The 72,089-nt window shown below is 31.4% G+C and overlaps 2 protein-coding genes across 2 annotated transcripts; both read left to right on the top strand.

The window, feature by feature from the left end:
- Positions 1–26,654: 26,654 nt before the first annotated feature.
- Positions 26,655–36,086, top strand: LOC123229570 (12-oxophytodienoate reductase 2-like). The gene is made up of 5 exons (XM_044655479.1): positions 26,655–26,734; positions 34,599–34,739; positions 34,855–34,985; positions 35,157–35,333; positions 35,428–36,086. Exons 1-5 carry the CDS (start codon positions 26,664–26,666, stop codon positions 36,018–36,020), a joined length of 1,113 nt encoding a protein of 370 aa, XP_044511414.1. The 5' UTR covers positions 26,655–26,663; the 3' UTR covers positions 36,021–36,086.
- A 15,681-nt stretch (positions 36,087–51,767) lies between these two features.
- On the top strand, positions 51,768–54,887 carry LOC123229569 (putative 12-oxophytodienoate reductase 11). The gene is made up of 5 exons (XM_044655477.1): positions 51,768–52,041; positions 52,684–52,824; positions 52,916–53,046; positions 53,890–54,066; positions 54,199–54,887. Exons 1-5 carry the CDS (start codon positions 51,863–51,865, stop codon positions 54,789–54,791), a joined length of 1,221 nt encoding a protein of 406 aa, XP_044511412.1. The 5' UTR covers positions 51,768–51,862; the 3' UTR covers positions 54,792–54,887.
- Positions 54,888–72,089: the final 17,202 nt, after the last annotated feature.

The following is a 72,089-nucleotide window of genomic DNA, read 5'->3' as shown; positions in this document are numbered from 1 at the left end:
TGACCATGGAGTTTGATGGTGAATCTATCCAATTTAATATTTCTGATGTTATGAAATATCCTGATATGGATTTTCTTGTGTATTCAGTTGATTTGATTGATTCTCTAGCGCAAGATATTTTTAATGATAAAGATGACTTGGAAGTGGCTAACCATGAAAATATTTTGAAAGAAAGAAATGAATTTAAATTAATTTTAGATGTGCAAAATACAGTGGCAGAGATGAATGAGTTTGTGGAACTGAACAACACAGGTAATATATCTTATATTGAGTTGCCAATGCCTAATGAAAAACTAATACCTTCTATTTTGCAGGCACTAGAGCTAGAGTTGAAACCTCTTCGAAATCACCTCAAATATGTGTACCTTGGAGATGGGGAGACCTTACTAGTGATCATTTCCAACAAGTTAAATAAGCAGCAAGAAGAGAAACTGGTGCAAATTATAAAGAAGCATAAAATAGCCATAGGATAGACCATTGCTGATATTGAAGGAATTAGTCCCTCTACCTACATGCATTGAATTATTCTTGAAGAGGGAGCTAAACCAATTTGACAGCCACAAAGGAGGCTGAATCCATCGATGATGAGGAAAGTTTGAAGTTGCTTCAAGTCGAAATGATTTAACAAATTTCAGATAATGAATAGGTCAGCCCTATTCAAGTTATACCGAAAAAGATCGGCATCACAGTGGTAAAAAATCAGAATAATGAATTGGTGTCTACTCGAGTTCAGAATGGATGGCGGGTTTGTATAGATTATAGGAAATTAAATTTGGTAACCTATAAAGATCATTTTCCGTTGCCATTTATTGATCAAATGTTGGAAAGGGTAGCTAGCCGAGCTTATTATTGTTTTCTAGATGGTTTTTCAGGATATTTTCAGATTGTAATTGCTCCAGAAGATCAAGAGAAGATGACTTTCACATGCCCATTTGGAACCTTTGTATATCGACGAATGCCATTCGAAGCTTGTAATGCACCGACTATTTTTCAAAGGTGTATGGTCAGTATATTTTCAGATTATGTTGAGCATATTATAGAAATTTTTATGGATGATTTTACTGTTCATGGAGACTCATTTGATAATTATTTGCACAATCTCACACTTGTTTTACAAAGATGCATTGAAACTGACATTGTTTTAAATTTTGAAAAATGTCATTTTATGGTTAAGCAAGGTATAGTTTTGGGGCATGTAGTGTCAGCTAGGGGTATAGAGGTAGATAAGGCTAAAATTATTATTATTCAATCTTTACCTTACCCCGCTAATGTGCGGGAAGTTCGTTCTTTCCTTAGCCATGTAGGTTTTTACCGATGCTTCATTAAAGATTTTTCGCGTATTGCATTGCCATTGTGCAAGTTGTTGCAAAAGGAGGTGGCTTTCGAGTTTGATGAAAGTTGTAAAAATACATTCGACAAGTTGAAGCAGTTGCTGACTTTTGTGCCAATAATCCAACCACCTGATTGGAGTCTCCCATTTGAAATAATGTGTGATGCAAGTGATAATGCTGTAGGAGCTGTTTTAGGGCAGCGAGTTGGAAGGGTGCTACATTCTATATATTATGCCTCAATGACCTTAAATGATGCATAGAAGAATTATTCGACCACTGAAAAAGAACTCTTAGTTGTTGTTTTTGCAATAAAAAAATTTCATTCTTATTTGTTGGGTACTAAAGTGGTTATTTATTCTTATCATGCAGCCCTTAGGTATTTGATAACAAAGAAGGAGGCAAAACCAAGGCTTATAAGATGGATTATGCTGTTGAGTAAATTTGACCTAGAGATCAAGGATAAAGCTGGACAAGAAAATCGTGTTGCTGACCATTTAAGCCGTCTAATTCATGTAAAAACATAGCAGAATCTACAGGAGCAATTTCCTGATGAGTAATTATTTTCAACAAGCTATAGATTGCCCTGGTACGCAAACATGGTGAATTATTTGGTTACTAACATACTACCAACTGATTTATCTAAGGCTCAAAGAGACAAACTGAAAAATGATGCAAAATATTACGTATGGGATGATCCGTATCTGTGGAAACATTGCGCTGATCAAATTATAAAAAAGTGCATACCTGAAACTGAAATTTCTTATATTATTACCTTCTGCCATTCGTATGTTTGTGGAGGCCATTTTGGAGCAAAAAGGACAGCAAGAAAAATTCTGGATTGTGGATTTTTCTGGCCAATTTTATTTCAAGACACATACTCTTTTTGCAAATCTTGTGAACGCTATTAGAAAACAGGTAATATTTCGCAGAAAAATGAAATGCCTCAAACTCCTATTTTAGTTTGTGAAATTTTTGATGTTACGGGTATTGATTTCATGGGGCATTTTCCATCTTCGTTTGGTTACATTGGTATTTTATTAGCGGTTGATTATGTCTCGAAATGGGTAGAAGCGAAAGCTACCCGAACTGATGACTCTAAAGTTGTTTCAGGTTTCTTAAATCTAACATATTCAGTAGGTTCGACATTTCGAAGGCTCTAATTATGATCAAGGGAAACATTTTTGTAACTGAATAGTGGAGGTGCTACTAAAAAAATATGATGGAACACACAAGATTGCTATGTCATACCATCCATAAACCAGTGGACAAGCTGAGGTTTGGAACTGAGAAATGAAATTTATCATTGAGAAAACCGTTGGTCCAACAAGAAAGGATTGGAGTTTGCGCTTAGAGGATGCATTGTGGGCATATAAAACAGCGTACAAAAGGCCAATTGGTATATCGCCGTATAGGTTGGTATTCGGTAAGGCCTGCCATCTTCCAGTTCAATTAGAGCATAAAGCATATTGGGCTGTCAAGCAATGCAATATGAAGTTGGATGAGAGTGGTGAACATAGGAAATTACAACTGTAAGAATTAGAAGAAATTCGCAATGACACATACGAGAGTTCTAGAATTTATAAGGAGAAAACAAAAGCATTTCATGATAAAATGATTTCCAAAAAAGAATTTTCACTTGGCCAAAATGTTCATCTTTATCATTTAAGACTTCGATTATTTCCAGGTAAATTACGTTCTCGTTGGATTGGGCCTTTTGTTGTTACTAACATTTTTTCTCATGGTGCAGTAGAGATTCAAAGCTTAGCGACATCGAAAGTATTTAAAGTTAATGGCCACAGACTCAAATCATTTTACGAAGAAGTGCAAGTTGAAAACGTCGAAGAAGTGGAGCTGAGAAATCCCGTCTACATGGATAAATAGACGAAGGCATTACGTCAAACCGATGACTGTAAACAAAGGCGCTACTTAGGAGGCAACCCAAGCTTTCAATCTTATTTTGATTAATGCTTCAATTTTAATTTTCTAGACATTTGTTTTTAATTTCGGTTTATGTGTTTCAATTTTAGTTTTAAATTTCAGTTTTAGGATTTTTGGATGTTTAATTAGTAATTATTTTATGATTTTCGATTAGGTTTATTTTAATTTATTTTTATGTTACTGTTTAATCATCTTCTTCATCTTGCAGGTCCCAGTTAGCCTTCCGCAAATGTTCACGGGGGGAGAAATCTGCATTTTGGCGTTCTGGAACTGGGTCATGTGTTTCTGTCAAACTCCAACCCTGGATTTGTTATTCTGTTAAGCATAAGGGGCCTATATGCTTAAATGCAAGTATAATGCTGGGTTATATGAAATCTCATTTGCCAATACCGTCAAACTACACTTTCTCTCCTACTTAAGCCCTAGCAACCCTTGTACTTATTCTGCAACGCCATGGTTAAAACTTGCTCACAGCATTAAAGACCAACATAATACACCCATTAAAGGCCTCTTACACCAGAGTTGTCATGGAAATTCGAAGAATCATCCATCAATTGCAACTCTCCATAATTTGAAATACTGTTCCTTTTCCCCATATCCAGAGAAGTTTCTTTTTCCTTTTCTTTTAAATTTCAGTTCGCATTATATTATGTTTTGTTTAAACATTGAGGACAATGTTTGGTTTAAGTGTGGGGAGGGTGTACTTGTGTTTTATTTTATTTTTTTCTGTTTCTTTTTATCTATCTTTTATTTTTTTTTTTATTCTACTCTGTTCTTATGTTTTGTCTTTTTGTTCTACTTTTATTTTGTTCTGTCAGTTTATTTTTTTATGTCTTCGTTGTGTTATGCTTATTTTGGTATGCCTTGTTTTGCTTTGTCTATGTTGCTGTTCCTTGCTGGATAAAGTTTGGTTTTTATTAATATGGCAACTGATGTATCCTTCCCTATTTTTAGTCAGCCAAACAATTCCATTAATCTCACTTTGAATGAATTAATTTGTATGCATGCCTTGGGATTTAGCTGATTAAGTAGGAGAGCAATGTACACTGATTTGTTAGATTAACTAGGGGTACGCACTTAAAACAAATTTTGATAATTGAGTGCTAGAGTTTTGTTTGAAGTTGAGGTGAATTTATTCATCTCATGAGTTTTGAGCCGAAAAAGATTGAAACATACATATCAATCTATGTTTTCTTTGATGAGTGATATTCTCCCGTGTGAATATATCTCTAGAACTTACTTTGAACCATTTCGAGACCACATTGATATGTGCATGCATGAAAATGATAAAGGCATCCTTGTTTATAACCTTTAGCTTAAAAAACCAACCTATTTTAATTTCCCTAGTTAGCTCCTTAAGCCTTACAAAGCCCTTGATTCTTTGTGCTAAAACCATGTTACAAACCTAAGCCTTCAAGCAAATATCCTCACCCAACCATGAAAATTAGTAGGGCATTTAAACTAAATTTTGTTGCTTGGTGAAGCTGCTATCTTGAAAAATTTTAAATGTGGGGGAAAAAGAGGATTTAAATGCATTAGGATGAGATGATGAAAAGAAGTTGGCATGAAGAGTGTTATTGATATTGTCTTATGTTGTTATCTTTACTATCAAATTCTCTTAGTTATTAAAAAAAAATGATGAAAAAAAAAAAAAAAAAAGGCAATAGCAAGTAGCAAAGCAATGTGGTGATTTTAGCTTTACATTTTTGTTCCCCTTATGTGTTTAAATGCTTTGTTAATATTCATGGTTTTAACCTTTTGTATCCATTAATCCTCACCTTTACCCAAAGCCCTATTACAACCTAAAATAAAGTCCTTTTGATTTATGCATGTATATAATCTAAGTGGTGGAGATTTGGTGCATAAGCAAGCTTATGGTAGAATGTTTGCATTGGAAGAATTTGAGCGAAACACCAAACCATTAAACACGAGTGATATGAGTGATAACCGTGAGGATATTTACCAAAACTTTATACATGCTTTAGAATGTGATTGCCTTGATTTGTCTTTGTGCATATTTCCTTGTGAAGTTTGATAATGATGTGTGTTGATGCTTGAATCTTGGTTTGTGAATCCTAAGGTATGCACACTTTTTGGTATCATGAGAAAAGAGATTGATGGAACCTTTTTGTGTTTGCTTTGATTTTGTTTTTGTTTTACTCGAGGACGAGCAAAAGATAAATGTGGGGGAATTTGATAACGCCATTAATTGTTATTATTTTGATTTATAATTCCCTTATGTTATGTGGAAATTTAATTCAATCTAATGGAATTACTTATCTTTTTGCATTTATGAAGCTTTGAGCATTTTTGGAGTAAGTTGGGCCAAAAAGATGAAAAACTAGAGCAAACCTGTTAATCTGCAAATTTTGTGATACTGACTAGGCGTGGGCACATGAAATGACGAAAGCAAAATCCGAAAATTAAATCTAGACGTCTAGATCAGCTGCAAAGGTCCACAAAATATCAAGATTTGCTTCCTAGAAAAAGAATAATTACTAGCTGGAAAAGAGGATTAATTGAGATAGATAAGAAAGGATATACATTAAAATATATATTTTTTCCTTTCTTTTTGGGAAGATATGTATAACTTCTGCTTGGTTGGATTAGGAGATTAGGATTGACTTTTATTTTCCAGATTTTTAGTAGGGAGATAATATATATACTTTTATTTTTATTTGCTGAGGGGAATCAACCATTGTAATTAGAGGATTAAAGAGCAAAATATGGTTTACAGTGGCCGAATAATTTCTCTTGGTTGAAGGGATTTGTAACCATGGAACTACAATGATTGTGAGATTTATTTTTGTTCTTTAATGCATCTTTTTAATTATTCGAGTATTGATTATCTTTTTGAATTATTTTTCATGATTGTGTTGATTGATTTCTAAGATGCGTAATTAATTTATCAATTAATATAATCTACTGCTAGTTTAGGTGTTGAATCCGTAATTGTTCAATCCACCTAATCGAAGTGGCAACTGGGTTTATCGTTTGCTGCGTCAGAAACTGTAAATCCTAGGAAAATAATCAACTGGATTAAATGCAACGTCGTACGCTTGTATTGTCTTGCTTCATTGGTCTTTCTAATTCATAATGCTATTGTTTAATTAAATTCGAGATTGTATCCGAATTATTAATCAATAAGGGTTAATTGGAATACATATTCTTGGTTAACTATTCATAAGGAAGGACAGTTAAGTTTAATATCACAATGAATATTTGAATAATTAATTTGATATTTTTGGTTTCGATGATCAATTGTCGTTCCAATGGTGGATATGACCGTAGACCAAGGTTTGTTTAATTGATTATTTACTTTCAAATAATTTTGTTGAATTTTTATTTATAGTTTTTAAATATAATTTGCATTCAATTCAAAACCCCCCTTATTTCCTTGTTTCGATTTGTTTGTGACGATATACTAATCAAAGCTCTTCAAGGGAACAATCCCTACTTTCCTTTACTACATTTTTTTTGCAAGAATTTAGAATTTTAATTTAGGTGTCGACGATAACATGTACCATATGTTATTTGAGTTTAGATATTTATACTGATATATGAGGATTTATAATATATTATAGACATCCTTTGATGTTTCTGCAATTATATTTAATGGAGGGTACTTTTGGAAAATTTCTTTTTGTCTTGAATAGGTGAAAGTTTCAAGTTATATCATGTTTAAGTAATCAAGAATCATATCATTTCACTCCAGAGGGTAATACTTTTGAAGAGGGGTGTTACATTGTATTTATGAAATATCAATCTTTTAACATGTTTGCAATATCAAGAATTTTTTTTTGGCTTATAATTATAGTTAACTATGATAAAAAAATTTTAAAATTTGTCCAAGTGCTTGTGAACCAACTTGTCTATGATGAAGCATTATTTGATCTCAAGAAAAAGTGTAGTCATTATCTAAGTGGCATGGTTGGAAATAGTAACAACCCTCAATCCTTATTACTTGTTCCCACCATCAACATTGCTCATACAAATATTCGATTTCCCATTTAGACTTGGTTGACTCCACAATTTTGTGTTAAAACCCAATTCTAATGCATTTCTTCAAAACGTATCTGTCAAGTATATTATCATGTACTTTAAAACCCTCATACCTCATGTAGAACCATCACCAATACCCGCATAAGGAAGATCTAGATAAGGTGAAACCCAATGTATTGAGACAAGAACAATGACATGCATGTTTATTGGAGTTGCACTATGACAAACTGGACTTTCAAGTCATCCATTAAACTTAACTTCCCTAGTGAATATATTTTAGGTTAATAGTCATTCCCTTAAAATTCATAATATTACATTTATACCTCAAAAAAAATATTGTTTTGATGACTATTATTTTTAATAATTTATTTTGACGTGTCATCAATCCTATCATCTATCTTTATTTTAAAACTTAAAACTTACCTGGAGGGCAATATAGGGCTATTTTTATTATTTCATAAACAAGGATATTTTATTATCTAATCACATACCTCTCCAAAAAATGTTATTACCCTTGTTTAAAGGAAATATCTCTTGATTTTAACGAAAGACAAGTCATGGTTCCATGAAAAGTCATTGATTATAGGAATTAATTAACCATTGCATTTTCCAAAGTCAGAGTCAAGGTCAATGGTTGTTGATAGAAACAAAAGTCTCCACTTGCATTGTCTACTCATTAAAATTGACTTGGAAGATTAATATTAAGTTACTTAGGACTAACTATCACATTAAGTGATAGCATGATGTTTTATTTCTAATATTTTGAGACACCAAATGTTATGATTATTTTGAATCTCATAAAATAATTTGTCGATTAAATTTTCAAAATTCTTTATAATGTGGATATACTCTCTCCTTAAATTGATTTTCAAATGAGATTTAAAATTTTTAATTAATTTTTTGTATGTAGTTTTTTATTCAATTATCAATATTTTCTGATTCTCACCAATCTATCTCGTCATGTAGTCAAATGCAATTATCTATTACCTTCCTTATCCAACCTTAAATACTACTTTAAGCATTTTCATAAAAGAAAAATTTATGTGATCAACAAAACAAATTAATAATAGCCATTGTTATAATACATGCATATAGAGCGATATTCGACAAATAATAATGCATTCTACAAGGTTTTGCATGTTAAATATGTATTAGAACATAATTTATATAATATAAAAATGCTTATGTCTTCATAGCTTAAAAGTCACCCTAAAGGTTTTAAAAACTTGTAACTTAGCCCAATAGGCGTAACTGCACCTACCACACCTACTCTACCAAGATTACTTCTACGCTCTAATTTTTCAAACTGCTACCAAGATATAATTAAAATTAAAGTTCTTCAAATTATAAGCAAATCATGTCTACCCAAAATATATTCAATTCTTAGAAATACCTGAAACAACGTAATCAAATGCTTACTTGGATTATGATGAATTTGTTATATAATTAGATTCTCAATTTGGTTTAAAAAATTGGATATATTTTTTATACATAAATATTATGTAATTATGTGATTAGTGTTATTTCATTTTTAATTCAAAATCATCTAATCACATTTTAATAAATTATATATATATTCGAATTATATATAAAAAAATATATAGATATAATTTTATTGATATTTTATCGTTTAACTTATTTGTCATAAATAAATCAATTGTTAGAGTCTTAAGATTGGCGAAATCAATAAATTTTTATAACCGGAGATTTGATATAATAAAATAGCATTTTTAGGGTTTCTAAGATGACAAAAATCTTTTGACTTTTAATGAACAATTTACCATTAAAACTTATAACACGAGCTGTTTGAATATATTTCTAAATATTTGTAAATGACCTTTTTAACATTTATTTTAGGTCGGAAGACCTATTCCCACCCAAAGTTTGGTCTAACTCCAAATTTGGTGTAGTTTGAAAGTTTTTTTAAATTAAACTGCAAAAAATGATTTAAAATTTTTTTAAACCAAACTAAATCAAATTGATAAAATACGGTTTCGTCTGGTTTAGATCACAATTTGAACTATAATTATTAATATCAATTTCACTATATATATATATATATATATATATATATATATGAAAGAACTAAACTCTGCAACTAATTACGCTACATGCAAATTTTGTTGAAACCAAATCATAGAATTTAAAACTGTTATCATCCGAGTAAGCAAAATCACTAAAATCATCACTCTAAAACAAATAACAACAATCATAACATAAAAGTCCAAAGTTTTTGTTTAAAAAAAAAATTATCACTCATTTTATTTAAAAAAAATACACAGATTAATATAATAAAAAAGGTTAAAGCAATCAAGAATGAATTTTTATACACACACATAACAACAAAAGCTATTAAAATACTCATATCAATAATCTAAAAGCAACTAAACTCACCATTAAAATTTAGGCATATGCACATTTACTTGAAAGTTGAAACCAAAATATAAACTTTTAAAATCGTAGTAAGCAAATATACGTCAGTTAAGAAAAAATATTACTCATAAAAAGTTCGTATACATGAATCAAAAGGTTATACCAAATAAAAAATAATCAATTAAAAAATCCGAAAGCAACTAAACTCGGCAACTGAAATCAACACACATGCAATTTTTCTTGAAACAGAAGCATATAATTTCAATATGTGAAAAAATACAATTTATAGTTTAGTTCAATTTTAAAATCTCTCAAATCACATCCCAAACTTAAAAAGGCAGTTTGGAAAATTTCTAACCCAAACCAACAATTTTATGAACTAAATCAAATCAAACTATAATTTTTAATTGTTCGATTCGATTTTATGATTTCAACCGAATTATGCACACCTCTGTCAAATTTTCACCGGCAAAATTTTATAATCCTAAATATCTATCTATTGGTTAAATTTTGCTATTTATGTCAAGGGTTAAAATGTCATTTAATAATTTCATTTAAAGAAAGTAAAATATATCTTTTTTCCTTACTTTTGTTTTAAAAATTGATAATTTCCCTCTAATATAGTTTTAAAAAATTACCTTTTTAACCCATTATTTAGGGTTTCATATTTTAAATTAATAGTCATTCCCTCAAAATTTTTTGTGAAAATACTTTATACTTATATTGATTGTCTCTCAACCAGTGAAGTACATTAAAGTTGCTTGAGTTGACATCATCAGGTATCTCAACACCATGTTCTTCAAGATACATTTCTAACTCAGACTTCATGGTTTCTTCTGAGTATGTTTTTTTTTTATGATCCTTCAAACACAGTCAACTACATCCAGGACCATAATTTCTACTCTCAGAATATCGAGAGCTTGATGATTTACCTCCAAATTAAATATTAGAACTTATGATATGTTAAAAAGTTTCAATTAATGACAATGATCTAATGTACCTGATGTACTTGATGGTGTTTGTTAAGTCTTTGGCTGATGTTATGGATGTGCAAATGTAGTAGATGGATTTCTTGATGGTAACATGTCAATGTATTCATTTTATAATTTTTTTAACGTTCTTTTGATGTTTTCTATCTTTACAGGGGCATTTTCTTCACTATATAAAATAGGAAATGCCAAAGTAATCATAAGAAACTTTATCCTGAAATCATCATAAGTCAAACTAATCAGTTAGAAACATTTTTTTTATATACATATATATTATAATAAACACAATCAATTATAACTTCATTACCGTGGATCCATGATGCTAGCAATCGCCATAAGAAATGCCACCTTATCCCAATATTTGTTAATTTTTTCTGACATTGCTTGCACCATCATTGATATAACATAATCTTCATTAAATTCTTGCTTTTTAAGGATCTCTTTTATCTTAAACATTTCCTGAAAATACCTATTTGCAGTTGTATACTGCGACCCAAAAATTAATTTTGTTATGCCATCAAATATTTCTAAAAAATCACAGACAACCTCTAATCTCTTCCACTCTTCCCTTGTCGAGCAATACATATAGTTTGACTCAACCAACGTAAAATGAAGAAAGACCTTTTTGAACTACAATGTTGTCATTAGCATTTTGTATGTACTATTCTATCATGTAGCACAATCCAAAACTAGTATCCTCTCTTTTATTCCACACTGTATAGCAATTTTTGCAAAATTTTTTGTCTTGCCTCACTAGCTTTTATAAACTTCACACTCTCCTATAATGGGTTTAATTACAACCAGCCCATCCTAAACTAACAAATTTACAATATGGGCAGTGCACCTAACATGAAAAAGTTTTACATCACACAACAAAAGTCTCTACATTTGAAAATCTTCCTTCAATCTTTTAATGCAACTATCATTTGTAGTAGCATTGTCTACTATGACAGTTTCCAAATGAATATTGATGAAATTAGATGTAATAGAATTATATGTGTATTCCTAAAAACAATTTGCAAAGTTTATTTTACCTTATTTTTAATGCCCCAACCTTTTAAACAGTAAAACATTGTTGTTGCAATGTCTATTCCTCTCTTAGGCACGGTTAGGTATACAAAATTTATAATTCGTTTATTTAAGGACCATGACTGGTCCACCCAATATGCCATGATTATCATATACTCAATATTTTGATGATCTGACTTTCGAAGATCAATAGTAATACTGATTCTTCTGGTCTTCTCAAAAGTCTTCTTCAACTTCATATGCTCTGCTTGATAAACCCTGATACAATCAGTTTTTACTTGTTTCCTTCCAACTTTTTCATAAAGAGGTTGTACAATGTGGAAAAAATTAATGAAGTCAGGATGCTTAACTATATTAAATAGCAATTCAGATATCATAACCAGGTGAGTCAAGGCCTCTCGAGCCTAAAACACCAACACCATAATCATTGCATTAATTAATACAATTAATTTCATAACAGTTTCATAGTAACAATAAACGTTCTTAATTGAACTCAAACTAACCTTGGGATGCTCATAATTCATCTTTGTTTTCACCACAATTAAAGTAGGCAACCCTAAGTTTGAACACTCAAAACCCAAGATAGTTTGTCCCTCTACCCCCCCCCAGACTAAATCCTTCCCTATTGTTTTCTTCTTATCAGCACATTGACTCATATGTCGTGTCAAATGGGAAGTAGCCTTGGTTTTTTGCAATTTCAACTTTTTCTTGCAATACTTGCATACCGCATATGCAGTATCTCTAATATAACAAGCATATCTTATGGAAAACACTCCTAAATAGCTGATGTTTTTCTCTTCTTATTAGAAGGAATAACAAAAGGTGGTGCTTTTATTTGTCTTTCAGTACTTTCAATTGCTTCATCTTCTTCAGCTAAAGATAAGACATCAAAATCTTCTATTGCAGCCAAATCAATATCCACATCATCAATTCCAACCCTTTCAGTAGGTATAGGTGCTTCAATTTGCACTGATTTTCTCTTAATAGACATACGTGTAGAAGGAACCATCGTGCTAGCTGTAGATGCTTACAATGAAGCTTAACTTGCTCTGAATGGTTTTACTCTTCTTGATGTGAGATTCTACATCACAATCAAAATTAGACGGTTAGTTGTAAATGTAATTAAAATAAATAAAATATATATAAAATATAAAAATTACAATAATGAAGGATAAATAGTAAAAGCATAACTTGGACAGTTAAATGAGTTGTACTATCATTCTTATAAAAACTTGATTTGAAAATTGGTAGTGTTGCATTACTCTTGTTTAATTTTTCTTCTAATTGTTATCTTTATTCAATTCAAAGGTATTGTCACAAGGAGGCATTAGTGTTGCAACTTGATAAGACAGAGTGGGGAGCTAAGTTTCTTCATGCACCAAATAAGAGGTTTACTGATTTTGGTATGTTATTTTTCTAGAATATGGTGAAGGCATCATACATGTGTTGTTATGATTAAAGTGCACAAGTATGAATTGGTTGAGATTTTTTATTTAGTGTTCTGTCTTTTTACCATTTTTATGCAATGCAAATTATCGATTGCTTCGGTTTCATGATACAAGAAGTTATATTCAAAGTAGCTCAGTATATTTATGATCATTTGAATTTTGCAATTTTTTTTCTTTGTTATGTTCTTTTGTATTAATATACATGGAATAATCATATATATTCTCTTCACTACAAAGAACCATTTATTTTCATTAAAAGCAATGTGCATTTCATTTTTTTTTATGTAGCTGCTCTGCATAAGGAAGATACAAGAGAAAATAGATCAAATAACTAGAAAGACTAAGCGCATCTCCAACAAAAAAAATTGAAACAAACCAATTTTAAAATGCAAAGGCATAAAATGAAATCCACAATAGCAAGCCAACAACACAAAAAAGCAAGAATGATAAAACCCCTAATTCAGAAACCCTAATTCCAAAGTTAGGGTTCAATAAATTTAAGCCAAAAATTAACAAATTAAAAGTAAACAAATGGAAAAACACAAACCTAAAATGTCCTTGTGTTGTCATCATCATCATTGTCGTCAAATTCTTGCTCACTGGACAAATAAAAGACACAAGTGTTCCAATACCGAAATCTTCTATTAGCACGTGACTACACTTGAACTAACGAACTATTCCACTATAAGAAAATTTTGGTTGACAGAGAAAAGAGGCCAGAACTGAAGATTGAGGGCATAACTATAGTCTGGAACTAAAACTAGATACTTGGAGAGAGACGCTTCTGAAATAAGTGAAGAAAGCCACAAAATTTCATTTTCTTTTCATTTAATAAAAAAGACATTGTTTGAGTGTGAGAAAAACACAACTTGAGAGCTACTCAGCTTAAAGCTCAGGCTCGGGCTTGAGCTCTATTTTTTGGCATATGAGGCTCGAGATTGTTAATTCCTGGCTTGTGCTTGAATAGGCTCGACTCAAATCCATCCCTACATGCATTTATTCACTTATTATTGTAATCGTTATAAAGGAAATTTTTAAAGTGACACAGTCCTTTAGGTATATATTTCAGGTAGGGGTATGTATTTGAAAAGGGGTTTTATAATGATGAATTTATATTTGATATACATGTTGGGGTTGGTGCCCTAGAGCCAATCTCTATAACTATACAACTTCATTAATAAATGCCATATTTGTAATTTCTAATGACAATTTAGAGTTTGTAAAGCATATTAATATATACTTGGGCAAATACCTTAAGAATAGTTGAACCATGATGAAAGGATTAGTGTTGGACACTTGATTGTGAGAATCTTATGTGCATATTAGGTGGTTGTTCTTAAAACATTTGTAACTCTGATATTACCATGACTAAGGGTACGTGTAATAGTGATAGAGTTATTATAGTGTTAAATAACCTCATTAAAAGATTATGGCAGTTCTCACGTATCAAAATTGTTTGTTAATGACTTGGTGCAACACATTGGTGCACGTTATAGATGTGTCCACCAAACTGACTAGCCTAGAGGATTCTATATAAATTGTTACTCTAGTATCTATGGAAAATATCCTTTTAGTAAACGAAGGTACATGTGATCTTTAGACTTGAGGTCATCAGACCATTTTATACAAGGATTAGTATGGTTTGATACCAACCTAACATAGTCTGATCAGAGGATTACTAGAAATGTAATGATTGACTATATCGAGATTTGTATAAAGACTATAGTGGATTAATAAAGAATTTGTCATTCTTGAGTATGAGAGTGGATATCTCAATTAAGGTCTTTTGGTTCATCTTAATAACCAATTAAATCTATGGCTATAATGGAATTAAGTTGATGCTCGATTTAATATTATCTGGTTATTAATAGAAGTTAATCTATGTTATTCAAAGAAGCTTGAAGGAGACACTTAATCTATACCTCAACCTCAAAGAGATATCGTATGACAAAAGGATTGAATTATATGAGTAACCATATCACTATCTGGTTAAAAGAAGTCATATGTTAACCTCTACTAATCGGGTAGCCATGATACCTTGTTAGAGGCTAATCTTGATTTATGTTCAAATCGATATCAGCTCAAGAGCCTAACACGAATCCGATCACTACTGACTTAATGAAGAGCCTATAGGTCACACATAAAAAAAGTTGATGATCTTTAGATGCGTGAGGACTATCCAAGTTGGATTCAATTCATATTCTAGATTGAGAATCTAAAGACTTACTTGGAAAAGTCTATGGACTTGAAATATATTTTAGGACCTTAGTGTAATAATCCTAAGTTGCTTGGGTGTATGTGTGATTTGACAAGATTAAGTTGGATTGACTCAAATCCACATCACCTAATTTGAATTTTAAATTAGGATTATGATACTATGTTTATCCTATCTTCATTAATATCATAATCTTCTAAATTTGGGTTGAATGCCAAAAATGGTGAAGAAATAATTGGATAATATTGAGCAGATATACGCATTTATCATATTGACCAAGAATACAACTTTCATAAGATGTATATGCAAAAGTAGGGTTGGAATCTTCCCACGTAAGTCTTATCTGCTTGACCCATTCATTTGTGCTAGGTGTGCATGGTTATGTTGCCTATGAGATATTTAAGTTCCAGGTGGCAAACATGTGTAGTGTGTGTATATATATATACATATGCGCACAAAAAAAAAAAATCCCAATGGCTTTAGAAAGAGATATTTATCCTTCCTTCTCATACATAAAGTTGTGTTATGCACTTAACAAGCCATGAGCATAGTCGCCTTCATAGTTACTACTTCTTGTGGATACCAAGGAGCGAGCCTATCCTTGATACTGATAGTGACTTCTCTATGATCTGTTTCCATATGTATCTAATAAGCCATGAGTTGCTCACATAGGTATTTTTAACAAACACCTTATATGTATTTTGTATGCTTGTGAATTAATCATACTACGAGGATGATCTAGAAAGGGGTTTTGTAAATTGTTTGTTTGATTAAATTAAATTTTAATTTGCTATTCCATTGTCAAAGACCATAAAATTGTTGCAATGATATCGAAGCCACCCGAAGGATTAATTCACAAAAGATTGTACTTGTGAATTTATTTTATTAGATTGCATAAAATTTTGCTAATATCGAAAATCTATAATTTGTAAATTGTTGTTATAAAAATTGTTGAAGCAATTTTGTGATTGATGCAATGAGAACACAAATTTGTGTTGATTTTATTTAGTTTTTCTCCCTCAATTTTGTTGAATATTGTCGAATTTAATATGCAGGCTATTAAAATTTTGGTTGAAGGTTGAATCGATTTCACGTTGTTGCATGAAATCATCTTCGATGTGTTTTATTACACGTTTCAAAGGTTGGTACTAGCGTATGGTTTTATGTGTCCCAATGATGGCGAGGTCAAACACTCATTTATGCCAACTATGCCTATATTGTCCCAAGAATGGCATAGTTGTGCATGGTTAGTGTGGGTGGCAGCAAGCTGTGCACGCTTCAAGCAACCTAAGGTGGGAGAAATTTTAATTTAGTCTTGTTTTGATGAACTAGGATTGAATTATAATTTTTCCTAACCTTTGGGGTTGAATTACAATAATGTAAAATTTGTAGGACTAAAAATATTGACACTTGGGTTAAAAATAATTAAAATTAATAGTTTTTAATTTTGATTACATATATGCATGTTTGCTTATATGGATGGTGTTTAGTATATAGTTGGACAACCTATGTTATGAAAGTTTTTATTGGGTTTGTAATTTTAAAATAAGACTTGTGTGTCCTCCCTTCTCTCAATTTTTGATATACTTTTCTTTTTACTTAATTCTTCTCGAATGTAAAATTAGAATAAAATTTATTTTTCTTTATTAAAAAATTATAACTTGGAATAAAGCAATGTACCCTTGAAAAATTAAAGATGAAAGACTATTAAAGATTCAAAGAGCAAGACGTAGGTTAACCAGTCAATTCTTCATGGCTCGAGGAATTGACATTAGTTAAAATTGTATACTGGCATATTTAAATTTACGTTGTAGCATGCATGTTAAGTTTTATTTTCAAAGTAACCACCTTACATGCTAAACAATTAAAATTGGTGAGATCATAATGAATCCCTTAAATATATTTAGTTGAAAATAACCAATGTCTTTCAATACGATGCTTTGAGACAAATCTTTATTCGTTGGAACATTATTCGCTAAAACAAACGGTATACTTCTATCAAACAGAAGACCGAATGATTGTTCATATTAGGTTCGACTTAACTAGTTCACTTAGCTTGTTCACTAAAGCAAAGGTGAAAGTGTAATAGAGGCAGAGGTAGGGAACTACAATTATCATTACATAAGACAATATCTAGTATCCACCATACTGTAAACTGAGAGTCACAATTGATATCTCACAATTGATAGCTCACAATTGATTCATGCTAACTACTGAATTAGATATCGTGAATTTTTGTGATTGGTTTGATTGACCTACCTATTGAATAATTCAAACTTGTTCACCAAAGCGAAAGGGAAAGTTAATACAATAGTAGGAGTATTTATTTGACAAAAGACCACATTAAATAAATATAAAATGAAAATATGACTTTATTTTTGTCTTTTGTAGAATGGACTTAACAATTGACCCAACCTTTAAAAAGATATTTGAAAACAAGTTTGGGTTGAACGCTAAGTATGTTTATTGGTATCGACGTTTATTGACTATACTAGAAGAAAAAAAATCTTATATGTTGTATTATAAGACTTACCTAATGTGCCCAAACATGGCGCTAAAATAAGGGAATATGATGCTTTCAAAAAACATGAAAAAATATGTAAGACTTGTATTGAACATCATATTATCTTTGTTGACCCTTGATATGTAAACTAATGATTTATGTAATAAAGATATAATTGGTTGTTTGCATAAGGTCATGTTTGTTTTGAGCAATATCAAGTGATGAAGCAAATCTTTATAAGAAAATGGATAATGAAGTAGAGAATGGAATTCACGTGTTTAATATAGTTAAATTGATCGAGAAGGCTAAAACTCTAGGTGCACATATGACAAATAACATGGCCTTCAACCTTGTAATCTCGTCTCTACCTAAACCCTACACTAAGTTCATCATAGACTTTCTAAAGGATAACAAAGGAGAATCCATGAAAGGATTGTTAAGGATGGTAATGTATGTTGACATACATATAAGAATGGCCGAATAGGTTGAAACTAGTTTGAAAAGGGAAAAAAAAAAAAGTAAGGCTAAGATCAAACTAAATTCTAAATCTCAGCTAGTACCTAAGGACAAAATAAACCCTTATAATAGTGTAGTCAGCAAGCGTAAGGTAATTTGCTTTTGATGTGGTGAGCTTGGCTATTGGAACAAGCACTACAAAACCTTATTAAATAACAAAAGAAAGAAGACTGAGTCTTTAATGTTAGGTATGATTAAGAATCGAATATTTTCTCAAAATCTCATGTTATTTAACATGGGATTTAGGATTCTTACATTTGATTGATGTGTAGGAACCAAGGAATAGTGGAATCTTGCTAGGAGAAGAGGTGGACCTAGAAGTTGGAAATGCAGCACGTGCAGTCCACAATAGTTATAAATCAATGTATTCACTCTTTTCTACATGCAAAATGAAAAGAAATAAAAACTAGTTAAATAGTTTTCAAAAATAAAACTTCTACAAGAGTTATAATTGTGATTATTTCAACAATTCTTAATCATATAAATAAATTAGGCCATTAATTTTACATATAAAGGACTTAGTCATGACTAGTTTTTAAAGTTCTTTGATTTTTGTCAAATAATGAATACTAGTTTTGTCTGTCAAGACAAAGATGACTTTGTCAATCTCTTACTAGCTTTAGTAAGAATATCATTCAACTGTTGAATATCATCTTAATGACGATTATTAAACAATATTATGTCAAATGACACAAAAAACTTAGTCATGGCTAGAATTTTGATTCATTCAATTTTGGTTGAATGATGGATATTGGTTATGTCTTTTAGACAAGCATGACTATGTCAACCTCTCACTGTTTTCAGTGGGAGCATTATTCAACTATTGAATTTCATCCAAACAACAAGAATTAACAATTAATGTCGAACACAAAAAATTATAAATTTCAATTAATTTATTGAAAATATTAATGAATATGATTTGTACATCTATGGAGATACAAATCTGAATAACTTGAAGAAATTCAAGGAATTCAAGAATAAAATAAAGAATTTTTAATGCATGAATTTGATTACTTTGGTTAAACTAAGAAGGTGAATCCATAAAACAAAAGGTCTAATTTACTACCTAAGGTGTAGTAGGAGTTTTAATACCTGTTAAATGTTCAAAGAAAATACTTTAAATTGTAACCCACATTTATATCTATAGCATATTTTATATGTGTTGTACACATTGGATTGAAGTCCAATGATTTATTTAACAATGGTAGTGAAACTGATGTTAAACAATTAATTTGAGTTAGTAGAACTATATGTTAAATAAATTTTCTTGTGTAATATTCAAAAGCAACACTAATGCTAAGCAATTAATTTGAGTTAAATGCTCATGTTTAGAGGTGAAATGTTGTTTTATTGACATCCTTTGCACGCTTCCACATTATTAATTCAATAAAGGTGTTGTGCAATTTTATCATATGTGTTAAGTGATGGATTTTAATATTAAGTGAATGCATGCTAGCACAGTCAAAGTTGGTGACATCTTCCTTTAAATGGTCGTACTTCTAAATGAGGCATTATACTAGCCTTTGATCCTTATGCTTCAACCTTGACATATGCATAACTATTCGCACTTAAAAGTGACAGGTATGTATATGAACCTTTGACTAAAGGTAGCCAAACATTTGACTATTGTCGTTAAGTCCCTATACTTGAAATCGTAGTAGTCTATCTCTCTATCACATTATTCATTCTAAACACCATGAACAAGTATGTCCTATATCATACGTCTGTTAAAGCATATACGCTAGGACAAATACACATTAGACTGGCAATGAGTCTTCTTCTTCTTAAGGGTTGAACAAGTATCCATGCATACATGAACGATTATTCATGGGTGTTTAGAAATTTTGATCTTGTTGGTTTTTATATATTTTTTTGGCCAAACCTTAACAATACAGTATATTCTAATCATGTAAAACTATATCAGTTTATTTAGGGTTGGATTCAAGCCAAACTTTTTTAAGCTCGAGCTTAAGCCCAAAACAAGCTTAGCTGAAGTGATCTCGAGCTTGAAAGTTCAATATTTTTGAACTTCAACTTTAGGGTGTTCAACTTATCAAGCTCACAAGCTTAAAAAATTTGATACAAAATGATGTCGTTTTGACTAATATGTATTAAAACAACATCGTTTTATAAAAGCTAGATTCAAGCTCAAGCTCAGCTCTTTTGAAACAATCTAAGCTCAAGCTCTTTTGAAGCGAGCTTGACGAGCCCATGCTAATGTTTAGTTCAGCTCGAATCTAGCCCTAAGTTCATCCCTAAACATGTTTTTACATAGAATAAATCATCAAGCAAGCCTCCAAATTCCATATCTATAACATCCATTGATACGTCTCAAGAGAAAAATAGTCTTTGTGCATGAGTTTGATTGATGTGTGAATGATTTAATATGGATTTAAAGTTAAAGTATAAATTTTGGGGGACACATGGTTGTGTATGTGAAGGTTATGCCTATATATCATTATTATGTAAGTCAGATAAGAAGATTTCATGAAAAAATTAAATTGCACGATACACTCCTATGTATGATGTTATGTAAAGTCAACTTAAATAAAGCATGATGGCTATGTTTTAGGGATCTTAATCCATATCCAAATGCATGACTTTTGTCAGAGAAAAAGGAAGTGTTTAGCTCTAATATTCAGGCCTTACTTTAGCAACTTTTGGCGATAATTTCTAGCAAAGGAATGGTAGAGATTGTAGTGAGAAGAAGAGAATAACAGTATCTCCATCCTTAGCAGCGAAAACTCCAATTAAGTGGGGCTCTCATTCCTTTGTTATCGATTATTGACGTATGTGGAACAAGGTTTTTTGTTTGTCAAATTCATGGTTATTAATTGAGAAAACGATTTTAAGAGAAGTTATCATGAATATGGTAAAGTTTGTAGTGATCTATGTAAAGGAAAATTTGGTTGACTTCTATAAAAAGATGGTTAGTAGCTATGTATATATATGTAATGTTATTGAGATGATGTTATAAAAAATACATGAACTAGAGATTGATTATTGCCATGATGATTCTTGTTGATTGATTTGTGTATGTGCTTAACTAAATTTCTATTTAATGATTGTTTAGTCATGATACTTGTGATCATTGCTAAAATATGGTGTTAGTATAAGCATGGTTTGTGTGCTAAATCTCATAGAACAATAATAGGATGCATAGAAACTGGACTAGAGTGTGAAACAAGGTTTGAATTTTGGGTTTGCCACATAGTAATGTGGTATTGGACACATACTCATGTGTATGCCACCCCAAAGTTAGATTAAGTTTTCTAGTGTTTTGACAATTGTTAGATGTTGTTGATAAATGAATGGTCAATTAGGACACCTGGGCATACTTGTGTGTGAGGTGAAATGACCATAATACCCTTGTGAAGTGGTGCAATTGAGATAAGTTTTAAAAAGAAAAATGCATTAGAGATCTTAAAGGCACACACCTATGCAACCAAAGCATACCCTTGTAGGTATAAGAAAAATCCCACACAGGGAAAGACCACAAGGAGGATAGTCATATGCAAGCAAATCAAGGGATACACCTCTATATATAAAATGCCACACGCCCATGTATATAAGGCAGAAGAAAGATAAGAGAAAAGGGAAATAGGCTAAAGATCTATAAGTCGTCTCGAGATACAATATAGAAATCCTAAGTACATAGTAATACCTTGCGTGCCTATGAGATAAAACTTTGCAAAAACATAAGTTATACTTTAAGTGGAAGTGAGAACTAGCCTAGTTGAGTTAAGTCTCGAGATCATGCATACTAAACTTTATAGGATGATTATGAAGAGGTACCGTGAGTACACATTCGTGACACTATCCACAATAGGACACCTTATCCACAATAGGGTACTTGCTCGCAGTAAAGTCCAGTTAAGACATAGTTTTGGTGTAGTAGAATAGAGAGATAGTTCACACAACCAAGGTGCCAAATCCTTGTATTCGATTTGATCTAATCAACTTAGTATATAGTCTAAATTATAGCTTTCAGATGATAGTGCTTCCATCAAGCAGAGTTATAATCATATTAGGTAGGAATCTAAGGAATGCTTCCTTAATGATTGAGCGAAGCATAGTTCGATTCGAAAGTTAAGATTTGTAGCCTAGATATTCCCTAGAGTTTAGTATAAGCATAGAGATGATAGATATGATCCACCATCATCCTAGTGGAAGTTTAATGTTAAATCTAGATGACAAAATTGTATGGGTTAAGATCAAGTGTATTTTGGAGATTATGTAAAAGCTAGTAGTAAAGTCTTCTACTAATTGAGTGTTTTGTCACTCACTCCCTTACTTTCATATGTCTAGGATGCAAATGAACGTAACGACTACTTTCATAAGTTTAATGCAAATGAACAAATAAACATTTTTGTCATTTTTTTTTATTAAGTTTTTATAATATCATTGATTTCTATTTATTTGGCTACACATATCTTGACTTTTCAGTTTATGTCCATAGTTTGAGACATCTTTTATACACTTTCGATACTTTTTTTAATAGAGGTATTTTAATAATTTGTTTAATGATTAATAAATGAGGTTTCTTTTACAGATTTTATGAGTTTGATTATATGTTTTTTAAAATAAATGCAAGCTCAAATAGTCAATTTAGTGATATCTTCTTCCAAAAAACAATACTTCTAGGCAGGGATGTTACAATATCATAAATTTAACATCAAGTTCTCATAACATAGCATATCAATTTATATACAAACACATCATAATCCATTTCCCATTCTGCCAATTATGAAACACATAACATGTTATCCTCATTAACATCCTCATAAAACACACTATTACAAAACGATGGTATTCTCCACAAATAATCGAACTATAGAAAAAAAAAAAGTATGTCAACTACTTACATGACCGTCAAAATCTGGCTAAGTTTTCATGTGGCAAGGTATCTAGTGATTCAACTTCTTCTCTAATGTCCTTCGATCATGCCCTAAGCTCATAATTTCCCTTTGTGTGACTTTATGAAAGTTGTTCATAACTAAACATGTCAGGTTGTGTGCCTCTTTTTAGTTTACCAAGATGATGTCATGAACGATCATGCTTCCTTTATCCATAATCTTTCCTTTAGTTACATGACCGGAAACATGTTTTAAGTTTGTCAATAACCGAATCCTTATTCGAATTCAAATTTGATGAATGGATACATGGATGTGCATTCCCAACAAACACAGTCATTAGTCCTGCTTTCCTTGGCCATTTTGCATGCCCAATGTGAAGTGACTATTTTGCCTTCCTTAAGGCATGCACAGGCATATGCCCTTATGGTGCACAATCATTCACGCATCCAAAACACACATAATCAAATTCAAATGCAAGGAAAAAGGCATATATGCCCTTATACATACCTTTGAGTGTTACATTTATGTTTTGATCTTATCCCACATTTCTTGTTCAAGAAAAGTTATAAAAGGTCGTTTGTCCCATAGTGTTTGTTTAGAAGATTTATAAGAAGTTTTTTCTTTATAGATATGTTGTTTTGTCTTTAGATGAGGTGATCCCAAATAGTAAGAGACATTGATGGAATTATGAGGGGCTATTAAATTATGTAATAGGGCTCTTTGGGATTCAATAATTGAAAAGAGTTTCCATGATTTTTTTCATTCTAAAAATTGCACTATTGTAAAGAGTTTTATGTTTTTTCATTAAAGGTTGATTTATTAATTAATGGGGTTTTCAAATATACCACTTTAGGTTGGCCTAAACTAAACATGTCAAAGGTGTCAGGCTAAACCGAACCTTCTTTTTTTGGCACGGTCGGTGGGGACCCCACACACACTATAGCATCCCTTGGGTCGACCCGACCCAACAAAACACGGTGCATATTTTTTTTAATTTTATTAATTATTTATTATTACATAGGGAATTCAAATAATTTACATAAGGAATTCAAAAGTATTCATTAATGTCATGAGAAATTAAAAAGTAATAATAAATTTATTATTAATTTTATGGAAAACCGAAAGATGATGTGAGAAATTTAAATTTATTAATTATTTGTTATTATTATTTTGAGGAAGCTAAAAAATTAGTATGGAAAATGTAAAAGACATAACAAAAAATAATAAAAATTAGAAAAAAATAAAAAAAAGATATTAATTAAAATAGACATAAAATTTTGCATCTAAATTTTTTTAGACAAACTTTTAATAAATTTACTTTTTAAAACAAATTCAATATTTATTCCAATAATACCCCTCTCTAATAATTATGTTTTAATTATGTTTTTAATTATGTGATAACTTATAAATTAAAATATTCATAAAATTGTTCAAGAATAGGTTACTTTTTTATTTGATTATTGATATATTAATATCAAGATGAAAAACAAAACAAATGAAAATAAGAGTGCAGAATTTTAGTATTTCAAAAATTGTCTAAATTATAAATTAAAAAATTGAATGAAAACAATTGTTTGTCATTAATATAAAAAATATGTATATAAAAATAATCTAAAATATATCTATATAAAAATATTTATATCCATGAGTGGTAGAAGTACAAGAGCATTCTCGTACTTATTTATATAAATATTTTTATTTATATAAATAAAAATATTTATCACGCACTCATGTACATAAATATTTTTATATACATATTTTTTATATTAATGATAAACAACTGATTCCATGCAATTTTTTAATTCATAATTCAGACAATTTTTGAAATACTAAAATCTCACACTGGCACTTGCATCTATTCTATTTTTCATTCTGATTTGGATATATCAACAATCAAGCCAAAAATCAACCTATTTTCAAACAAGTTATGAATGGTTCGATTCATAAATTACCCAATTTACAATCAATGTGTTGGTGTTGGAGTATACTGTCAAAGAAAACACTACTGAGAAAAAACACGACTGAAGAAAGATAATTATTAAAGAGGGGTATTATTGAAATAAATATTGAGTTTAGTTTAAAAAATAAATTCATTAAAAGTTTGTCTAAAAAGGTTTAGGCACAAAATTTTGTACCTATTTTAATTAATATCCCTAAAAAAATATATATAATTAACAAGTCTATCTACCAAAAGCTCACAGTTCACCTGTTAAGACCCCAACACGATATGATTTGTTGTAGTACAGGTTGTGTCATGGACACATATTTTTGTAGGCTGGCTAGTACAAAGTCCCCTAACTATGCAACTCAAAGTCAACTCGACATGATTTGTAGGCATGGTGGGTTGCATGACATGACCCACCAAATATTTGTGTTTTCTTTCTTGTGAGTTTGCTCCCTATTTTTTGTAGATTCGAGTGTTGCATCTAAACAAAATCATTTACACCCCTAAATAGTTAATGTAATTGATGAGCAATGTTACATATACATATGTTTGGTTGTGTGCACAGATGATGTATTATTATATGATTAAATATTATTTTATCATTAATTCGAAATCATTCAATCGTATAATATCAAATCATCAATGTACCAAATTGTATATTAAAAAATCAATAAAACTATGTGTACCCATTTTTGGTACACAATTTGTGTACACAGATGAGGTGTTATCATGTGATTGAATGTTTCTTTATCAAATAATGACACAAATTTTAAAATCACCTAATTATATTATGATACATCACTGTGTACATGAATTGTATATAAAAAATGGGTACACATAACATTGCTCTTAAAAAATATATTTACATAGTTTTTTTATTGTAATTAATTTCCCATAATATATTTTTCTTAATAATAAAACTATATGTATCTATTTTGAGTATATAAATAAACATATATTAATTGAATAATTTTGAATTAATAATAAAGTAACATCTAATTTTGTAATAACATATATAAATATATATTTATTTATATACTTAAAATAGATACGTGTAATATTACCCTTTTTTTAATGAGCTTTGTTCTATTGTCCAATTACAAATCTACCTAGTTTAATTTACTTTGAAGCATCCCATATAATTAATATCTAAATTATATAAATGTATATAAACCATTAGTAAAAATATTACATTAGCGCAAATGTGTGTAAAAAAATATGTTCATAACAAATTCGTATGATGTAATTTTGCGCTTCTTTTTGTGCATTACTAGTGGTGGGTGGGGGGCGGTGGCTAGTCAAGATTGACGAAAAAATTTACGTAATTTCTCACGACAATTTTTTTTGTAGCCCCACCACTGTCGGATGCAGGTTTCGTCTTCGCATTCTCGGTTTTTTTTTTTTTCATACTCGTTGCTGCTCTTCTTGTCTCCCACCACACTATAAATACTCACTCATTTTACAACTGCAGCAACTTGACACTTTTATTACTAAAACGTCAAGCTCAAAGCCTCAAACATGGCCGAAGAAACTCCTTGTATTCCTCTTCTCACCCCCTACCAGATGGGCCCGTTTAATCTTTCTAACAGGTGGGTATTATAACTTTGAAAATATTACATTTTGCACCCCTTGTACTCTATTTCTATTGGTTTTTGTTGATGGGTTTGGATCAATTAATGTGATTCTCTGACTTCCGGGTAATTGAACTTTTGCTTCATTCGGAAGGAGCCACCAAGGACCCAGTGGGTGCTCATGTCCCCATTGACTCCTAATGTTTTTGTTTGATAGGTTTGGATTAATATGATATTCTAGTCTACAAAGTAAATATCCTTGTCTCCCGCCAAGATATGCAAACTTTGTAGCTCAGGAGTCCCAAGGAGATTGGGAAAAAACTAAAAATTTTTACTTAAACGTGATAAAAGAAGAATACTTTGTTTCAAAAGAATAAGACAAAAGGAAGGTTGATCTTCCTGAAATCTCTCTTTTGGATGTTGAAAAAATCAGCAAATATTACAAAGAAGAGCTTAAGAAACAAAGGAGAACTTCTGATAAGGGAAAAGATAAAAAGATTACTCTAGAACCAAAAATAGACAAACTAGAAAACCTTATCACTAATCTAAGGGAAGCTGAAATAAAAGATGACCTTTTAGAAGGAATGAAGAATCCTTTACATTCATTCAAAAGATTCCTTCAAGAAATTTCTAAGCCTGAATACACTCCCACGACATATCCTACTCGGATTGAGTCGGAATATACTCCAAGACCCATACAAAAGATGGTAGAAATACCTTCTAGTGGAAGTTTCCTAAATATATATTGTGTAAACAACATGGCTGAAGCAATTGAAATTTGGGAGACTGTCAACTGGGTCCATGTGCAAAATAAATCCTTTGACCTAAGACAAACGTACCGTTTTCTAAGATCTACACTACAGGGTATCGTAGGAAGCTTTTGGTTAGGATTAGAAGCGAGCACTGGAATATTAGAGATAGTAAACGACTTAAAAACTCGCGAGGGAATATTCATACTTTTTAAAGACATGCTCTTAAGAGAATTTACTGGAATAACTATCACAAGTAGAAATCTTGCAGAGGTAGTTGCTTTAGAAGCTATAACAAAGCTTAGGCTTTGTGACATGTGCCAACTTGAAAATTTCATTTGTGAATACAAGCGATATTTTTATCAGTTACCTGTTGGAATGTAAGAAATTATGAAAAATACCTTCTTTGCAAAGTTACCACATGGATGGGACAAAGCTTTTAGCGAAGCCTTTAAACTACTCTTGGAAAAGAATCAGATAGTAGATTCTTTGGGAGGAAGAATAGAGGCTGCAAGGCAATTGATTCGAACAAGGTGTCTAAATGCTAAGCTTAATAAAGATACCACAAGGCTACACTTTAATGATGCCTATTGTTACAATTTTGATAGAGTCCCAAGACAGTATAGATGCGAAAAATCATCCTTTAAAACTCCAAAACATCACAATTGGAAAACTCATAAAAAACGGAATACTTTTCTATGGAAAAGAAAATTTCCTAGACGGTTTAAAAACATGAGGAAAAAACCTATTTCTAATAAAACTAAACTTCCTAACCACGGAAGGTTTATTAGAAAAATAACTACAAAGGAACGAAGAGCAAGGAAATATTGTGCTATTTGCCCTTCGGGAAAAAAACATAAAAGACTATAATTACTGTTGGATCTATGGTAGCAAAGATCATCACTATGCAGATGGATGTCCAAATAAGAGCAAAAAGAAGGCGAGTCTTAAATTCTTAAATGTGAATTTAGAATCTAATACTTCTGAATATGAGCCTATATTTGGATACGAAATTAACTCGGATGATGAATCACTCTATGAATTGATTTTGAAATACTTTGATACCTCAGATTCAGAAAAATTACTCAGAAGATTACTTTTCAGATGAGGACTCTAAAAACAATGAGGGAAAAATAAACTTGTCTAAAATAGATAAGGATGTTAATTCTCATCGGATTTTTATGAATAGAATAGAAAGTGTACAAGTACCTTCTAATATATTCATAGACAATGAGGAACTCATATCATTAGAACCCAAAACTAATTCATAGTCAGTGATTGGCTTGTCTACTAATTATGAGGATACATTGGTAAGCCTAAATGGATGGGTAATCCTAAAACTCTCACCTAGAGAAGTATTTGGAAAAACTTCACGATGGATATTTCAGGCTCGAGGTTTAGAAGACATACACAAAAAACCTATTAGAGTAGCTTTAACCCAATCAAATGAAGGGGAAATCATTTTATCAAATGATGAATGGTTATTAAAACTGCGTGAACTTATGAAACGGGCAAACAACAAGTATCACTATGTACAATTAAGAGTTGTACAAGTAAGAGTACATGGGCTATTCCGTGGTGGTATAAATGTCCCTATCCAAGTTGCATTGCTAGATAGGAGATGGACTACATTCACTAAAGCTTTAGTTAGAGGGTTTCATGCCAACCTAGTTTTAGGAGACTCTTATGGAATGATTCGACCAGGATATATGGTCAGTCTTAAATATCCTAATCTTAAGAGGATTATGGTTTTACGAATTCATACTTCTAGATTGGAAGAATTACTACAATCCAGTAACGACGTGGCAATTCAATATAAGATGATTTACCGATTGGTAAATTCTATAAATCCTATGTCAATGCACTCTCATTCGAATACTAAAGCGCATGGTCCCGGATCAAACTCTATTATTCCCATAAATCCCACCATAGTCAATCCTCGTCAATTGACATGGCCAAGCAATATGGTTTTAACCTTTACACTGCAGTCAAGCGTGGTAGATATGGAAATAAACCCAGGAATAAAGATTGAGGAGATCGGAGAGAAGGTAGATATTACTCTCCCTATTCCAAGAAACTTAGTTTCGAGGAATGTTGTATTTTCACCAAGAAATTCAATTTCTAAAAGAAGAGAGGATGTTGGACCAAGTGCACGAAGGATTAATATGCTAGAAAAGGACATATTAGACAACTTGCATGCGGAAAACCATATTTCAAGGAATTCTTCTATAAGAAGAATAATCTGTTATAAATTTGTTCAAATTCCAGTATATGAAGAAGATGATACATCGCCAATGCAAATGATAATGAATCATAAAATTCGTTGTCATGCATTGGTACAAGGAACAATCGACACTTGTATCACAATGGAACTTTGTTTTCCAGAATATGAACTTTATACATTAGATGTTTTGGTAGACACAAGAGCAACAAAATGTATAGCACGAAAGTTTTGTTTTCCACCAAAAATATGGATAGAACTTGAAAAACCTATCATGAACACTATTACAAATAGAGGAGAAAATATGATCACATAATTTGTCTAAGACGTGACCATATTACTAAATAAGAAAAAATTCGTTCTAAGAGAAATCCTTTTGTTGGATTACTTAGAATTAGATTTCATTCTTGGAAACTCATTTCTTCGTGGACAGGCAGAAGTGAGGCCTTTTATCTAAGATAATGACTATATTATTCTTGGAGGACATACAATTCCTATTTTAGCAAGACCAAATATCTCTAAAGTTTGAAATGGCTTTAGGCCTAAGAGATTACAACATGAAAAAGATCACATCATATTCTCTGTCAAACCAAAAGAGAAATGGTGGATTAATGCTTTTGAAACAAATAGGAATGAAATAACATGTCAAGTAAAATCTGACCCTCAAAATCAAATATACCGAATCACTCGAGGAAAAACATAGGAAATTCAAGTCTCTAATATATTCCTTGAGAATACGGATAAAATAATAGAGAGGAATAAGATTTTAAAGAACGACAGTCATGCAAACTCTTGGATTCTTGAAAAGATTAAAGAATTCAAAGAGGAACTTTCTCCATGTTTTGATGACTTACCATTAAAATTATGGGAAAGGAGTAGAGTATTTGCTAAAATAAAATTATGAGATCCAAGTGATAGAGTAAAATTAGAATCTTGTAGATACTCCTCCGTCACAAAGGAGGAATTTATAAAGCAAATCCTAGAATTATTAGCAAAGGGATTAATTTGAGAAAGTAATAGCCCTTACTCTTCTCTAGCTTTTATGGTAATAAATAGAGCTGAGCAGATAAGAGGAAATGCTAGAATGGTAATTGACTATAGGCAATTAAATAACAAAACTATAAACCATGCATACAAAATCCCTAACAAATCAGGTTTACTAAATAAAACTAGATTTGGAAAAATATTTTCACGCTTTGATTTAAAGTTAGGATTCTAGCAAATCAAAATAGCAGAACAAAACATTCTTTTAACAGCCTTTATGTGCCCAAAGGGATTGTTTGAATGGCTGGTGTTGCCATTTGGATTAAAACAAGCACCTACCATATTTCAAAGGAAAATGGATAAGGTTTTTTTCGACTTATCTGATTTCTATGTTGTTTATATAGATAATGTACTAGTCTTTAACAAGACTAGAGAAGAACATAAAAATCATCTAGAACAGGTAATTAGAAAATTCCTTGAACATGGAATGGTCTTATCTGAAAAGAAGATAGATTGGTTCCAAACCAAGATTAAATTCTTGGGGGTTGAATTTGGAGAAGGAGGAATCCGACACCAAGATCATATTGCAAAGAAACTGTTGGAATTTCCTGATATGCTTGAAGATAAGCATATGTTATAGCAATTTCTTAGACCTGCAAATCAAATGAGGGAATATGTCCCAAATTTGGCCAAGGTAATAAATGGATTAACAAAAAAGGTTAGTTCTAAGGTACCATGGTCATGGTCCATGGAAGATACCAATTGTGTTATCCAAACCAAAAACTTGACTAAGAACCTTCAAGCATTAACACTCCTAACAAACTTTGATTCTCTTATCATAGAGAGTGATGCATCTAATTATTATTAGGGACGAGTTCTAAAAGTCAAAGGTACTGATAATATCGAAAGAATAGTTCGGTATGCATCAGGAAAATTCTCATCTGCTAAAATAAACTATTTTGTTTATGAAAAAAGAAGTTTTAGCGGCTAAAAAATGTATTGATAGATTTCGATTATTCGTTATTAGTCAAGAATTCACTTTAAGCATTGATTCTAAATATTTAACATCATTTATGAAATTAGTCTTAAAGGATGATAAAACTAGACTAATAAGATGGCAAATCTGGTTTGCAGAATATCTCTTCAAGATTGAATTCATTTCTGGAAAGTCTAATTTTATTGCTAACTTTTTGTCTAGACCATTGCAGGAGAATAGACAAAAAGGATCAAACTAGAAAAAGATTTTCATGCTCCAAATGTCGATCAATGACTCATTTATGGAGAAATTTCCCTTCTAGGAAAAATGTGGCAATGCCAGAAAAATCAAACTCTAGAAGTGAGAAGGTTGTGACAAAGATAGTTAATTCAAAAAAGGCCAAAAGAAACTCTTTTAGAAGAGGTAAATATTGTGTTCAAATAGGTTCTTACAACATTACAACATACTACTATGAATCAATCACAAGAACCTCTAGACATTTCACCTAGCTTGATACGTTCCAGATCTCAACAATCTCTAGATATGGATACTTCAGATAGACGAAACCTGAAATATCAAAAGGCTACTACAACAAGCGTGGTGACATCAAGGATGAAAAACTTTGAGATTGGAAGTTCTAGTAAAGTGAAAGGGAATTCTAAACATATTTCAAATCCTAAAAGGAACTTTCAAAGAAAAGGTGAAACTGTTATAAAACAGGATACTACCAAAAAGCAGAAAACTACCAAAGAGCAAGAAAAAGAATGAAAAATTTCCAAAAAAAGCTTAGCTATATAGAGAAATTCGACATTCTTGAAAACTTGAAACTTACGGAAGCCAGCAGAGCAATATTAGAAGACCTAAATGTTCAATGTTGTATAGCCTTAGCTATGGGACAAAGCGAAGTAGAACTTAGGCAGATATTGCAAAAACTAGCCAATAGACTAGCTTAGCTTGAAACAGATAAGATTTATTACGAAAAAGAAGAACTTTCAAGAGGATCTATTTTTCAAAAACTACTTTTAAGGTCTAGACTACTTAGAGATATAACAGACTTCGAAATGTCTTATCTCAAAATAGTCACTTTAAAAGGATTAATAACATCTATAAAAGAAGAAGACAGAAAAGATCTTCAAGAAGGACTTTCTATGTTCTTGGATGGACTTATAGAATTACATGTTCCATGGAAGCTTTTTTGGAAGGGATTTTATGGATCATTTTTGAAAAAAGGCTGAATAGATGTAATTGAGATCGATGTATAGGAAACGATGGTTAACCCTGAAATACCAGATGTTGTTAAGTAACCTCTTTGTGTATTTGATAGAAGAATTCATACATTCACCTGTGTGATAACTTAATCGATTCAAGAGGATGATGACGTGCAACCTGTACAAATTTGGGAATTTGTTGTAGGAGAACCATGGTATAACATAATGGTTCAAAAAGATGTCTTAATAGGACAAGCGACACTGCAACAACTTCATGAACTTAACAAGGTAGACGAATACTGGACGAGATTACATATAGTAAAGTTACTAATGGTCCAATCCAAGTTAGAAGAATTCTTGAGAAAAAATGAAATAGTTCACATTGACAAAGGAGTAATAGTTATCTTGTCAAAGAAATACACAAGAGTTCCAAACACTTTGTTTAGGCAAAATCAAGCCCAAATCCAAGATATGGTTGAAGGATTTAAACCTCATAATATATCTAATCAGGCTCTGATTGAAAATACAAAGGATATACTTCGACTTGTTATTACTCAAAAGGTTGAACCCAAGCCCAAATTGCAAAAGTTCAACTGGAAGAAGAAGGAACCTTTGGAGACTTTATGGACTCATTAGATCAGCCCATAGAATGAGCCCAAGAAGAGGGAGATCTGCTCAACCTAAAAGCAAAAAGAGCAACACGTGTAAAGGTAACGTGTATCAAATATGTGGAAGACAAGTGGAAAGCGAAAACAGTAGATCAACGGAGAAGACTTTGCCAACATTCTGAAGATCAACGACTGATAAAGAGCCACTTGGATTTTACTATTATAAAATATGTAAACGTAACTGACATATAGGAGACTAACACCCCAGTGCTTAGAACACGTGGTTGTCTGGTTGCGTCGGCTGGAGACAGCCTAGTACAATTATTTAATAAGTTTACTATTCACTTGTATTGTATTGTCGACGGATTCAAAATTGTTTGAAATCCGGAAGCTTTTCTCTTCTATAAATAGAAGAGACTTTGCTAAGTAATTGTAAGAGTGGTGTAAGAGTGAATATAGGTAAGCTTTTTCTTAGCTGGGTTTGTAACTTTTTATATGGTGGCGCTAGCAGGGAAGGAGCCACTGAGGGCTGAGTGGGGGCTCCATGTCCCAATGACATTGGATGATTGAGCTAATCTCCTTCTATTTTGTCTTAATTTGTAACAAAAGCCCTTTTCTTCTGTGACAGTAGTCAAGTATCTATGTCACCAATTTTTCCATGTTTTGACTTTTTTTCTTCAACCTCCAGTATAGTTCAAGTTTTTATTTTTCTTCTTTGATATAATAATCTCAATTTTTCTCTTACATTTATGGCTAAATTTTTCTTCTTTCGTAGTAAAAGTATTAATTGACACCTCTAGTTTTAATTTTCTAGTCCAGTTTTTGTATTTTTGATATTTCAGTTATTAAAAAATCTTGGTTCCGACGTTGGGCCCAAGGATCACTGAACAAAATTGGGGAGACAGTCTATATAAACTGTTTGTTTAGCTCTTGTTTGGACCTGCTGATTCTTCAGCTGAGATGACACTTTTCTATTTAAAAAATAGCCTTTCATGCATGTAAATTTGCTAATATGGGTTAAAATAGTGATAAAGTAGTATAGTGTTGCAATTTTATGACTTTGTTTGGATGGAAAACTGCAGTTCTTTGTTAGGTATTATCGAACTTTATGGTTGATTTTCTGTTGTATGTTTCAGGGTTGTTTTGGCACCATTGACTAGACAGAGATCTTATGGCAATGTTCCTCAGCCTCATGCGATCTTATATTACTCTCAGAGAACCACCAAAGGTGGTTTTCTCATAACTGAAGCCACTGGTGTTTCTAAGACTGCTCAAGGGTAATTAATTTTGTTTATATATGTCTTAGATTAGAATTGTAAGAGCACTTGAGGTTTTAATTTGAATTATTTTGGTTGAAATTTGATTAGCTCCTTTGTTTCTTTGATTTTTTAGGTATCCACATACACCTCGTATATGGACAAAGGAGCAAGTTGAAGCCTGGAAACCTATTGTGGATGCTCTTCATGCCAAAGGTGGGATCTTCTTTTGTCAGCTTTGGTATCTGGGAAGAGTCTCAAGTAAAGGTTTGTTCTATTTCTCTGTCTTTTGTATATTGTAATGGCTGAATCATTTCTGGGTTTATCAAATTTAGTAAAAGCTCAATCGTTTTCTTTTTCTTTTTTTTTTTGTTTTTATGTTTCATTTATGTTGTTTTGGTCAGATCTTTAATTGTTCTCACTCTCTTGTCAATTCAGATTTTCAGCCAAACGGTCGAGCTCCAATCTCCAGTACTAACAAGCCATTGACACCTCAAATTAGATCTAATGGCATTGATGTCGCACAGTTCTCACCTCCAAGGCAACTAAGCACAGATGAAATCCCTCAGATTGTGAACGATTTCCGGATTGCTGCTAGGAATGCTATTGAGGCTGGTAATTTTTACCCTTAATTTTCTATAAAAGTTTTCATAACCCACATCTAGTCTTGATATTCATAATGCTAATGTTGTGCACATGTTGTGTATAGGTTTCGATGGAGTTGAGATTCATGGTGCACACGGGTACTTAATTGAACAGTTTATGAAGGATCAAGTGAATGATCGGACAGACCAGTATGGTGGATCGCTTGAGAACCGTTGCCGATTTGCACTAGAAATTGTTGAAGCTGTTGTAAATGAGATAGGAGCAGAGAGAGTTGGGATAAGACTATCTCCCTTTGCAGACTTTATGGAAGCAGGGGACTCAAATCCAAAAGCATTAGGCCTCTACATGGCAGAGTCCTTGAACAAGTATGATATTCTTTATTGTCACATGGTTGAACCCAGAATGAGAGCAGTTTTAGAAAAATGTGAATGTCCTCACAATTTACTGCCCATGAGAAAGGCTTTCAATGGTACTTTTCTTGTTGCCGGTGGTTTTGACAGGGAAGATGGAATCAAGGCTATAGTTGAGGGTCACCCAAATCTTGTTGTTTATGGTCGTTGGTTCTTAGCTAATCCTGATTTGCCGAAGAGATTTGAGCTCAATGCCCCTCTCAATAAGTACCATAGAGATACTTTCTACACAGAAGATCATGTTATTGGTTACACAGATTATTCATTCCTTGAAAGGACAGATTAGGATTTTTATTTGATTATTTGGCCTTGTTTTTTTTAACTCAATGTGGTTTCTATTATGGTTCCACTTTATTTTTTTATATCTTTTAAGTGTTATTTTTGTGGTTGCATGAATTTAGAAAATAACTCAATTGATAATAAAATAATAAGGGCAATGACTGCTTATTATTATTATCTTTTTGGCTGCACAGATGACTATAATTCTCTCCAAATGACTATTTTAGTGTGAATTGTAGCTGCAGTTACTCATTTATGTGCTTATAAAGTAAATTTACAAACAACTATGATATAGAATTATTATATTTTACCATGTAACCTTTCATTTAAAATGTTTTATTGCTGAGTGGTAAAAAAGATTTTACTCTGGACATAATTGCGTTTGTTGACATATAACTAGATCTAACAAATGGGTAGGATAGGTTAGGGGCAAGCTAGATCGATATGAGTATTGATAAAAAATAGATCGAGTTATATGAGTGATGATTTCTAAATTCATACCTGGCCCGATGGATACGTGTTGCCCTACAGATTGTCTATTAATATTAATTTTTTACTATTTCTCTTTTGTTTTTGTTATTTTAATGTATTATTTTTTAAATTTTCAATATTTTCTCTTCAAATATATAAATATTTCATATAGGAACAAAATTTTATTTCAAATTATAAATTTTTTTTAATAAATTTGAAAAATTTTATTATTAAACATGAAATAAATATTTATAACAAAATTTTTAATGCTCATATTTTTTAAATTTATTTTTAATACAACAAATTTTTTAATTTTAGGACAGATTTGAGTTCATTTCATATCAAGAGAAATGAAAATATGTAAAATTTATGTTGAGTGTATTGTGAGTTTGATATTGAAGTGGAAAAAGAAAGTGAATAAAAAAAAATGACCCATGGGCACCGGTGGACATACTTGACTTGTCCACAAAAATTCATTACATATGAGTATGGGTCTAAAACAAATACGGGTTTAAAAATCTAAAATTTATACCTATATTTGGATAAATTACCCATGGGTTACATAGATTGCCCGCCCATTTTGCCCCTCTACATATAACACGTTAATGCCACATTCCGGGGGCATGTTGGGCGGAAAGTGCTCACTTTGCCATCTTTCAATTTTGTTTTTTATTCTACCATTCAAATATTTTATGTACACTTCAGTTATATTATGAGATTAAAATTGACAAAAAATTTGTTTTACCCACAGATGTGATTGCTCTAGAGCAAGGAAACTCGACTAGGGAACTGTTTAGTTTGTGATAAACAAAGGTTAGTTTGGTAATTTTATTTTATTACTAACATTATTTTGTTTAATTTATAAGAAATAAAAGATTATATTAATCTTATATTATCAATAGTGATATAACAAGACAAGTATTATAAGACATAATTTGATTACCAATTCTATCTTAATTATTACAATATTATCACCATACTTTTGATTTTTTTATTAATTTTTTAGAACATAAAAACCTTGATTGTCAATTAATATAGCAAGTCATATAATGAATATTTTAGAATAAATAATTTATTTTTTTTATTACAACCAACCAAACACTATAATTATTTATGTTTATTAAATTTTATCAAATATAATAATAATTTATACTCAATAATCTTCTAATTAATCTATCTTAGTAATAATATTTTATTTTTAGTAATAATTATACATGTGGGAATGTTTAGTTTGCGGTGAACAACTATTAACTTGGTAATATATATTTTATTACTATCATCATTTATTTGGTTTATAAGTAATAAAAAATTAAGTTAATTTTATATTAGACCAAAAGATTTGTTCCCACCTAAGATATAGTGAAATTATAAAGTCTCATCCTTCAACTTTTAAAAACTCTAACACTCACCAATGAATCAATTTTTTATTAAAAATTTCAGTTAAAGTTTATGGTTAAACTATTATCTAATAAAAATATATAAAAAACTAAAAATTTATCAAAATTTTCCCCCTTGTATTAAAAACAAACAATTTTCCTCTACCCAAAGTTTGAAAAGTAACATTTTTATCCCTCTCCTCTTTAGGCGACATCTCCACTCCGATCATCGATTGGCTTCCCACCATCTTTAAGGTCAATTGATCTTCGCTCTTTGATGGTTGTTTTCGTCAAACGAAGACACAAAGAGTTGATCTTCTGATGACTTTCGCTAATCTTAGTTTGACAACACTAAATGATTCTTTTAACATCGATCTTTGATGGAAAACAAGATGAATTATCCTTGTTCGATGAAAATGACCACTGAAGAGAGAAGATCAGCCAACTTTGAAGATAATGGAAAGATGGCCAATGGCCAAAATGGAGATGTTGTCGAGGGAGGAGGAAAAAAAAAACCCTTGGGGTGAAAAGTTTACTTTTCAAACTTTGGGTGAAAGAAATTGTTAGTTTTTAATATCTAGGGGGGAAAACTTGATAAATTTCTAGTCTTTCAAATATATTCATTAAATAATGGTTTTACCCCTAATCTTAATTGAGATTTTTAATAGAAATTGGCTTATGGATGCGTATTTGGGTTTTTGAAAGTTAGAGGGTAGGACTTTGAAATTTTACTATACCCTGTGTGGAAACAACTCTTTTGGCCTTTTATATTATTTATAGTGATGTTATAAGACAAGTAATATAAGAAGTAATCAAATTACCAATCTTATCTTAATAATTAAAAGATGATTATACCTATGAAACTATTTGTTTTGCGATAAACAAATATTACCTTGATAATCTATCTTTTATTATTAATATTATTTTATTTTAATTGAAAGCTATAAAAGATTACTTTAATATTATGATTCTATATCTGAGAGAAGAAAACCGAGCAAAGGGGATCGAATTTGAGGAATTCAATAGATGCTTTTTAAATCATAAAAAGGCCAAAAGACTTATGCCCACCCAAGCTTTTGTGTATTTTCAAACTCCCACCTATGAAGTTTCAAAAACTCAAATACTTATATATAAACTATTAAAGTTAATAAAATTCATTAGTTCACAGGGTAAAATTATTATTTATTCAATGATATTAAAAAAAATTAAACTTTATCTCATTTCCTCTTCTAAACCCTAAAAACTAATAATTTTTTCCTAGACTTAAGTTTTGAAAACTTATATTTTCCCCCTAGGGTTTCAATTTTTCAGTGACAAATTTTCGATGACAACAACCTTCTCCGGTGCTCTCTCGACGTTGTCTCTCCCTCTCTATCATTGTCTCTCCTTCCTGATCATCTCTCTCGACATTACATTGTTTGACTAGGCGTCAAATTGTTCATATGGAAACCATAAGTGGTGGAGATGACCGAAAAATCATTTGTCTAGGAACTGTAAGCAGTGGAAATCATTCTCTGGAAACTGTGAGCGATGGAAATCGTTCATCTGTTGCACCATCATAAAATAAGTGTAAGCGATTGTTTCCAAATGAAAAATCCATTGTCCAATAAAATGAGACACCGAGAGAGATGATTGGGAAGGAAAGATAGTGTTGAAGAGGGAAAGACATCATCGAGGGAGTGCCAAAAAGGGTTGCCATCACTGGAAATTTATCACTAAAAAATTGAAACCTTAAATGATAAAGGCCTATTTTTTTTACTGTCACTAGTTAAATGATAATTTTATCTCTAAAACTAATAAATTTTGTTAACTTTAACAATTTATAGATAGGTGTTTGAATTTTTAAAACTTTACAACTAAGAATTTATGAGTACACTAATCCTTGGTGGGAATAAGTATAAGTCTTTTGGCCCCATAAAAAATACAAAATATTTGTTCGCTTTCAGATAGGCATAAAGCGGTAAAGTAAACGGTGACTAAACGTTTTCTATTACATTACATTTTTCAACTCTTTACGGCACACTCCAGTAAACCAGAATATAGTTCTTTTAAAATTGTATTGAATCAATTAATATGACCGGTTAAATGATGAATTAGTTTACAATTTAATTTGACTTTATAATCTGGTTTGATTTATATATAAATATTGATTTATTTCAAATTTTGCTCAAACTTAATAAACTCATTGAACTAAAAAAATTATTTAAAATTAACAAATTAGGTTTACATAACACTATATAATTTTTGTCTTATTAAGATTTAAAAAAGTTATAATTTGTAAGATTTTAATTAAATTAATGATAAAATTTATAATTGATTTTTTTCCTATCTATGTAATGGAATATCAATTATTTAGTTAACATATTTGAAATTATGTTTTACATGTTTTTTGTTTAAAAAATATATTAAATGTTTGATACTATTTAAAAAATATATAATAATTTGTCAATGATTAAATTGGTTGATTATTTGATTGAATCGATCAAATCACAAACTAATAAAATAATTGATTCGATCATCGAACCAATCTTAAAAAACGTTACTAGAATGCAAGATAGGGTTAGATTTGATTCGAGTCAAGTCGAGCTCGAGCTCGAGCTCGAGTTCGGGCTCATTGAGCTCACTTTAAATAAGCTCAAACTCGACTCGTTTTAAGCTTGAGTTCGAGTTTTTAACTAATTCGTTATTAAAATGACGTTATTTTAATACATATTGATCAAAACGACGTCATTTTGTATAAAAAACACTTCAAAACTCGAGCTCAAGCTAGTTTGAGATTAGCTCATTTTGGGCTTGTTTGAGTTAAGCTTGTTTCGAATCCAACCATAATGCAAGACATTAAATTTTTTTTTTTTGTAGATTTCCACCATAGCCCCTATACTTTACTCGGTTTCAGGCCTGATTCATGATACAAGTCCCACCTTTGTTTTTTCACATTGGGTCGTTTTTCCTTCCAAAAAAGTAATGCCAATATGTTGTAAATTTAATTCAACAAATATGAAATAAAAAGAAAGTAAGGGAGACTTGGTGGGTGAATGGGTCCACATATGTCCCCTTGAATCCTTTATAGGAATAATGGGGATTTAACTCCAATTTTGGAGGGAGATGATCTTATTACTAATTTACCTTGAGAATAAGCGGTACAGAATTTTTCAGTGGACAAGAAAATTTTATGATTATTTAATGTATGTCTATGTGAATTTTTAATAATCCTACGTACCATTGTAGATCAGGGGTGGCCTAAATGATCATGTCAAAGCATAAATGCTTTAGATCAAAAAACTTCTAATTTGATATTACATAGATGATAAAGTGAGCAATTTTTCTAGTATAAACCTTTTTTTGGAGATATTACCAGTTATACAGATGAATTCTGCACCATTTTCACTCATGGTTTCAATATGATAACCATTATTTCTTATATCTTTAAAACTAAGTAAATTTTTTCTGGATCTACTTGAATATAATGCATCATTGATGTTTAATTTGGTCTTATTTTTAACACAATTATGGCTCTTTTGGAGCTTCAATCATATTTATTGATCCTGATATAGTATTTACTTTAGCCTCTATTGGTGATAAAGTTAAGAAGAATTTCTTTTCTTTCAAAATTGTGTGGGTGGTTGCACTATCGACCAAACACATGTTTCCATCACCAGCTTTTGAAGTTAATGCTTCAATTGTGGAGTCTATTTGCTTTTATATTAAAATTTACATTAGTTCTTACAAAATTTGAAAGAAAGAAATATATATAGTACTAATTACACACTATAATATACATAATTTCTTAATCTTGAAGAAATTCTAAAATATCAAAGTTCATCAGATCGACAGGGTCTGGATCATCAACACAATTTTATTTTATCTTCTTGTCTGCATTTTTTATAGATGTTTTGTATAAATCTACCAAATGTCTTGGCATACCATAGGTACACGACCAATGACCTTTAGAACCACATTTATAACATTTACTTTCATGGTTTTGTGGTTTACTCCGTATCGGTTTCCCTTTATCCTATATTGCTTCATCTCTAGTCCTTTGATGGTGGAAAGATTTTCTATTATGACCACCTTTGGATCGAAACTTATTTCGTCTAGGACCTTGTTTGTGCCCACGATGATTACTACTAGTAGTTGCGTTCACTTCAAGGAATGGTGCAATACCAATAGGGCATGTTTGATGATTTCTCAATAACAATTCATTGTTTTGCTCAGTCACCAATAAATAGGATATCAATTTAGAATATTTTTTTAAATTTTCTTTCCTTATATTACTACTGCAAAAGCATATTTGAGGGATGAAATGAGGAAAAAGTTTTTTCTAACATATTTTCTTCAATTGTTTTTTCTTCATATAGTCTCATTCAGGAGACAATTCTAAACATAACAGAGTTATATTCACTTACAAATTTAAAATCTTGTAAGCATAAATGAGTCCATTCATATTGGGCCATTGGCAATGTTATTGATTTATGATGATCGAATCTTTCTTTCAGATTTCTCCATAATTCTAGTAGGTCTATAATATCCATGTATTCTGCTCATAACCCTTTGTCGATATGATGATGAAAGAAAATAGTAGTTTTAGATTTATCTTACTAGGATGCTTCATTTTCTTCTTTTATTGTTTCTCTAAGGCTTATTGATTATAGATGGAGAAACGTGTCCAAGGCCCATTCAGAGTAATTTTCTCCATCCAATCGATAGGCAATATATTGAAGTTTTACAAGATTTACCATTTTCACCAACTGTAGGTTGATGAAAGGAATAAAAATTAGTGATATGATGAGGGAAAAATTATGTGCAAACTTCAGGTTCGTATTTGTCTCATATTTACAAAATTTTTGGTTTTATGATTAATATTCATAATATTATAATATGTAAAACTTACATAATATTTTAGACTTCTATGTGATTATTTTCATCACTTATGCAATCTTCAGATTGCAAATAGGATATAGTTATAATACATATGTTAATAAAATTTAGAACTACAGGCCTATATATATTTTCTCATGATTTTGTAATCTTCAGGTTACAAATCATATACCGTAATCATAGTTAAGACTTCAGGTCAATATTCATAATTTTATAACTTTAGGTTACAAATGATGTTCAAGACTTTGGGTCCAAATTTATGATATTCTGGACTTTAAATTCAGATTTATGATTTTGTAAACTTCTGATTACTGATAGGGTACACTTATAACTGAAAAATTAAATGGAAGCATAACAACAAATAAAATATATATAATAACTGAGAGATTTTAATGATATACCTGAGCAAATTGTGCTGATAACATGTTGTAAATTTAATTCAACAAATACGAAATAAAAAGAAAGTAAGAGAGAATTGTAGCAAAAAAGATAAAAGATAATTGAAGAGAGAAATAATTAAGAGTGTGTTTTTCATATATCATCCAGATACTTCAATTACAAATGGAGGGGGGGTGTATTTATAAGTCTTCATGTCACCCTCAAGTCAAGGAAAATGGCTTTCACACTTAATTCAAGCAAAAGCAATTTAATGCTTTCACACTCTTTTGGCCAAAGTTTCTTCTAACATGGTAGAAAATCCACCATCGATAACACAATAGATATTATTACCATTTATGAAAACAACTCTTTGATATGTAAAATTTTATATTAGGTAATTTCATGATGTCATCAAATTATTGCCAAAACCACCACTTTCTTCGTCTCCTATCACTCTATAAATACTTTCCTTCACACCACTCCTTTCAACAATTTCAACATTTTCGAACTTGTCTTTGGAAAACGGAAAACTCAAACATGTCTGAAGAAACTCCACGTATTCCTCTTCTCAACTTTCGATCTTTCTCACTGGTAGCATCTTAGAGCTTGGACCCCTTATTTTTACTTGATTTCTGATGGTTTTGCTTGATGAGTTTGGAGTAACTTCATGGTTGATTTTGCATTAATGTTTCAGAGTTGTTTTGTCACCATTGACTAAACACAGGTCTTACGGCAATGTTCCTTAGCCTCATGTCGTCTTATATTACTCTCAGAGAACAACCAAAGGTGGTCTTCTCATCACTGGAGCCACTAGTGTTTTCGACACTGTTCAAGGGTAATTTTGTCTTATATAATTATTAAGATCAATTGTTTCTTTGTTTGTTTAGGTATCTTGTATTCCAACCTAACATGCTATCTTATATTACATTAAAGGGGTAACACTATGTATTAGGTCTAGGTCCACCCATAACAGGTCAAACCTGACCTGGTTTTATTAAAATTGCCAAATGGCAGTTATATGGTAATAAGAGTATCATAAATATGTGCTCTTTTGTTTCCCTTCTCAGAAATATACATAAGCATAATAGGTACAACAATTATAGTGTCTCCTAATATACAATTGAAATGGTACTTTACGTATGCAAATCATGATATGGAGAAATGACTAATCGTTGTAACCTCTACGAACCATCCATGCAAACAGAACACAATCTGGGTATGCCATAATTTTGAAAACCTTATGTTCATCCCACCATGTTTTAAATTATGCATATATGAGATTTATGTATGTCATGCTTAATTGAACTAATTAAAATTAAGTTAAACTTAAATCTTTTTAATTAAAATTATTAAATCTATGCCTCTCATCATGAGATAATTAAATTCTATAACATAAATTTAATATCCCAAGATTTCTATTATGTAAAGGGTGTAAGATTTATGTCATTGAATTAAATTGATCTTGTTTTTGAGTGTTTACTTTCATCATGACCAAGAATTCTATTATGTCAGGATATGATGAAAATATCATTTTGAGAAAGCATTTGTTTGGATTTAACTAGCCAAAGATGCCAAGATTTTTATTTTGTGAGGTATCTAGAGCGAAGGGAATGGAAAACAAATTGAGCCTTATATAGGGATATAAATGGAAAAAGTTTTCTACTTATTAAACTTAATTAACTAAAATTTCTATTATGTGAGATTAATTACATTTAATAAGAATTTGATTCCCCACTAAGAAATTTAATCTACCAGAATTTCCAAATCTTGTCTAAGGGAGTGCGGGATTTGAATAAAATAGTGGGAGCAAATGAGATTTTGCAATAAAAGGGTTTAAATAAATATATATACAAGATACTAATAAAAATTTAAATCTTCTTTGCAATATTTTCTAAATGATTGTGATATGATAAAAAGAAATGGCTAATAATTTCTTGCTACGAATTTTGGATAATAATATATTGACCAAGCCGAACTTTAAAGACTGGCTAAGAAATTTGAGAATTCTTCTCACCTTTGAAAAAGCTATGTATGTATTGGAAGCACCCATTCCACTTGACTTAGCTTCGACTGCCACAAATGATGAAAAAGAAGTTTTCAAAGCCTAGCAAGATCATAATCTAAGAGCCCAAAGCTACATGCTAGCTTCAATGGATAGAGATCTTCAAATAAAGCATGAAAACATGCAAGGTGCATACGATATACTCATGACATTATAAAAGTTGTATGACAAAACTCATGAGTAGTTAAGTACAATCTGGATGTGACACTTTTTGAAATAAGACTAAAGGAGTGAATGCCTCCAGATGACCATATCATTAGAATGATAAATATTTTGGAGCAGCTAAATGCCTATAAGGTTGTGATTCCCTACAAAGTCAAGGTGAACTTGATTCTCTAATCCTTCCCAAATAGTTATAAGCCATTTATAACAAATTACAATTTGAATATAATCAAACACATACTCCCAAAGCTTCTGAATGAGATTCAGGAATTTATAAGTAAGGGAAAGGGCATGAAGAAGTTAATGTTGCCTCTACGAGTGGAGCAAAGAAGAAATACAAACAACCTTGAAAGGTCCAAAAGTTGGACCAAAGAAAAAGAAATTTAAGAAAGACCAATCCAATACAAACAAGGCCAAGGCAAAGGGCTAGTGCTTCCACTACAACAAGGATGGACATTGGAGGAGGAATTGTCCTTAAACCTTTAAAGTTTGAAGGAAAAGAAAGTAGGTATATTTCCTTCATTTGTGATAGAATGTGAGTTAAATATTAATTCAAATAATCAAATCTGAATATTAGATTTAGCAATTACATCTCACATATGTGTGTTATTGTAAGACTTGTAGAATAGTTCTACAGTGTTTAAAAATGAAGTCATTTTGAAGATGGCCATTGGAGCAACAGTTACAAGTAAAGCTATAAGGGATTGTTCTCTAAAGCTTCCATCAAAACATCTTTTGAGATTGTACAAAGTTCTGTATTTTACTAAAGCTATTAGAAATATAATTTCTATATTTGTCTTAAGTAAAATGGTTACAATGTACGGTTCAATGGTAATGGATGTTTGAAACTTTCTAGTTAGCAAAGCAATAAATACAAATGGTTTGTATGTTTTGGAACTAAATTATCTAAATATTATAAATTCTGTCACAAATAAAAAGATCTCAAGAAAAAATTAAACCAAGGTTACTTTAACATCATCGTTTGGGTTACATAGAAGACAACTGGATAATGAGACTTAAAACAAATGGAATTTTGAATTCATTGAGTTCTAAACTCTATCGAACTTGTGAATCCTATTTTCAAGAAAAATTGATCAAATCACCCTTTAAAAGTAAAAAGGAAAGATCTAAAGAACTATTGAAACTAATACATTTTGATATATGCGGGGCCATTTGATGAAATAGCAAGAAGTGGTTTTCAATATTTCATCATCTTTACAAACGATTATTCAAGGTATGAGTATGTATATTTAATGAAATGCAAAGCTAAATCATTTGAAAAGTTCAAGGAATTGAAGAATAAGGTAAAGAAACAATCTGGAAAGAATATTAAGGCCTTACGACCAGATCATGAAGGTGAATATTTAAGTATAGAATTTCGAGACTACCTAAAGGAAAATGGAATCATATCCCAGATGACTTCTCTATACACACTACAACATAATAGTGTATCAAAAAAGAGGAATTGCACTCGATTAGATATGGTACGGTCTATGGTAAGTTTTATGGACCTACCGACATCATTATGGTGATATGTAATACTTATTGTTGCACATATTCTAAGTAGATCACCGTTCAAATCAGTTCAAAAAACACCATATGAGATGTGGTATGCTAAGTCTCCTAGTGTCAATTATCTTAAAATTTGGAGATATCCAGCTTATGTTAAATTAATTAAAACTGATAAGTTGGATGTCAAGTCTAAAAAGGCTCAATTTATAGGATATCTTAAAGATTGTTTAGAACATTACTTTTTACTTCCAACTAATCAAAGAATTTTGATCAATAGAAATTACATTTCTTAGAGAAGGAGTTCTTACAAAAAAGAGGTGTGAGAAGAACAATAAAGCTCAAAGAAAATTTCAAAGAGCTTCAGATCGAATAGGCTAAGCCAGCAGAGTCCTTCTAGTAAACCTTTACATTTAATGTACCAATTCCAGTTCGAAGATCTTCTAGCATATCCAAACCTTTAGATAGATACAAATTTCTTTATGAGCAAGATTTTGAATCTTACTAAGTGAGAGAAATAAATCATAATGATAATCTTAAAACCTATGAGGAAGTAATATTGGATATTGATTCAAGTAGATGGTTAAAAGTAATCAATTTTGAAATAGAATCCATACATGTTAATCAAGTCTAGATACTTGTTAATCCACTGAAAAGAATCGTTTCTATTGGTTGAGAGAAAGATTGGCAAGGATAAACAAGTTGAGACCTATAAGGCATAACTTGCAACAAAATGTTATACTTAGAAGCAAAGGTTAGATTATCAGGAAACCTTTTCACCTGTGGCTATGATTAAATCCATCCGAATAATGCTAGCTATCGTAACATACTATGATTATGAAATTTTGTAAATGAATGTTAAGACAATGTTCCTTAATGGATTCATTGAGGAAAACATATATACGAAACAACTTGTAGATTTTGTATCTGCATCTGAAAGACAAGGTATATAGGTTGCATCAATCCATTTATGGATTGAAACAAGCTTCCATAAGTTGGAGCATATGATTTGATAAAACAATCAAATCGTATCGTTTCAAAAAGAATCTAGCATATAAGTTAAGCATCATCTCATATTGTATATAGATGACATATTACTAATGGGTAATGACATCGACATAATGAATGAAGACAAGATCTAGTTATCTAGAACCTCTTCAATGAAAGATTTAGGAGATGTTACATACGTCATTGGAATTCATATCTACAGAAATCGAACAGAAAGGATAATTAGATTATCATAGAAATTGTACATAGAAAAATTATTGAAAAGGTTCAATATGAAAAACTCGAAAAGAGGACTTTTGCCCTTCAATCACGGTCTTCATCTTTCTAAAGATATAGGTCCAAAAACTAATGAAGAGTGATAATAGATGTGTAATATGCCTTATGTTTTAGCTATAGGTGGACTCATGTATGCAATGTTATATACAAGGCCTGATATAATATTTGTTGTGAGTGTTATAAGCAGATATTAGACCAATCTAGAGGAGAAACATTGGTCAACTATGAAATCAATCCTACTTAAGAAGGACTAAGAATCTTATTCTGAGTTATGGGTGTTCAAAGTTAAACATTTAGGGATACTCAAACTCTGATTTCTAGTCAGACATTGATAATAGAAAGTTACGTTAGGGTTCATTTTTATTTGTAATAGGGATGTAGTTAGTTGGAAGATTTTCAAACAATCAACCACAACTGACTCCACTAAAGAAGCTGAATATATTGTTGCTTTAGAAACTACAAAAGAGGTTGTATGGATGCATGAGTTTGTATATGAACTTGTTATGGTTCCAAACATGACGTATATGATAACCATGTTCTGTGACAATACTGATGTTATTACACAAGCAAAGGAATGAAGGGCATAACAGAAGTCCAAACATATTCAATGAAAATATCATATTTTAAGAGAATTTGTTGGAATTAGAGAGATCATAGTTTAGAAAACGCCATTAGTAGAGAACGTTGTTGACTCACTAAATAAGGCAATGACACTAAAAAGTTGAACCATCATTTTGAGAAGATGGGTATGCGATACAACAATGAATAACTCTAGTGTAAGTGGGAGTTTTGTTACTATATGCCCTAAAACCCATTCGTGTTATTAGTTTCAAGGCATTTCATTTTGTATATAATCTTCTAAATAATCTATTAATAAAGAAGTAGTTTTTTTGTTCATATGCATAAACTGTTTCCTTTATTTGTGATAACATAAAATATGTATATGAGTTGTTTGGATGACTCACTTAATACAAACTGAATCATCAAATTGTTTCTTACAAACATGATATAACTTGGACAATTATATCACACAGTAGACATTCTAAATATTTTCATTGAATGCCATGAGATGACATTAGTGTGGGTGATGATAATGGTCATATCATTAAGGTATTAGTATGGATTAACAATTAGAGAATCATTTTTTGAACATGACCAATAACGATAAGTCGTATGGTTATTAAATCTTAGTCAATGACTTATCATATGATCATACTAATATATGAAGTAATCCTTTGACCTAGGACATCATGGTTGGACCCGAATTAGATACGCGTGGTTCGTATGGCGTATAAATATGGGGTTAACCATATTTTGTATGAGAAACCATATTGATTATGTGTTATTTGTATATGGAGATGAATGATGATCAACATGGGATATGTTGACTCAAATAGTATTGGATTCTAAATATCCACTTATTCGACCTAAATCTGAGTTTCAGAGCAAACACGGATAAACATTGGAAATCAAAATCTCTGACTGAAGTATAATGTAAGTCGTATGATGGATGTTCATAATGATGTGTTTCAAACATTTAAATCGAGGATTTGTAAATAATCAAAATTAGGACTTTGATGATTCATTAGTCTGAAATCGATCTGAATTGGCCAATGGAAGGATATTACCTACACAAATGTACAATTGGTGATATTAAGTTCAATGGAGTATTTCCCTATCATGGTTTATGAGCTATGTCACATCGCTAGATGTTTATCATAGTCATTAAGTTTTCGAATACACTTCCAAATCGTCTGAAAAGGGACTTGCGATTATGTCATGGTGAACCTAAAGGGTCACACCAATCAACCAAGCTTACAAAAGGAAGAATTAATTATCTATGATTGGCTAGCACCTTTCGAAGGATAATAAGAATCATATAAAATGTTATATGGATACAAAGATGACATCTTAAAAGTTAAAGTGTTATTGAGATGGAAATAATGTGGCTAAAATATATTAGGTATATATATGTATGACAAATCTTTAAATCAACATTTTAGCGGGCTAAAAGTAGAATTTTAAAAAACTACAACTAACCACCATTATAAGAAAAACTCTCTAATATATTTGGCCATTTTTAAAAGAAAAACCCTCTCACTAAAGTTGCAAACTCTCTCCTTTCACTCTACCATATTTGGCCAAGGCTTGGTGGTGGACTTTCTTTAGAAGTCTTGTAAGTGGGAGACTTATTCCATCATCCTATATTTATATAAGAGGTAAAAGAGTTGGTAAAATGCTTATCCTTTCTTTCTTTTGCAAATGTGTGCTTTAATTCTTTCTCTCTTGACATGCATGTTTGTTTTACATCTATTCTCTTCATCCAATCTTTCAAATACATTTGTGAGAATCAATTTCTTATCAAATGTAAAGTTATGTTCAATCATTCCTTTTCCATGCACCTTTGTAATATTATGATTCCCCATTAGTACATTTTCATCTCTGGTTGCAATTTCATAATTCTTAAATTGATTTCTATCATTGCATACATGAATTGTTGTACCAAAGTTATACGACCAATCATCAAACTTTAATGGTGTGGCCATGTGTAATTCAGTAACCATGGCCACAATTTCATATGGCTATTTTTCAACCATACTGGCTTTGTTATTAGCAGTATTTTATTCGGTTTTAGGCCTTTTTTTGAACTTTCAACTTTCTAAAAATGCCTTGGTTTACATAGAAATAATAATTTTTCTTTTTGTTGTTGGAAAAGTTATTGGTAGAGTCCAACACATAGTAGACACTTAATTCAGTGAGAAGAAAGATAATTTAATCTTTCCAACAAGTGAAATATGTGCCATCAAAACGCTCCAACTTGTTGACTTATGGATTAAGGAATTTGTTGCAAGCAAAATGTGATTTTATTGAGACCATCAAAGCAAAATATCACCTTAAAATTGTTAGAGAAATGTACTTAAACAAAGAAATGTTGGAAGGCGTTGAGGTGTGTAGATCACTTCTTTTAAGGTGATATTTGCTCATACTAGTAAATTATTATTTATAAAAACAACTCTTTGTTGTATAAATTTCGTATTTATCACTATATGTATCATATTGGAATTAGCTTTTGTTATATAGCAACTACAAAATTAATAAATTATGAAAATCTCTTTAGTATATATACTATGCGTGATAGCTGGTGTCATCAAGACATATTCATATTATATTAATACAAATTTTATATTAACAATCATTAACTCTAATCTAATTTAAATTAAATGTATGTCAAAATTTTTAAACTTTAATCTAATCTTTAAATATTTGAGTTAATCTAACCTATCTCTATCCAACTAAAAATGTATCCAAATTTTTGAACTTTTATTCAACTTTTAAATATTTACAGTAATTAGTATTCAATAAAAATAAAAATGAGAATAAATATTTAAATAATATGAAAAATGTATACAATAAGAGTAAGAATGAAAAGATTTATATAGATGTAATAAAGTATAGTTTTGGTATTTTAAAAAATATTTAAAATATTTTTATTTAAAAATAAAAAAATAAATATTTTTATTTAATAAAAAGTTAAAATAGATATTTAATTTAATTTTCTTTTATTTTTTGATATCAATATATTATAATTTGGAACTAAAAGGTTCTCTTTTACCGTAATGAAATAAGTTCGCCGCAGTGGGAAAGTAGTTGACATCCACGTAATTCATTATGTCATCTTAATTCTTGCAAAACCCACGACTTTCCTAAGCAAATTTCTCTTCATATTTCATGGCCTTTCTTCGTGTCCCATCACTCTATAAATACTCTCCTTCACATTACTCCTTTCCGCAATTTCAACAATTCCGAACTTGTTTTTGTAAAACGGGAAGCTCAAACATGTCTGAAGAAACTCCACGAATTCCTCTTCTCACCCCCTACAAGATGGGTCCTTTCGATCTTTCTCACAGGTAGGCATTTTCAGAGATTGGACCCCTTTAGAGATTGGACCCCTTTTTACTTGATTTCTGATTTTTTTTTTTTATGGGTTGGAAGTAACTTGATGTTCTGAGTAATGGGTAGGCTTCTGTTTTGTTTGTTATAGTGAAGAATTGTGATTTTGGAAAATCCCTGTTTTGTCTCTTCAATTAATTTGTATTTTAGGAGTGTTTGGTTGTTGACGAGAAAGGGCACGAAACTGAGAAAATATGATTAAGTCTTTTGGTCGCCTTGAAATATTTTTTTAAATAAATTATTTTACAAGTAAAAATTCATTGTTTTCATTAAAAAAAAAAAAAAAGAAAAAACGTTTTTTTTAAGTCTTACTCCGCATGTGAACAGAAACTTTTGTTTATGGTATAATTATATCCATTTCTACAGTTGCACAGGCTGATTCATCAGCTGAGGTGCCACTTTTCTCTATGTATAGATGTATCTCCTGGAGAACTGATCTTTTATGAATGTTATATTCGGTTAGTTGTTTGCAAGATTGGTAAGGGAAGTGGTGTGTTCAAGAGCTGTTAAGCAAATTTATGAGTTTGTTTGGGTGAGCGACTGCAGTTTATTTATTGGTCTAGTTAAAGTTTGTGGTTGATTTTGCATGTATGTTCCAGAGTTGTTTTGGCGCCATTGACTAGACAGAGGTCTTACGGCAATGTTCCTCAGCCTCACGCCATCTTGTATTACTCTCAGAGAACAACCAAAGGTGGTCTTCTCATCGCTGAAGCCACTGGTGTTTCCGACACCGCTCAAGGGTAGTTTTGTCTTATACATGAATTACATTGAAAGGGTAACAGCATTTGAGGTTGGAATTGGATAAGATCTATTGTTTCTTTGATTGTTTAGGTATCCAAATACACCCGGTATATGGACAAAGGAGCAAGTTGAAGCATGGAAACCGATTGTAGATGCTGTTCATGCTGAAGGCGGGATCTTCTTTTGTCAGATTTGGCATGTGGGGAGGGTTTCAAATAGAGGTGTGTTCTGTGTCTTTGACTTCTTTATACTGTAACGATTGAATCATTATGGGTTATTACTGCTGACTCTTTAATGTTTTCCGTTGCATACATTCATATTGGATGAATCAAGTTTTGCTAGAACCTTCTCTACAATTACGCGTCCTGGTGTTCACTGTCTTTTGCAGTGTATATATATTGAACATTATGTGCGTTTTGTTCAACTCCCTGAAGCATTTCATTCCTTATAACTATAACACCTTGCCCTGTCACTTTTGCCTAGTTATTTACTTTTAAGCCTTTCCTTGTGAATATCTGTGTATGTAAATTAGTATACCATGTAAGTCAGGGTTTATTTCAGTACTTAGTCATGTAGTCGCTTTAGTCAGAAAGTTGGGTATTACATAACCCCTTCTTTCTTATCATTTTTGTGAACTGGACTAAAAGAACCTGTAATTAAGTTGCGAATTGTGATAAATAAATATAGGATTGTGCGCAACCTTTATTTATTTATTTTTTTCATGTTTGATCACAGAAATCTTATATTTGAGTTACTGAAAATATGTGGAAGAGTGAAAGAAAAGATTAATGTTCTTTTTTGTGTAATATTGATCTACAATTTAGTTTGTTGTTAAGTCGAAGATATTTGTGTGTATACAATCAGCTTGCAGTGAGGTTACATAATTGAGTTGCTGTAAGTTATGTGATGCAAAACACAGGGCCAGCAAGCGAGTTGAAAAGACTAAGTTCTTAGCATTTCAGTTTTTAATGTGTTGTTCTATTTTTACGCTCTTGATCTCATGGAAAAGTAATACTGGTTTTCATATAATCTTTATTAGTTCTCCCTTTCTCACGTCTATACAGGTTTTCAGCCAAATGGTCAAGCTCCAATCTCCAGTACAGACAGGCATTTGTTGCCTCAAATTCGAGCAAACGGTGTTGATGTTTCACAGTTCACACCTCCAAGGCGGCTAAGGACAGATGAAATCCCACAAATTGTGAATGATTTCACGGTTGCTGCAAGGAATGCTATTGAAGCTGGTAAATACTTTGTCTAAAGTCAAAACTTAAATTGTGGGGAGTGATTTTAATTTTTAGATTACTGCTTGTCTGCAACCAAATAAACAGAAATTCTATGAATCAGGTTGCTAATGTTGTGTATATGTTGTTTAGGTTTTGATGGAGTTGAGATTCATGGTGCTCATGGTTACCTGATTGACCAGTTTTTGAAGGATCAAGTGAATGATCGGACAGACCAATATGGTGGATCCCTTGAGAACCGTTGTCGGTTTGCTCTAGAAATAGTTGAAGCTGTTGCTAATGAGATTGGACCAGAGAGAGTTGGTATAAGGCTATCTCCCTTTGCAGGCTATGCCCAAGCAGGGGACTCAAATCCAGAAGCATTAGGTCTCTATATGGCAGAGTCCTTGAATAAGTATAATATTCTTTACTGTCACATGGTTGAACCCAGAATGAAGACAGTTGGAGAAAAACATGAAAGTCATCACAGTTTATTGCCTATGAGAAAGGCTTTCAACGGTACTTTCCTCGTTGCAGGTGGATATGAAAGGGAAGATGGAATCAAGGCTATAGCAGAAGGTCGTGCAGATCTTGTTGTTTATGGTCGTTGGTTCTTATCAAATCCTGATTTACCAAAGAGATTTGAACTCAACACCCCTCTAAACCCATACAATAGAGATACATTTTATATAGATAATCCTGTTATCGGTTACACAGATTATCCATTTCTAGAAACTACTCCTTAGACCTTCAAGTTAAAACTTGTTTTTACAATTAGTGTGGTTTCTATTTTATTTCCGTTGTATTTTCTTTTACTGGAATGTGATTTTTTCCCACTCTATGGTCTGTCTGTGTAGAAAACTACCCTGTTCGGGTAATAGATAATAGTAATAATTCTGCTTTGGTATCATACAATTATGTAGAGTTCAATTCAAAATTTTCAGGTACTGGCATATCGAATTTCCTGGTAACGGGATCTCGCATTATCCTTTTGGCCCTGACTGGAGATGATTTAGGTAGCTGAAAACGGATAATAAACCGAGCCAGGTACTCAGGATGCCATAAGACATTTGCAAAAAGCATCACTCTTTTTTCTTCTTCTACTCTGTAACACAGACATTCATCTCATTGTCACAGCTTAAACAAAAGCAAAAACCTGTATTTTCTAAGCCAGCCACCAACTCAACCAGCTAAAAAAAAGTGTGGAGATCTTCTAACCCTGTCCACGATGCGCAGTTTCAATTTATATCATTAGTACATATTCTAACTTTAATGTTTTGCATTTTTCACCCTTTTAGAATTCACTTAGTTTCTGATGGCTTTGAATTTGCACGGTGTTCTGAGTAACTAAACTTTTTGTTTGGTTTAGTGAAGAATGGTGTTTCAGAGAAGTCCTTGCTTCATCTTCCACTAATTTGTACCTTACGAGTGCTTGGTTGGTGAGAAAGTGTTAAGAAAACTGAGTTTAAAACTTAAAAAAGAGACAGAGAGAGAGAATCTAAGATTGGTGATAATTTTAAATTAAAGATATAATAATACTCAATTTTATAATGATACATAATATATATACCAAATTGTATATTTAAAAAAAGCCAAAGGACTATTTCCCACCCAAGGTATGTTGTATTTCCAAGTTTCTCCCTTTTAACTTTGATAATCGCAAATACCCATCTATGAGCAGTTAAAATTAACGGTAGTAAGGGTAAAATCTTTATTTTTTCTATAATATTAAAAATAAATTAAAATATAACCTCTTTTTGCCCCTCTAAACTTTAAAAACTAAAACTTTCCCCCAGCCTAAGTTTTAAAAAATGACAGTTTCACCCTAGGGTAGTTTCGAGATCTTTGACATCTTCTCCGACTCTATTGCCGACAGCCTCTCTCTCCTAAAGCTTCCTCTCCCTTCAGCGGTCTCTCTTCTCTTATCTGGACGTCCGATTGGTGTCGGAGGAGTGATGGAAGACAAAGAACTTTGTCAGGGAAGATGAAGTTTTTCATCCTCCCAAACGAAGATGAAGTTGTTGTCTTCGTCTGGGAAGACGAAGAGCTCCGTCTTCCCCGATGAAGCTCTTCGTCTTCCACCGCTCCTCTGACGTCGATCAGACGTTCAAATGGGAGGAGAGAGATTGTTGGAAGGAGAGGAAGCTTCGATAGGGAGAGACCGTTAGCAATGGAGCCGGAATCTCGAAACAAAACCCTAGGGTGAAACTGTCATTTTTTAAAACTTGGGCAGATGAAAAGTTTTAGTTTTTAAAGTTTACGGGGGTAAAAAGAGATGAAATTTTAAGGGGTTAGGGTTCTGTTAATTTTAACTATTCATGGGCGGGTATTTGGGATTCTCAAAGTTAAAAGGGGGAAACTTAGAAATGTAGCATACCTTAGGTGGGAAATAGTCCTTTGGCCTTTAAAAAAGGAAAAATGTTAGATATCGCCCTATCAAAGTCACACTAGGTATAAACCTTGGATAAAATCAAATTTACTTAATCCATTTACACAAAAAAGGCAAGACAGTACCTCCTCGACTATAACAAATAAGAGACAATGGATTACCTTGTTTTAGACTCCTATAACTCTCAAAGAAACCCGTATGTTTTCCATTTATTCCATAAGGATAGTCATTGCCACATAAGCTTTAATCCACTTCACCAAAGTATTATGGCACCCTTTCATATCATAAACGTAAGACAGAGAATTCACTTACATTGTTTGACTCCACTATACAAACAACATTGTATTCTTGAATTAAGCATTTTGTTTATTTGAAACTTTAATAATTTAATCGGACTAAATTATCTAATTGAAGTATATCAATTTAGCGACAACTACACATACTCTCCTAGAACACCAATTATAAGGACTTTGTCTACTTTTGATATGCCTTTTGGATTACATCTTTTCCTTGCATCTAGTTTTGAATCTAATGAATAATGACTTTCAATGAATACTTCATTAAACATTTGAGCAAGTCTCATCACTCAAGAACTTGTAAAAACCAAAAGGTGGTGTTGCTTAAACTTTTTTGAAATTCCATATTTATGAAATAATATTCTTATATCCACGAAACTATAGTTCACAAAGATATACTCGCGACTCAAGATTAAGGTACCTATGTCAATATTGATGTTTAGTGAAGATTATATTTTTGTTATCATAGTTTCACAAAATCATAAATTTCACTTAATGCACAAATGTTTCAACCTTAATATCCTTTTTTTAGTGACTTAAAACTCAATATGGCAATGGGGAGGGGCTGGACCGAATACCCTATTATATGTTCCAATTTTCTTTGGGGATATCAATCCTCATCTGTGACTTGTCCATGTTATGAGGATGACAAAGATTTTTTGTCCTCTCCCCATCCCTTACTCATGGGGAAAACCCCTCCTCATTCTCGTACCTATAGAGAAAAATCTCTTGCTCGTACTCTTTAAATATAACATAAACATATTAAATAACAAAATTAATTAAAATTAAAACCAACTTGCTATTTCAAATGTCACAAATAACATATGTTAATTACCTTAATATGCACAACAAAAATATAAATAAATTTGAAAAATACAAATAATCTAAAATTATAAGGATATATTAGTATTTTAAATAATAATATTAATATAAAAGAGTAGGGACCGGGACAAGGGTGGGGAGGGGAGCAGACACATGTATTCTTGTCCCCGATTATGGGGATATTTTTTATCTCCATATCGGTCTCCTTTTTATTGAGAAATCCCCTCCCTATTAGGTTTGGAAAAGGTCAGGGACCCTAAATTCGAGCAAAAATTGTCATATCTAATTATGACTCATAATCCCATTGAGATAGAAAACATAACAATAATATCAAAACGGAGTACCGTCCTATTTCTTGGTTGTGAATACACTTTTGAGTAACCATAAAATTTCTTGTATCTCATATGATTATTGCTTATAAATGTTTTTTTTTTTTTTTGTGTGTGTATATATATATATTTAAAAGCATTAACGAGTTTTATCTCAAAGTTATAAGCATTAACGGTTGGCCTAACAACACTTGCGGTAGTATCCTTGGTGGATGGGATCATATTATCTTGAAGTGCTTGTGGTTGGTTCATCATCTCCACCATGTTAGTATTAGGATTAATCTCTAGTTCCTCTAACTTGATTTCTTGTTCTTGCTTGTTGTTTCTCATATTACGAATGGTTTTCTTGATCTTAAGGTCAAAATCTAGTCTTTTTGTCATCCTTGATTTAATCATAAATTAGGCAAAGCCTACAAAAGAGAATAAGAGTGATCAACTCTCGAAGACAATAATATATGAGTGAAAAGAAAGAAATTCCTCAGTCTAGTAAGATCAAGAATTATGTTAGTATCAATTTTAACACCAATCCCTAGCAACATCACCAAAAACTTGTTGCATCTTGCTCACAAGTGTGCAAGTCAACAAGTAGTATAATAGATATTAATCCTACAGGAATTAGGAAACTAACTACTAATTTGTTTCTAGATTTTTGTTAGCTAAGGAGATTAAGTAATGTAAAATTGTAATAAGAAACTATGACTACGATTACTTTTAATAACTAGACTACATAAAATACAACTAATTAATGCAACTATCACAACTATATCATTGTTATTGAACTTATATAATTAGAGCTCGTAAGAAATAAGACTTCATTGACTATCCTTCATAAACTCATAGATGATATAAAATTCCTATAGTGATCATGGCATATTGATGGCCTAAGTTACTCTAGTTCCCCTTGCGAGGTTAACCAAACGTGTAAGCATCAAATGAGCACCTACTTACATCATACTTAGATAACAGACATTTTATGACTTTAATGACTACAAGGATTTGACTTATTTCTAGTATCAAGGTTCCAAGTTTAATGAATGCATGCACTAATTTTGTATCTACCTTTTGATAGTCTATGTAAACCTACTAGCATGTGTAAAGTTGCACCCTAAACTGGACACAAGCATTAAAGTTTCATTTATTAAATCAAACATCAAGGTATTATTAAATATAAAAATAAAAGTACTATAAGTTCATGAGGACTATCAGATCCTTCTTAGTCCTATAATAAAGAGAATTAGCCACTTATGTTTGAAATAGAAACACGAAACCAAATATATGAAAACCTTGTAAACTTAAGTCTGATATAAAGAATGTGTATTAATTATATGATTGTATGAATAATATGCCCTTAGGATGCTAGAATTGTAACGAGAGAATTAGATGACTAATTATGGGAATCCTATACACATATTAAATGGCTATTATAGAAATATCCATAATCCCGACATTACTATAACTAAAGGCATTTGTAATGATAATGAGATTATCATAGTGTTAAACAACTCTACTGAAAGGTTGCAATAGTTCTCATGTTTCAAAGTTGTTTGTAAATAGTTTTGTGCAATATATGAGTGCACATTGTAGACATGTTCTTCAGACTAATTTGACCAGAGAATATTCATATGGATAATTGCTTTAGTCTTTATGGAATAAATCTTTTGAAAACCACGAGTGTATTTGATCTTTTGACTTGAGGTCATCAAATCATCTCATATAAGGATTGGTATAGTTTGACGCTATCTAACATGTTGTCGTGATTAGGGTAACAATAAAGGTAATGATTGGGCACATTGTGAGATATATAGAGGCTATAGTTGACCAATAAAAGATTCATCATTTTAGAGCATAGGAAAAGATATCTCACATGAGAATACTAAAAAACATCTATAACCACTTGAATTTATGGCCACAGTGGGATTACTTTATAGTTTTATCCGTGTTGGTCATTGATTTGTATCATTTCATTTCGAGGAGCTATTGAGATAGACACACTTTTATGTCTTAGCTTCGATAGATATTGGTTGATAAAAAGATTGACTATCATATAATCAAGATATTATAAAGGCTTAAGAGACATCTACTGACACTTTATTGATTGGGTGGGCATGATGCTTTACTAGATTCCAAATTTGGTCTATGCCTAGATTCGATCTGAATCTAGGTACTACTAGCTCAATAGAGTGCTTATGGGTCATACATACATAGAAGTTGGTTTGAACTCAAAGACAGGGGTTATTTAATGATAATCTTGGTGTTCGGTAATGAAAGTGAGATTATGAATGAACTAGGCTTGTCAAATAGGATTAAAATAGTTTAGTTTGACCTTTTCCTTGACCAAGCATGATTGTGCACCACCACAAGAAAAGGAATGGTTGTTCCATTGTAACACTCTCTCTAAAAGTACTACCCTCTAAAAGGAGAGGTCACTAAATTGACTATTTGAGCATGCTTGACTTTTCAAAACATCTAAAACTCATAAATGAACTTGCATCATTTATTAATTTCTAGAAAATGACCAAAATGCTCTTAATAAAAAACATAGTCGAAAGTGTGCAAAAGATGTCATAACCCAAAACATAATTAAAAAGTAACAATATGTAGGCAACTGTATAATTAAACTCATAATAATAATAAAACTCATGTAAACCAGAATGACAAAAATGTTCTCACAACTTTCGCTGACCTTTGTTTATCCCGAAGCCATCACAATCACCTATACCTACACACATGAAAGTAGGAGAGTGAGTTATAAAACATTTAGTAAGTAGAAGACTCTACTGCTAACTTTTACTTACTCCCTAAAATGCATTTGGTCTGGACCTTTATTATCTTTATTACCAAAAGTTAGCACTAAACTCCTCCATGGATGAAGATGGGTTTTAGGTATCATCTATATGCTCATACTATACTCTAGGGATTGTCTAGGCTAAATGTCATAACTTTTAGGTCAAATTGTGTCTCGTTTGATCACTAAGGAACTACTTTCTATATTCCTATCTGTCGTGACCATACTAAACATAATAGAAGTATTTGAATCTAGAAGTTATAGCTGAAATTGTACATAAGGCTGATCAATTTAAATTAAATACAAGGTTTTGGCACTTTGGTAGTGTGAGCTATTTCTCTATTCCATACACCAAAACTATATCTCAACTAGACTCTACTACACGTAAGTACCCTATTATGGATATGCCTTACTATAGGCAGTGTAAGGTTTGTGTATTCATGGTGCCCCTTTGTAATGATCTTATAATGTCTAGCACGCATACATCTTGGCCCCTAACTCAACTTAGCTTGCTCTCGCTTCCACCTAAAAAAATGCATCTTGTGTCATTCTATGATTTAACTCTTTGGCACGTAAGGTACTATTACATATTTAGGATTTCTTTTCTAGCTCTCGGGATGACCCATGTATCTATAGCCTGTTTCTCTATCTTTTTATCTTTAATGTACACTACACATATAGGGTTTGTGTGTCTCTTTACTTACATGCACATTGCTAACTCCTTATGACATCTCTTTATGTGTTAATTTTTCTATACACATAAGCATGTGCTTTTACTAACATTGGCGTGTACCCTTTTAGATATTTATTCCACTTTCCTTTCTAAACTTATCTCAACTGTGCCATTTTATAGAGGTATTTCGATCATTTCACCTCTACACATGTGTAGTCCATGTGGCCTTATTAACTGCTCATTGGTTAATGATGTCCAATAATCATCAGGCTATTAGAAAATGTAAGTTGAATTCTAGGTTTTATATATATGATCATGTGTCCCTTCTCACACGATTGTGCGTCAAGTCTAGAATGTAGAAAATGTCAAGAATTGAACCCTAATTCGATCCCTACTTCATTTTTGCATGTTTACCCACTGTTTAAGCAATCTCGACACAAAATAATGATCAACACATTATTCCAATCCAATTATACATTATGTCTAAATACAGGTAAACACATGCTCATTCATCAATCACAAAATATACGACCATAATTCAATAGATCCCCAAAACTTATTCAACACAACATAATCCTCTCACGTGTTCAACCCATCTCAAAATGACTATCATTATTGAACATGTTTAAAAACAAATTAAACCAATATAACTCAAATGAATAAGCACTTAAACATCTATTCTTATCACACACATCGACACAAAAGCATACCATCCATTTCAAGATTCATTCAAATCATATACTTCATCATGTACATAATCATCCTTTTATATGTATAATATGTAGATAATACAAATACTTGCAACAAGATCAGCACTTGAACAAAGATTCTTATCACAAATCAGTGGGGAATTATTCTTTAGAAAGTAAAACTTAGTATAAAGAAAGTCTCACTTACCTTTTACCAAGAGTACTGCAACAAGGTTGACTATAGGGTCCCCTTCTCTCTTCTTTTCACTTCATCATAACACTGAAATTCATTTATCAGAACTGTCACCACGAAACTTGATGATCAAAACTTGCAATCTCTCTCACTTTGAAAGTCTTGTGCATTTGATTAAAGATAAAAAATCCTAAAACACAACGAATGCACCTTTTAAAAAACTGAAACCATGTTCAACACACATGGGTCTATGTCATAGGCACACAACCATATGTCACTTAGATTTGAAATTTACATGAAACATTCTTATTTAGCTGATGTGGCAATGACATACAAGCATGCCCTTACTATGCATGACCATGTGTCACTACAAACTCACACTTTGACTTTTAAATCACACTTAATCCTTAACACAACAATTAAACTCTTGCACAAAAATTAGTTTTCCTTCGAGACATAACTATGGGTGTTACATCCATGTTAAAGTGTTGACCATTCTAGGTGTCTAAATTATATACATAGATGCATATTCATGAGAAAAATAATAAAAGAATTTTTGCAAAACCCTAGCAACCTACTCTTTCTCTCAAACACACATATTCAATCATAGAGCCCTAATAACCTCTCATGATTAAATAAGCCTCTAATCAAGTTTGTTTTTTGTGTTGATATTAAGGTACCTATTGAAGGTTGGATAGTGTCTTATTTTGCCACATAAAGAATGAAGGAGTCGTCTAATCCAGGTATAAATTCGATTAAACCTTATGAATGTTAATAGCATGTTCATGAATTGTATGTTTAAAACTGGTATCCTAGTTAGGTTTTCAAGATTTTTTGTTTTTATAAGTTTTAAATTTCATTGTGTTGTTAGTTATCAGTGCCTCAAGAACCGAACATGATGTTAAAGCTGCTACCATTTGACATATTTTTCTTAAAAATATGTTTGTTGCATGTTTTGATTAATTTGTGTATGTTGATTACATATAAAATTGGTTTAATAAAAACCTTTTTTTTTTTTAATTTGTTAATTACGATTTGCATTTGTGTTATTGAATGATTGTTATGTCTCGTGTGCAAAGTAAGTTGTGTCAATTTGTTGAGTTTTGGATTCTTGGATTTTTGTTTGTGTTTATTAAATTGGCCAAAGGACTATTTCCCACCCAAGGTATGCTGCAATCTCAAGTTTCCACCCTTTATCTTTGATAATACCAAATACCCACCCATAAGTAGTTAAAATTAACGGAACCCTAACCCCTAAAAATATTTTCTCTTTTTCCACCCCTAACCTCTAAAAACAAACCATTTCCCCCTAGGTCAAGTTTTGAAAAATAGCATTCCCCCCCTAGGCAATCTCCGACACCGAATCTGGCTCCATCGCCCACGACGACGCTTTCCAGAGGCACCACCATGCTCCGGCGGTCTCCCTTGCCTCCTCTGGAGCGACGGTTGGCCGAGATTTGGCCTGGAAAGAAGAAAAGCTTCGTCGGGAGACCAGATCTCCTGACGAAGCTTTTCTTCTTTCCAGGCCAGATCTCGGCCAACCGTCGCTCCAGAGGAGGTAAGGGAGACCGCCGGAGCATGGTGGTGCCTCTGGAAAGCATCGTCGTGGGCGATGGAGCCGGATTCGGTGTCGGAGATTGCCTAGGGGGGGAATGCTATTTTTCAAAACTTGGCCTAGGGGAAAATGGTTTGTTTTTAGGGGTTAAGGGGCGAAAAAGAGATAAAATTTTGATTTATTTTTAATATTATAGATAAAATGACGATTTTACCCTTACCACCGTTAATTTTAACTACTCATAGGTGGGTATTTGGTATTATCAAAGATAAAGGGTAGAAACTTGAGATTGCAGCATACCTTGGGTGGGAAATAGTCCTTTGGCCTTATTAAATTTGTAGGTTGTTGTAATTCAATTGGTAAGTTATTGATTTTGTGTAGTTGCATAAAATCACCTTCAAATTGTGTTATTGCTACTAATGTGAGGATGACTTACATGTCATATTGCCTTACTTTGGTAGAAGGCATGAATGGCTAGCACCATGACCTGCATGCTTGGATGAGCTTGGAATTTTAGTTTTGGCCTATTTTTATAAATAGAGGCTAAAGTACAAATTTTTTAATTTTTTGGGTAATAAATTATGCAAAAGTTCAAGGGACAAAAATGTAATTTAACACTTGGTAAATAATTATTAAATTTAATTAATTTTAATTTTAAATTGTACATCTATGGATGTATATATTCATGATGCTTAGTACACAACCAAAGGAACTATGTGTTTGAATGTTTTATTTAGGGGTTATAAACTTATAAAATAAGGTGCGCACACCTTACCTTATCATTTATTCTTCTTTTAGATTAGGTTTAATTTTTGTTTTGTAGAATATTATAACTAGGAAATAAAGTTATGTAATATCGAAGATTGAAGACAAAAGACAAACGGAAAGACCTAAAGAGCAAGACAAACCTAGGTTAACCCTTTTTAGCTCGAGGGGCTTGACATTAGTTATGATTGTGTACTAGTATATTTTATTTACATTGTAAAATGTATGTATAGGTTTTATTTTGCATAAATATCACCTAATATATGGATTAAAATTAACGAGACTGATTAATTAAAACTTTCAAAATGAATATTAAGTCTAAGATTACAGTTGGTACCTTTCAATATGACGCCCTAATTAAGCCCCTCTTCGTTGGAATCTCATTCGCCAAAGTAAAGGATACATTTCTACCAGGTGAAAAATTAACTAATATACTTTGTTTGTTTGCTAAAGTAAAGGTAAAGTATATTAGAGGCATAAGTGGGGACTACATTTGTCGATGTAAGGTGATATGTATATCCATCCTATTGATACCGAGAGTCATAATTGAGTTCGCATGATTTGTTGGTATAATACCTAACTTGAGACCATGGACTTTTGTGAATAATTTAAAATTTATCTATTTGATTAATTCAAACTTGATTGTCAAAGCAAAGGGGAGAATTAATGCATTGTGATCTCGGTCCATTAGGTAGTTCATTGAAACTTCCCAAACATAATAGTGAGGGTTATTAGCTTCCTCAAGGGTTCGCCACCCTTTGACCTTGGTCTCAATGCCACCCAAGTGTAACACCTCCCTCTAAAAGTATTGCCTTTTAGAAGAAAGAGTCACCAAATTGTCTATTTTAGGCAATTAAATGATACCAAACAAGTAACAAATTCAAAAACACTTGAATAAAACAGTATTTATTAAACCTATAAAATGATTGAAATAGCTTTGATAAAAAATGTCTTAGAAGCGTAACAAAAATGGCAAATATAAAAGCACAAACTAAAATCATAATGTGAGTAGTCTAATATAGTCATAAAACTAAAAAATGAGAAATTTGGAAATAAATTAAAAAGAGAAAAATGCCCTTAGAGCTCTATGCTCCCTGATCGACACTCATCCGATAGCCATCATAATTATTTGTATCTACACACAAAAAAGTAGGAGAATGAGTGGTAAGAACACTTATTTAGTAGGAGACTCTATTGATGATCTTTGCTAGAATCCCCAAAATGCCCTTGGTCTCGATCCTTGCTATCTTTGTCATCCAAAGTTGGCATCAAACTCCTTTATAGATGATGATAGGTCTTATATATAGTCTTTATGTTTATACTAGACTCCAAGGATTATCTAGACTATATATGAAGACTTTTAAATCAAACTACTTTTGCTCGGTCACAAAGGAACCACTCATCTAGATTCTTGTCTGATATGACCCTATCTAACTCAATGGAAACATCTATATTTGAAAATTATAAGTGACGCTATATACTAGGTCAATCGATCTAGATCAAATACAAAGATATGACACTTTAGCCATATGAGCTATCTCTCTATTTCACTATACTAATTTGTATCTTTCTTGGGTTTTACAATAAGCAAGTACCCTACTGCAAGTCTGTTATCTTACTGCAGGCATGCCCTACTATAGGCGGTGTAGTAAATGTGTACTTAAGGTGCCCTTTCGTAATAATCTTATGGTGTCTAGCATGCATACATCTCTAGCTATAATTCAACTTAGGTTGTTCTTACTTCTACCTAAAAATATATCTTATGCCACTCTATGACTTAACTCTTAGGCACGTAAGGTACCACTGCATACTAGAGATGTTTGTACTATTGCTTAAGACGACCCTTAAATTTCTAGCCTAGTCACCTTACACTTTTTTTCCTTCTGCCTTAAATACATAGACATGTATACCTTGGCATACAAGGGTGTGTCTATTTACTTCACTAATACATGACGACTTCCTCGTGGCTTCTACCTATGTTTCACTCTTCGTCCTAAACAAGATCATTAATTACGGGCTAATGGTCATGCTTGAATATGATTAGACTATGTAACATCTCTTTTCCTATTAAGAAAGTACAATTGATTATATACACAATCCTAACATGCACCATTAAATCATCAAATGATCATATCATATACTTAATGTGATGGTCCCTAGTCAACAAACTAGCATGAATTAGAAACATGTGTTTTGAAACATTGATATATGTTTTCAGGAGCATGAATGATATATTACATTGTCACAAGACCCATAGAACACATTCCATGCATAGATTCAGGCATCAAGGTTGCCATGCACCAAAAATAGGTTTCATGCACTTAAACATGTCAGAAACAATGTCTTATATGTTGTCTTGTACCAAAACATGGTCCTATGCACCTTTGCGCATCAAGTGGACATCGCACACATCAAAGTAATGCATGCACATGCATTCACATACGAGGAGTGAGCCACACATGCTAGGAGAAGTCTCTCAAGTGCCTCTGCGTGCTCACATACATCAAACGATTATTGTTGACAATTGATCAATCTCGACTTATCGCTATTGATGTTAATAGTGACCAGTCAAGCTTTGATTAGACTGGTTAACTAACTTAGGTAGGCATTGAATGGTTTGAGTTCAACTTGTTTGACCATAAGTTGACCCGTTGACCAAATGGGTCCGACAATCAGGTTTTCCAAACTCGATTGCAACCCTTAACAAAGAATTATAAACTCTTAACCACTCAATTGGCCATCTTTCAACCATCTTTTGATGACAATACCATAGGGCTTTTAAAACTCATTTGATAATGAGTCTTCTTGTACCAACTTTTAATGCCATCATTGTCGAAATTCTATGAAATGGTGGCATGATAGTCACGTCATCGGTCTCAATTTTTGCTCTAAATTAGTCGATTTTGACATCATTTTCAGGTGATTTTTAATTCAATGCATGTAAAGCACATCTAGGCTTCATACTAACATGTTTCTAACATTTTGTTTCATACAATTTGGTCGAATTCAATTCGTGCTCAAAATTCAAATTTAAACAAAATTTCAATCACAAACAAAAAGTTTAGATTATATTATTCACATAATACATAATTTTATTCATAGATAACATAACATATGCACTTGGAAACATATAAAGCATGCCAAAAATCACTGTGTGAATACTGTAAACATAAATTGTTGTACCCAACGACGAGTTTGCCACAAAGCCCATCTGAATATGACACCAGGTGTTGATTGAGTCATTTTCACGACCCCATTTCTTTTGGGAGACATGATCTCTATATTTTTTGTGCTATTTTGTTTGGGAGAGGAAGAAGATTTTCTTCTTCTAGAAAATATAAATTATGTTCCTCTCATGTTGGGTGCAGTTTTGGACATATATATAATAGTCCAACTACCACCTAACTACCATGTAACTGTTCTTTGACAATTTTAATGAAAGCGGGTCAAGTTGACCCGTCATTGGTAGACTTGAACCTCATATAAATTATAAGATTAGTATTAACTTATTTAATTATTTGTTTTAATGTTCATTGTTTTGTTTTTTTATTTATTCGGATTTTCAATTTTTCATGATGAATATCACTTTTTTGAGTTTAAAATTAGTTATTTGTTAGACTAGGGTATAAATTTAATCTTGAAATAGCAAATTTTATCAAAAAAGGGTAGATTTTCCATTAATAAAAAGCAGGGGTGTGCATAATTCGATTCAAATAGTAACACTAGACTAAATTGTTTAAAAATTATAGTTTGATTTGGTTTGATTTGTAAAATAGTTTAGTTTAAAAAGTCATATTTTTTCAGTTTGATTTGGTTTGATTTGAAAATTTTTCAAACCGTTTTTTCAATTTGGTTTGAAAAAACTATCAAATCATACCAAATTGGACTACGAACACCCTTAGCAAAAAGTTTGAGGAGTAAAATTAAATTTATGAATTTTGCTTAAAAATGTAACATTTTTTAAGTTAAAATTGGTTGTTAGCTAATGGGAAAATGCTTATGGTCATTTTATGATTCAATTTATGGAGTAGAACAATGAATTTAACCAAAAAATAAATTATATTCTCATCAATAATGTTGCACCTACTAACAGACGAATGGATATTTGTCTAAGCACACCTATCAGGGGGTAAAATAATATTTGCATTTAGGTAGTAAAATGATTTTACATTATTTTTTTTAAATTTTTGTAGGATTTTGTATAAAGTATGGTTGTTAAATTGTCTAACTTTTTATTTATAGTAACATATTCTAATATTTTATAAGGGTCATTATGAAGGGGCATACGTAAAATTCTTTGAACACACACCTACAAAAGGGCATAACAGTTCGCATAAGAACACAATACCTACACTAGAGCCTATACATGATATTGTTGTCTAATAGTGTGTGTATGGAAAAGAGACTACATATAATGTGTAACTCGCATGGTCAAGGTGTCAAATCTCTGTTATGACCTAGACCAATTGACACAGAGGTACCAATAATGTTTTAAGCACTTTCACTTAAGTTTCCAAATATTTTGAGAGTCATCCAAATTTAGGATCTCAAGCGTATCCTAGATGGCCGAGAGAAAGTTGTCAAAGTTACAGGACCTTAGAGTTTCTCGAGATGGCTAAAAGGGACCACAACTATTCTTAAGATAAGTTATGTGAAGTAAGTTCCACGTCATCAAAGCAAGGATTCTAAGAGAAGTGCTTTTGATGACCTAGTTAGGGTGGATCCAAGTTAAGGAAAATATGAGATAAAGTTAAGTTGAATTCCCCTCCTTAGTAAGTAACTTATCACTCACTCTCTCACTTTTAATGTTTTTGCAAGTAGCAAGTGAGCATGACATTGTAATGTGAAATAGTCTAAAGATGGATATAAGAGCACTTCAATCATTTTATTTATGTTATTAGATTTTATATTATTTGAGTTTGGATATTTATACTGATATATGAGGATTTATGATATATTATAAACATCCTTTGACATTTCTGCAATTATATTAATGAAGGGTACTTCTGGAAATTTTCTTTTTGTTTTGAATAGGTGAAAGTTTCAAGTTATATCATGCTTAAGTAATCAAGAATCATAGCATTTCACTCCAGAGGGTAACACTTTTGAAGAAAGGTGTTACATTGTATTTATGAAATATCAATCTTTAACATGTTTGCAATATTAAGATTTTCTTTTTTGGCTTATAATTATAGTTAACTATGATAAGAAAATTTTAAAATTTGTCCAAGTGCTTGTGAACCAACTTGTCTATGATGGAGATTTATTTGATCTCAAGAAAAAGTGTAGTCATTATCCAAGTTGCATGGTTGGAAATAGTAACAATCCTCAATCCTTATTACTTGTTCCCACCATCAACATTGCTCATACAAAATATTCGATTTCCCACTTAGACTTGGTTGACTCCATAACTTTGTGTTAAAACCCAATTCTAATGCATTTCTTCAAAACGCATCTTGTAGTGCATCCTTGTTGTCAAGTATATTATCATGTACTTTAAAACCCTCTTACCTCATGTAGAACCATCACCAATACCAGCATAAGGAAGATCCATATAAGGTGGAACCCAATGTATTGAGACAAGAACAATGACATGCATGTTTATTGGAGTTGCACCATGACAGACTGGACTTTCAAATCATCCACTAAACCTAACTTCCCTAGTCTGATCCATACCTCTTATAAATATATTTTAGGTTAATAGTTATCCCCTTAAAATTCATAATATTACACTTATACTTCAAAAAAAAAAAGTTTTTTGATGACTATTATTTTGATAATTTATTTTGAAGTGTCATCAATCCTATTATCTATCTTTATTTTAAAACTTAAAACTTACTTGTAGAGTAGTATAGGACTATTTTTATTATTTCATAAAAAAAGATATTTTATTATACAATCACATGCCTTTCTGGAAAATGTTATTACCCTTGTTTAAAGGAAATATCTCTTGATTTTAACGAAAGACAAGTCATGGTTCCGTGAAAAGTCATTGATTATAGAAATTAATTAACCATTGTATTTTCCAAAGTCAGAGTCAAGGTCAATGGTTGTTGATAGAAACAAAAGTCACCACTTGCATTGTCTACTCATTAAAATTGACTTGGAAAATTAATATAGCTTGAATATTAAGTTACTTAGGACTAACCATCACATTAAGAGACAGCAAGATGTTTCATTTTTCTAGCTAATATTTTGAGACACCAAATGTTATGAGTATTTTGAATCTCATAAAATAATTTGTTGACCGAATTTTCAAAATTCTTTATAATGTTGATATACTCCCACCTTAAATTGATTTTCAAATGAGATTTAAAATTTTTAATTAATTTTTTGTATGTAGTTTTTTTATTCAATTATCAACATTCTCTAATTCTCACCCATCTATCTTGTCATGTTGTCACATGCAAGTATCTATTACCCTCTTTATCCAACCTTAAACACTACTTTAGGCATTTTCAAAAAAGAAAAATTTAAGTGATGAACTAAACAAATTAATAATAGCAATTGTTAGAATACATGCATATAGAGAGATATTCAACAAATAATAATGCATTCTACAAAGTTTTGCATGTTAAATATGTATTAGAACATAATTTATATAATATAAAAAAGCTTATGTCTTCATAGTTTAAAAGTCACCCTAAAGGTTTAAAAAACTAGTAACTTAGCCCAATAGGCGTAACTGCACCTACCACACCTACTCTACCAAGATTACTTCTACCCTCTAATTTTTTTAGTTCTGTAAAAATTTTAACTCAAAATCATATCAATCTTTCTTACAAAAGTAGAAATAAAGTAAATAAACAGTTAAGAACCATATTTATAACTAAAATTCACTACAAAAAATGTATAATTGACAAATAAAATTGGAATAATTACTCCTACCATACTCCCACTCAAGATTTCTTCACATTTTGCACAAATTTTAAAACTAAATTATGTAAACAAGATTAACAATCATATTTATACCTCATATTCCTAATAACAATTGTGAAAGCGAAAAATAAGGTAGGCATTATCACTCTTACCATTGCTTATACCCACGATTTTTGAACAAATTTCGAGCAAAATTGAATAAATTAGACATGATATTATACTCTTGTCTCAGTTCACATATATGATGAAGAATTGATGAAAGGATATGATTAAAATTAATGTTATTCAAATTATAAGCAAATCATATCTACCCAAAATATAATCAATTTTTAAAAATACGTGAAACAACGTAATCAAATGCTTACTTACTTGAACTATGATTAATTTATTACTAGATTTTGTTGAATTTTAATTTTAATTTAATTTATTTTATTCCTGGGCTTTACATAAGGTTAGAATTGTGGGTAAAACGAGTATTATTTTATTCCTTTTGTTATTTTTGTAAAATCTTGTATAAATCCTTTTAAAAAATATAATTTTAATATAAAGTAATAATATGTACACCTAATTTTAGGTAGTTAATTAGATATTCAGATGATATATTAATAAAATTGAGTTATATTTGATTAAGAATTACACAATTGCATGATGTCACACAATTAGATTCTC

The sequence above is a fragment of the Mangifera indica genome, chromosome 11 (genome assembly GCF_011075055.1).
Source record: "Mangifera indica cultivar Alphonso chromosome 11, CATAS_Mindica_2.1, whole genome shotgun sequence".
Lineage (NCBI taxonomy): Eukaryota > Viridiplantae > Streptophyta > Magnoliopsida > Sapindales > Anacardiaceae > Mangifera > Mangifera indica.
This window is presented reverse-complemented; position numbering and strand designations above follow the sequence as displayed.

Bases quoted from the DNA above. Each gene is read 5' to 3' on its own strand.
- LOC123229569 (XM_044655477.1), top strand. From the start codon at position 51,863: ATGGCCTTTCTTCGTGTCCCATCACTCTATAAATACTCTCCTTCACAT. The intron at 52,042-52,683 runs GTAGGCATTTTC...TGTATGTTCCAG, and splicing joins CCTTTCGATCTTTCTCACAG to AGTTGTTTTGGCGCCATTGA. The intron at 54,067-54,198 runs GTAAATACTTTG...TATGTTGTTTAG, and splicing joins AAGGAATGCTATTGAAGCTG to GTTTTGATGGAGTTGAGATT.
- LOC123229570 (XM_044655479.1), top strand. From the start codon at position 26,664: ATGGCCGAAGAAACTCCTTGTATTCCTCTTCTCACCCCCTACCAGATG. The intron at 34,740-34,854 runs GTAATTAATTTT...TTGATTTTTTAG, and splicing joins GTTTCTAAGACTGCTCAAGG to GTATCCACATACACCTCGTA. The intron at 35,334-35,427 runs GTAATTTTTACC...TGTTGTGTATAG, and splicing joins TAGGAATGCTATTGAGGCTG to GTTTCGATGGAGTTGAGATT.